This window comes from Alligator mississippiensis, chromosome 4, assembly GCF_030867095.1.
Source record: "Alligator mississippiensis isolate rAllMis1 chromosome 4, rAllMis1, whole genome shotgun sequence".
NCBI lineage: Eukaryota > Metazoa > Chordata > Crocodylia > Alligatoridae > Alligator > Alligator mississippiensis.
Window position 1 is genome coordinate 28,689,670 of NC_081827.1, and position 72,089 is coordinate 28,761,758.

Consider the following 72,089-nt stretch of genomic DNA (forward strand, 5'->3'; position numbering starts at 1 on the left):
TGGCTAGGCAGGTGTAAGCCATTAGCTCCCTTTGGTTGCCTCGGCAACCGGCACCTGAAGGGTTATCCCAGCACGTCTAGTAGCAGGCACCCTAGTGCCTAGCTACACACCTCCCCCCTCACGATTCCAACTCACCAGGCCGGGTCTTGGTTCTTATCTGCTGTTCCTCTTCTGTCTTAGCGCTCTGTCAAGTCCAGGCTCTGGTTCTTCGACCCCATCAGCACACAGAGGCAGAGGTTTTAAGGCGCCTCCTACCCGCACCATGTGGGATTTTATGGGATGTGCGCCGCCACAGGCAGTCCCCCCACACTAGCCAACCTTGGGCAAATACGCTCCCTGTTGGTCGAGCTTCGGCCTGACTCGCAGGGTTTTTTCTCCCTCTCACCTCTGGCTCACCTACATTCTACTCCTGTACCCCCTAGTCTCTTCCCTAGGGCGAGTTGTGGGGTTCCTTGTCTCCTAAGGCCTTTTTGGAGCTCCTGAGGCTTCTCCCATATCTCCCACTGCCTCCTCAACACCTTCTGGGTATCCTCTTCTTTCCAGAGCTCTATCTTGTCCCTGCCCATGGACCTTCCTCCTGGTCCTGTATACACCTTAACATAAGCTACACTCCCCACTTCTTCTTTGATGAGGCTTCTTAACATCCACCATCTGACCTGTTTAGCGAGCCCATTTACATAAATCTGAGGTCTCTTCTCAGGTTCTGATCTCCCTTTTGGTGGTACTTCTCTCCTCCTTGCCTGTTGGCATTTTTCCCCACTTTCTTTATCCGATTCCGCTGGTTTCCTTTTCCCAGGGTCCCTCTTTGACCCGCATAGTCCCAGGTCTCGGGCTGCCTGTGTACATTCCTGGCAGACAAAGCAGGAAGCTTCCCTCCTTGGGGTCCTCTGTTTACCTTTCCCTGTTTTGTTCCAGCCTCTACCAGGCCTGCTTCCCTTGGCTGCCGCTTACTGAGATTTATGCTGTTTCTCTTGTCTCTCAGTCATAACAGTTCCATCAGCTGATGTTTTAGCTGGCTCATCTCCTTTGCATGTTCATTCTGCTATTGTTCCCATCTCTGGTTCCAACATCCTATCAGAGCCAGCAGGGCCTCCTTTTGTAGAGTCACTGGCTCTTTCTCTACAGCTCCCTCTTCCCTGGTACTTCCTTCAGACAGTCCTGGCTCAGCCTCTTCCCTAGGTTCTTCTGGGCCTAGGTCTCTGGGGAACTTCCCTAGCTCCATATGCTTTGGGTTCTTATACCGGACGGTTTCTAGCTGAGCCTCTACTTCCTTCAGGGTCCCTTTTACTACTTCCACCTCTTGGTATTGTTCCTGGTGTTCCCACTTGGCCATCATCACATACTCTGCTAATTGATTTCCTAGTGCCTCCAACCTTTCCTGCACTGTGTCTATGAACGCTCTGGTTTGTGATTCCTGTCTTTCGTCTGGCCTCTCAACCTCCTCCAGGTTCTGGATCTTTATAGCCATCTGCTTGTTGGCTTCTTGCAATCCTTTTCTCTGTCTCCAGGCTCTGGATTTCTTGCCTCATCTTTTGCACTTCCCTCTGTAGCTGCTCCTTCTCTTCCTTTATCCCCTCTTCCTTTGCTAGGCTATCTTCTATAAAGGCTTTCAGAGACTGTACCTGTTGTTCCAGTTTTTCTTTTTTCCCTTCCATGCTCTTTAACTGGGCCTGTAGCTGCTCATTTTCTCTCTCCTTAATTTTTAGTTCCTCTTCCAGAGACTGCATTTGTTTTCCCAACATTTCATAACTTGCACCAAAATTTTTCATTTGTTCCACCTGTTGCATGAGAATTTTGTCCGTCTCTCTGGCCTGGGTATGGCTTTTAGACAGCTGGTCCTGCAACTCCTGTGTAAGATCTTCTGCACACATACTTCTTTGTTGCCAACTTTTCAGCTCCTCTTGCAACTCTCCTATCCGGTCCTCCTGGTTATGTGCTTCCTTCTGGAGGACTCCTATTAGGCCTCTGGCTACTTCCAATTCCTTTAGCAGCTTCTTTTGTCTTTCTGCCTGTCTGGTGTCAGCTTGCTGAGACCTTTCCTCCTCTGCTATCATTTCCTCCTTCAGCTTTTTCAATTCCTCTTCTCTCTCCCGGCCCCTCTGAGCCTCCTGGGCAATGAGCCGTTCGATTGCCCGCGTCTTTTCTGCTTCTATTGCCACTAGGCGCCTAATCTCTTTTGATCCTCCCTCTTTCTTGCCAGACTGCACCTGAAGTTCTAATACCGTGGCTTGCGCTTCTGCTCTCTCCTTTTGGGCTTTTGCCGTTCCTAGCTCCCGCTTCAACCGGTCCACTTTCTCCTCCATCTCATCCATCCTTAGTTGCCAGTTAAGCTTTTCCTGTCTCTGGTCTCCCATGCTTCCTAACTTGCTGGGTTGGGCCTCAGTCCTACTCTGTGAGGTTCCTGCCAATGGGCTTACTCTTTCACCCCGCCTCACAAGCTGTGGCCCCCCCCCCACCTTTTTTTTTTTTTTTTTTTTAAATCCTTTCCCTATTGTATTCTGGCCCACTGGTTTGTTTTTCTTCCTTCTTTGTGCACAGCTGAGCCTTTCCCGGCCAATGCACCACTGTGGCCTTCTCTCGAGTCTCTGCCGCCCTGTCTCTCGGGGCCTTCTCCGTATGCCGCCCCATCTCTCAGGGCCTTCTTCGTATGCCGCCCCGTCTCTCGGGCTCACCACAAGGCTGCCCCCTTTCTCTGGGGCTCACCCCACCCGCACTGGGGCTGCTCAACAATGTCCCCCTTCTCTGGGCTTCTCAACTGTCCCTCTCTGGGGCTGGGGTCTATGTACCCTGTATGCAGCGCCCTCACTGGCGCTGGGGTCCCCACTCTATTGTGAGTCCCCTATGAGGCCTCCTCCATCCCCTAATAGCCTCACCCAAACCACCAGTGTAATCAATAGCAAATACAAACAACAACATAAACACCAGCCTCTTGGCTATAACGTAAACATAAGCCACTAGCTATAACTAGGCTCAGGCCTACCGGGTTTTCTCTCCTACCGCAGTGACCAATGCTGCTCTGGCATTCAGGTTCTCTCTCTTCTGGCAGGGAGCTCCTTCTTCCTTAGCTGCTGGTCGGGGAACTGCCTCCAGCCTCCTCCTTTGCTTTCTATAGGGGCCAGGCCCTGCCCCTTCCTTCAGCTGGCTAGGCAGGTGTAAGCCATTAGCTCCCTTTGGTTGCCTCGGCAACCGGCACCTGAAGGGTTATCCCAGCACTTCTAGTAGCAGGCACCCTAGTGCCCTGCTACAGTATTAAACAACTGAATTGTGAGGTATAATTATTTATTGACTTTGTAAGATTTTAGCATAGCACTGAGGATTTCACATCACATTTTTCTATCCCAGTTTATGACAGTGTTTGACACTTTTTTTTAACCGTGTAGAGCTTCAGGATAGACAATGTTTCATGTTTTGTCATCTGGTGCCAAGATGAAAAGGTTTTTGCCATTGCCAACTCTGGAACAACCAACATAGATTTGGCCATGAAAAAAACATGGGCGTCGCATGTTGAGGCCAACAACTTTGAGTGATTGTTCCTGTGTCTTGCTGATGCTCATGGCAAAACTTAAGGTGGATCGGGAACTGGAGCCATTTAAATTGAAATGGCAGGTCAGAGGGAATGATTGGAATGTGTGGAATTAAGACATTCTGTCCCGCTGCCTGGCCAGTCATGATGGAGGCTTCAATGACATGTAGCATGAGCTTCTTGACAGCCAATTGTGTTCCATTGCACAGTGCTGGTGGGTCCAGATTTCTGAGAAGAATGATGGGTGCACCAATCTTGAGCTCCAGATTGTGTGAAGGCACACCTGGTGGTTTGAGAGAGTTGAGAAATTATGTTGGGTAGTTGACTGCCTCAGTGGTGTCTGGGACAGTATCCACTGACTTGTATTTTTGCACAGTGCCAGGCAATTGAGAAAGAAGGTCTTTGTTTATGGTATTGACCGCATCGTTGTTTGGTGCCAGGATGGCTCTTCGGCATAGCGACGTGGTCATGAAAGTGATGTGTCTCACATTTGAAAATACTGCTGCTTTCAGTTCCTCAACATTTGGAAAAACTACCTCTTTCAGTTCTTGAAGTGTTGCAACTGTTTTCCCAGTGTTGTTCACTGAGATAACTTTGTCTTGATTCTCAGATGCCATGGCCCCATTTCCCAGTTTGAGCAGGCTTGCAGCAAACTCTCCAACAGATGCATCACCTGTTAGATGCACTCATGTGCTGGTCATGAGGCTGAGTTGCTGAATGTTTTTCCAAATGTATGAAGCTTTGAGGCAGGCCTGCGGTTCATCAGCTTTGGTTCCATTTGGAATGAATGGCAGTGTCTGTCCAAAATCCCCAGCCAACACCAGAGTCACTCCTCCCATTGTTTTGTCATTATATCAAAGATCTTGGAGGGTGTGATCAAGAGCCTCTAAGGCAGCTTTGTGAGACATCGTGCACTCATCCCAGGCAATGAACTGGCACTCCTGCAGGGCTTTTGCTTTGCCAGTACCCCTGGCAATTTTGCAGGTTGGTGCCTCTGCACTTGCCAGATTTAAGGGCAACTTGAAGGCTGAGTGAGCTGTTCTTCCTTCTGTCAACAGTGTGGCAGCAATGCCTGATGATGCCACTGCAACGGCAATACCATTTGTCTGCCGGATTTTGACCAAAAGAAGATTGAGGAGAAAAGTTTTCTCAGTTCCACCTGGAGCATCCGGAAAGAAGATCCCACCACTCCCATTGAAAACTGCCTGAGTAAAGTTGTTGAAGGCTTCTCTTTGGTCTGGGACCAGACTTGGCTTATTATCTTGCATGTATTTAATAAGGTGGTCAATGTTGTAGTTGGTCTCTGTCAAAATTTTGTTTATCAGCTCATTATCATTGTCTCATTGTGGGTCAGGAAGGCCACAAGTTTTGAGGTCAGAGCCACCCAAAGCTTTGATCTTGTCCTCAATGATACTGAGAGCTTCATTGAAGATAGCATCACTGTAGTCCAGTTCAAGGTTTGGATTTTGCACTTGTGCCTGATGCAAAATATCCTGTGCCAGATTCTCCTTGTGGTTGTCCCATAGTTGTTGAGAATTTGACATGGCACATGTCTGCAGCATGATGGCAAACAGGTTTTGTAGCATCCCTGGTGACTGAGTTGCAGCTGCCTCTTCCAATGTGCTGTTCCAGTGTGTATCATCCTCCAGGAGTCCTCTGAGCTGAAAGCCTGTTTGTAAGTTTCACAGATTGTAGCATCCACTGTTTGCAAGTCCTCAAATGATGTTGGACCTGTGACCTCATGCAGAAGCAGTCTCAAGTAAAAGCATTCAAAATAGTTTGGATGTACAATGTACACACGGCCAAGTGCAGCACTGGCTTCAATGTCTGGCTGATCTAGCATATTTTGTCCTGCTTTGCAGCGGGCCCACTTCCTGGTGCCAACATTCCATGTGTAGTACCTGGGTACCTGATGATACAACAGTGTCTGAGCGAATTCATCATCCCTGCAGAGATTGAAGAAAGCAGTGAGAGTTATGTCTTGTGGAACTTGGGCATGCCCATGTGCATTTTCCTCAGTGAAGTACACTCTCTGGTTATTCTCAAGGTGCACACTGAGGTGAAGCACTGTGGGATGTCGCTAATGAATTGGGAAGTTCAGGATCCTCCAGATGGCTTCATTGGTGCTAATGTATCTCCCCAATTCATATTGCCAAACCTCATCATGCACAGTCTCATCCCTTGTGAGGCCAAACACAGCCATGTCAGATCCTTTGTTGACATACTTGCAGACCTATTTGATCGATTTCACAGAGTGGCAGTACTCAGTGTGAGTGGGTTAAGTGATCTTTTTCCTGGATTCTCCCTTGTACTCACCTGCCACAACTTAGATTGGAAAGAAAAGAAGGGAGATCAGTGTTCTCTGCTGTTCTGGGACAGACAAACGGCACCCTGATGTTATCTACTTACAGTGTTAGGTTTTATTTCTGATAACAGCAATGCAGTTACAGGCTTCTCTCCAATTCTTTCATTGATGAGGATAACCTGAATTACAGCTACAGAAATCCCCAGACTGGATACTTTTGTATGTATTTTGTAGAGAGTCTTTGCTATTAATTGCCTCATTAGCGGCTTATGCTTCCCACGGCTCTCAGTCTCCACTGGTGCTGGAAACTGAGAGCAGTTCCTGGTCATCCTCCCTCTCAAATCTGCCTGATTTATCTCTAATTTCTGTAATCTTGCAGAGATTGAGGCTTGAGGATGGCTCAGATCCTCTCTCTTTTGAGGGGCACAGAGTCTCTCTCCTTACACTGCCGGGGAATCCGCCCCCAGCACCTCCCTATTTCCCCACACTCACCAGCACAGTGGGTGCTCTCGACGAGGCCAAGTTCTTATCGGCTGGTCTGCCGTAGATCCGGAATTCTCCTGACATCTTTGTAGAGCTTAGCCTGACGAAGCGTTTTTGAACTCGAAAGCTTGCTTAATGACTATTCTCCAACTATTTGGGTTGGTCTAATAAAAGATGTCAAATTCACCCAAGGAACCTGCACATGCAAATGTATTCTGCTTCCTGGGGTTGACCTGTCACAGGGTATTAAGTGGTGTAGATCAGAAAATCAGCAAAAAAATTTTTGAGCTAAATCAAAAATATAGCACCCAGGTGCATGCCCTCAGTGTCCCCTTAGTATGTATGCAAAGTTTCAGGTCTCTAGGTATCATGGTCTTGGAGCTATGGCGCTCACATACACACACATACACACACAGAGACCCTTTTATTAACATAGATGGCTACCGGCAAGGCCACAAAATCTTTATAGTCCATGCACTCTTGGACAATTTCTACAAGATCAGACACAGTGTGACCTGCACTGTCCCCAATCACGGCCATTTCTGTAAGCCAACTCACTGCTGTGTTTCTTAAGCAGACCGACTGTTTTTCCCACCACTCGTAGCTGTGGTGAAAGGTACCATCACAGTCTCCACTACATTACCGCCATGCACTCCAGGCCTTATAACTAGTGCTGTGTGAAACAGCACCATTCTGTTTTGATGGAACAGTGTTTTGTTTCAAATTTCTTTTCAATTTGAAACCGCTCTTCCATTTTGTTTCATTGAAACAGTTTTGCTGTTTCAACGTTTCGCCCATAGGCTATAATGGGGAAGCTCAAAACAGCCTCTAACTTTGTCATTTCTAGCCTGATTTAGATGCAGCTTGCAGGCATGCTAGCCCCTGCTGAGGAAACGAAGCCTGCCAAGTTTCAAGGAGACAGGTGCAGGGGTTTCAGGGAAACTCCACCTCAAGCTGCTGACAAGCGAAACTCGTGACATGGGTGGATGACACTGTGTGTGTGTGTTAAGATGCGCCCTCACTCAACTGACACCAAGGCAGAAAGCAGGGCAGTTTAAGCAATGCTGCCTTTTGTGCAGTTTTTCCAGCCCTCCCCCAGAGCACTGGGATTGGAGAGACCTCAGGAAAGGATGACAGTCACTGGCCAGCTACGCAATGAGAGCACTCCTTCGTGCCCCTTTGCCCCTCTTTGCCCTCCCTCTCCTTACTTTAGTTTCTGTTTCCCTGCAGGCAAGCTCTGCTTGAGCTTCAAAACTCAAAACGTTTCGAAAATTTTGAAAAGTTTTGACTTGCCTCGTTTTGTTTCGAGGCTGTCTCAAAGCTCTCTGTTTTGTTTCAATTTCTCTGTTTCAAGCTCAAAGCAAGTCGAAACGAAACTGCTGGTGAAATTTCGCACAGCCCTGCTTATAACCTCCTTAAAAAGTATGGATGCTATCAGAACTGTGCTCTCTCTCTTCTCTACTGGCGCAGTAGGCTATGCTACTTTTAACCTTCTCAGGAGAGTTACAGCTTTTGAGACTAAAAGTACTCCTGGCAGAAGAGCTAAGCTCAGTTGAGCTCTCTTTAACTGGCTGCGGCTTTCTATATACCCAGCAATCCTTTTCATACATCTTTAACTGTCTCTTTAAATAATCTATTCTCCTTTCACATACATCATGACAGACTGTTTGTTTCTGCTCTGCAGCTCCCTCTGCAGTGCATTCCTTCAGCTCCCTCAAGTGCTGCTTACGCATGACCCTGAATGTAGCCTCTAGGTCCTCTGTATGTCGCTTCCAATAATCCTTAGCCTCTGTTCCTAAAGCACCTTTTCTTTACCGCTGCAATACCACTCTTCTTTTAACTCTAATAATTTTCTTGGCGTCTCTCCATGCTGCTTCCTGTAATGAATACGCTTCTGCCTGTTTTCTCTCTCTCTCTCTTCTAATTTACTTTGGGTCAGAGCATCTATCTGATCTTGCAGACCCTTCACTACATCAACATCTCTCTTGGCCCTTTCAACCAGTTCCCTAACACATGCAAAGATCCCTAAAACTGTGGCTTTCTTACAGAGTTTCTCGCCCCTCTGACTTTTCTCCCAGCCACAACTGCCAATGCTCGCATAGCCGCTCATAGGCCAGTGCATTGTTGACCAAATCCTCCTCTTTCCAAAGCATAAATTTCTTAACCAGATGTTGCCATGCATGCTTATTTCTAATCCTTGGTTCAATCCATTCTTTGAACAGCTCCACGGCACTCTTGGCCATCACACTGGTCTCAGCTATCACTGCTGAGCCATCCATCTTGTCTCACAGCGACAAGCAGTTCACACACAAATCAAACTCAAAATGGTGCTCACTCACTGCTGTGACTCCCCTCCCCCTCCCCCTTCTTACCTTGATTGCTCGTGGTTGCAGCCTCCAACTCTTCCAGACTGTGGTTGTGGTCTGAATGGTCCTGGGTACCTCTGCCTAGCTGCCAGCCAGCTCCGAAGGCTTGCCCCACTTTTATTTTCCAGCATACTCAAGGGGAATGCTTGGTTGGCGGTGCAAGGGGCAGCCATAGAGATGCTCTGGCCTGATACCAGAGCATCTCTCTGGAGGACCCCTTCTCTGAGTTGCCTCCAGGAACGGTCTTGGACTGTGCCTTGCCCTGCTTTTCCGTGGTGAGTTGGATTTGTTTTTTTTTTGATACCTGAATTGCCAGGTATCGTATTTTGAGGCCATGCTGCAAATATTCAGTGCAGGGCATGTTTTTTGGTTCCTGGTGCTGAGTCTTGCAGCGTCTCAAAGGAGTTTGAGATGCCGCAAGAGGCATATGCGGGCTCATCTGGATGCACCCCTTGAGTTTAAAGGCTTATGCAGATACAGGGTTGCTTCCCCCTTCAAAGCTACAATGTTCCCCTCTTGGCTAAGGGAAATCTCAATAGGAAAATGAGGGTCATTAATCCTCCAAAACTCTCCCTTCCACAATGAAAGAGGTCGCCAATTAAACTCTTGCTAGCCTAAGCTAATATGTCTAGTGTGTGCTAGCAAATTGGCACTTGTGTAGAGGACAAATTCTAATGCAGGACAAATTCTAATGCAAATGAGAGTTAACTCCCATTCTAATTGCCTCGATTAAGGAAGTAGGTGACTTAATATCTGTGTGTCAACCTAAACTTCCAGCCTGGCTCTAGTTGACAACTAACTAACCAAGTTTAGTATTCACAAACACAAAGTATATCTGTATAAACAACAAGACTATATTGGGATGGAAACGGAGCTTAATAACAGCATACAGTGGAAACAGATAAGTACAAAAGAAAATGGATATATACAACAAAGACAGCATTATATATAGGATAAAGATAAAAACAGGCTTCTGACAATCCTGCGATGTTGTTGCAGGTATTATAGCTTAGCTGATAAACAACAACAATTATGTTCTTTAAACACCAAACAATATGTATATACAGCAACAATATTCAACAACCCCAATAACAACAATACAATATCAGTTAAACAATATATACATACCAATAAGAGAGTAATCTGCTATCAATAATAGAGAGGGCACAATAGAGCAATGGCAATCTCTCATACACTGCCAGCTCCCATTCACAGATGCTCTCCTCCTGTCACTACTCATACCATGGGCTGCTCTTCCAGCCACAAACACACACACAACCAGGAGTATTGACTTCCCAAGCCCCCATCTGAGACACACCATACACACTGAAGGGATTGACCACCCTGGTCCGTACCCACTCAGACACTCTGTTACATGCACACACAAACAATCAAGACACTCACATACTGGGTATGGTGACCCCTTCTTGGGTTGGTGTCCCTTGGACAACCACACCAACAGTACACTCTCATGGTCAAGCACAACGAGGTATTGACCACCCGGGTCCTCACTCGTGCTGACCCCCTTGATTGCACACCTATCACCTGCCCTGCTGCAGACACACACAAAGTTGTCACTCACACAGCTAGAAGACAAATGCCTCTATGCTAATGCTCATAGTATGGGGAACAAGCAGAAGGAACTTGCCCTCCTGCTAGCTAACACAAACCCGGAAATAGTGGGGCTCACTGAAACTTGGTGGGACCCAACACATGACTGGATGGTAAACATCAAGGGCTATAGGCTGTACAGGAGGGATAGAACAGGGAGGAAAGGTGAGGGTGTGGTGCTGTACGTCAAAGAGCAATACACATCCTTAGCAAACAGCACTGGGTCAGAGAAGGGGCAGACTGAAGTGCTCTGTGTCTGAATACAAGGGGGCCAGGGGGAAAGGGACTTAATGGTGGGGGTTTACTACAGGCCACCCAACCAGGGGGACGAGCTGGACTGGGAATTCTCAGGTCAGCTTACGGAGGCAGTTAAGTCAAGGGACGTGGTCATCACGGGTAACCCAAACCCAGACATCTGCTGGGAAGAGCAGTCAGCCAGGTCTAACCGCTCACGTAGGTTCCTAGCTGAGTTACAGGACCTCCATCTAACTCAGGAGGTGCACAGTGCCACCAGGGGAAATGCCTTGTTGGACCTGGTCCTGGCCATGGGTGATGACCTGGTGAGTGGACTGCGGGTTCTCGACCACCTAGGTGATAGCAATCATTGCCTACTGGAATTTACCATCCAGTGCAGGGTGTCAAAGGCCTGCAGCAAGGCAACAGCCCTAGACTTCAGGAGGGCAGATTTCAATGAGGTAAAGAGACTAGTTGGGGGAGGCACTGAGGTCCCGGAGGGGAGGGGATTTGGGAGTCCAGGAACAGTGGTCATTCCTTAAGGAGACGATCCTCCAAAGGGTGACAATCCCAATGTGGGTCAAAGGGGGCAAGAGTGCTTAAAAGCCCCCATGGCTCACCAAAAGCATCCAGGAATGTCTCAAAGCTAAAAAGGAGGTGTACACCCAATGGAAGGGAGGGGTCATCACCAAAGAGGACTATACCTCCATTGCTCAAGACTGTAGGGGGGCTGTTAGGAAGGCTAAGGTGGAGATGGAACTGGGACTAGTGACCCGGATCAAGGATAACAAGAAACCTTTTTTTAAATACATAGGGGGTAAAAAGAAAGTAGCGGGTAATGCAGGGCTTCTGCAGGACACGCTAGGAAATCTGGTGGTTACACCAGATGACAAAGCTAAACTCTTTAACAATTTCTATGCTTCCATTTTTTTGAGCAGGGACCAGGGCATTCCCCCCACCAGGATCCCAGACGGACCCAGGGGAGGCACTGCCAGGCCCAGGGTCAGTGAGGACCTAGTCATGGAACTTCTGGTGGGACTGGACGTGTTCAAATCAGCAGGTCCTGACGATCTCCACCCAAGAGTGCTGAGGGAATTAGCAGAGGTCATTGCAGGACCCCTGGCACAGCTTTACGAGCATTCATGATGCTCTGGTGAGGTGCCAGAGGACTGGAAAAAGGCACTGTGGTCCCCATTTTCAAAAAAGGGAGGAAGGAGGACCCAGGAAACTACAGGCCCATTAGTTTTACCTCGGTCCTAGGGAAGCTCTTTGAGAAAATTATCCAGGAGCACATCTGCGAGGAATCAGCAGGGGGGATCATGCTTAGGGGCAATCAACATGGGTTCATTCAAGGCAGGTCCTATCAGACGAACCTGGTGGTCTTCTATGACCAGGTCACAAAATCGTTAGACGCAGGGGTCGCAGTGGACGTAGTCTTTCTGGACTTTAGGAAGGCCTTCAACACTGTCTCTCATCCCATTCTCATTAAGAAATTAGGCGACTGTGGCGTCGATGCCTACACAGTTAAATGGGTTGCAAATTGGCTGGAGGGCTGCATCCAGAGAGTGGTGGTGGACAGGTCTTTTTTGACCTGGAGGGATGTGGGCAGTGAGGTCCCTTAGGGCTCAGTCCTCAGGCCCACACTGTTCAACATCTTCATCAGCGACTTGGACAAGGGGGTGAAAAGCACCTTGTTCAAATTCGCAGATGACACTAAGATGTGGGGAGTAGTGGGCACGCTGGGGGAGAGGGACAGGCTGCAACTAGATCTGGACAGGTTACAGGGGTGGGCGGATGAGAACAGGATGGGTTTCAATATTGACAAGTGCAAGGTATTGCACCTGGGGAGGAAGAACCAGCAGCATACCTACAGGCTGGGGAACTCCCTTCTTGTCAGTGCAGAGGCAGAAAAGGATCTTGGAGTCATTATTGATTCCAAGATGAACATGGGCTGCCAATGTGGGGATGCAGTCAGGAAGGCTAACTGCACCTTGTCATGCATCCACAGATGCATCACGAGCAGGGCCAAGGAGGTGATCCTCCCCCTGTATGTGACACTGGTCACGTTGCAGTTAGGGTACTGAGTCCAGTTCTGTGGCCAGCATTGAGAGGGTCCAGAGGAGGGCCACTTGCATGATCAGGGGGCAGCAAGGCAGGCCCTACGAGCAGAGGCTACGAGACCTGAACCTGTTCACCCTCCACAAGAGAAGGCTGAGAGACAGATCTGGTGGTCGTCTACAAACTGGCCAAGGGGGACCTGCAGGCTATGGGAGAGTCCCTGTTCCCCTGAGCACTACCTGGAGTAACAAGGAATAATAGCCATAAGTTGACTGATAGTAGTTTCAGGCTAGATATCAGGAGGCGCTACTTCACAGTCAGGGTGCCTGGGATCTGGAACCAACTTCCAGGGGAAGTGGTGCTCGCTTCTACCCTGGGGGTCTCCAAAAGGAGGCTGGATAAGCACCTTGCCGGGGTTGTTTGACTCCAGCATCCTTTCCTGCCCATGGCAAGGGGTCGGACTAGATGATCTGCTTAGGTCCCTTCTGACCCTACCAACTATGAAATTATGAAACAGGGACTCAGACCTCCTCAGTCCTGTACCTTTTATATCCTCAGTGACAGACAACTGTCACTCACTCTCACAGCCAATCAGAATGTTGCACATGTTTCATACACCTCTGCACTCCTCACTTTCATTCTGCACACAGCGAGTAATTCAGCAGGCAACTCTGACCTCTTGGGTAAGTTTCCTGCCTGATAACTGTGTACACTGCATGTGCTGTAAAATGGAACTGGGTTGCCGGTTTGAAAGTTTGCTAATTTCAGTTCTTTCTGGAACTGATCATAAGCAACCAGACACTGTGATTTTCACTGTCAACACACCTCTCCTTGATGGGGTTTTGGGCAAAGCAAAAAATCTCCATCGGAAATTAATTGAGCTATCCAGTGTCCCTGGCTGCAGACTCCCCTGCTGAATGCCTGGTACAGCAGCACCAGCACCATGACAGTGGGGCAGTGCTGTCAAAGGGACCTGAAGCTCTCACCCAACTGGAAACATGGCCTTTAAAAACTACAAGAAATTCAAAACTACAGAAATGCTCCAATAAACAAGAAGCAAACAATTACACTTGGGCATGCATACCAGGGGGAATAACCCTTACTATAACATTATGCAAAAACACAAACTCACCACAGACTCACCTGCAGTATTTCTAATCATGCATACACAGGGGAGCTATACACTTATTACAGCTTGCATAACATTATACCCATACAACGATTTAACAATTACAACCAATGTACACATATATACATTCAAATCAATAACACAACACGCATATATTTACAGCAATTCAAATTGATGAAGGCATTAATACAATAATACAGTCAAACAACAATGACCAAAAGACATGCCCCTTTGGAGCATGTCAATACAAAAGTTCCTTCTTCATTCTGGAAAAAGTGACTCTCCCTCCAGTTGTCATCCCAAAAGTCACAAGGGAAATGTCTGGAGCCGATTTGCTCCCATGCTGGCATCCTCCCCGTGCTCGGTGAAATTGGTGTTGCTGCTACTAGTGGTGTTATGGCCATCAGTGGTTTCACCTCAGAACTGCTGCAGCTGATGTTTCCTCAGCTCCTCCTGAGGGATTTACATCATTGCCACTTAGACTTCCACTGGAATCAGTTCAGGTCTGGGGCGAAGCCGATTCTGCCTCCGAGTCCTCTGATTCTACAGATTCCCATTCCGAATCTGCACCATGGTCTGAGCTTCAGAATCTGATGACATTGCAGCATTCAGAGTCACTGGCACATCATCGTCGCACAGCACAGAGACACTTGCAGGCACGTACTTCAGCTGCATATATTCAACTGCTGTATCACTCAATGATGTTGCCACACACTTTAACTGGAAATGTTTTCTGCTCCGTTCACTCACACATATCCCATTCTCGCCCTTCGCAATCAGCTTACTCTCCACCCTAGGTGGTGAAGGTGACCTACGCTTTACAGGCCCTTTTAGATGCTTAGCAATCACAATTGTGGTGGATGACTCCACAGTCACTCCTGCTGGAGGCTCATTTCTTTCTTCAATCTCCTTAAAAATAACTGTTTTCCCATTTCCTTTAAGGCGAAACCATTCCTTCAGTGCTGTAAAGGGATTCCGGTAAGGATACCGACCCTCGCTAATCAGGTGTTCCTTCAACTGCAGGAACTCTACAGACTCAGCCACCACCATATATGGCTTTAAGCATCTGCTTATCCTGCCATGACAAAGTTTCTTGCTCCAAGAACTGGACTGCAAACTTATCCTGGCCTTCCCTTACCTCATCACTTCTAACTACTGCGTGCAATTCTGGGCGCCACACTTCAAGAAGGATGCGGATAACCTGGAGAGGGTACAGCGAAGGGCAACTCGTATGGTCAAGGGCCTGCAGACCAAGCCCTACGAGGAGAGACTAGAGAAACTGGACCTTTTCAGCCTCCGCAAGAGAAGGTTGAGAGGCGACCTTGTAGCTGCCTATAAGTTCATCACGGGGGCACAGAAGGGAATTGGTGGGGATTTATTCACCAAGGCGCCCCCGGGGGTTACAAGAAACAATGGCCACAAGCTAGTAGAGAGCAGATTTAGACTGGACATAAGGAAGAACTTCTTCACAGTTCGAGTGGCCAAGGTCTGGAACGGGCTCCCAAGGGAGGTGGTGCTCTCCCCTACCCTGGGGGTCTTCAAGAGGAGGTTAGACGAGTATCTAGCTGGGGTCATCTAGACCCAGCACTCTTTCCTGCTTATGCAGGGGGTCGGACTTGATGATCTATTGAGGTCCCTTCCGACCCTAACATCTATGAATTCTATGAATTCTATGAACACCTTTGCTCTCTGTGACAAAGACACAGTCAAATATACCAATGAAACACAATCAAAGGATCTCTCTTCTGATCCTAACACTACAAACCCCTCCTCGAGCCTCACGCAGACTGATGTGAGATGACATCTCCTTGGGTCTTAAACAAACAACTTGTGGTGACCTCTCCTCGGGTCAGCATCACTTGAACAACCGCAAGCGGATCAACCAAAATCTGCCAATTAAATTATTATAAGTAGTGTTGCCCACTGTGACCCCTCCTTGAGTCTGGGCAACAACACACATATTAACAATAATTCATTACATAAATCAATAGCCCTGCAGAGATGCCAATTGCTGAACACTAATTTGTCAATTAATTTGGTCAACAGTGAACCTGGGGGACTACACAAACTATCACCCAATAGGTCTGTAACCCCTCCTTAGATCTGACCAACAACAACTAAAAAGAAAGTTTTTTGACCCAGGGGCGCCAATTGTAGAGGACAAGCTCTATTTATGCTAATGGGAGTAATTAATTCCCACTCTAATTGTCTCTATTAATGAAAGGAAAAGTGGGTAGGCTGCTCTCACCAGGCTTTGGCCTGCAGCCTGGCCCTACCTAGTGCTACCAATAATTAATTAGTAATAATCACTCTTGACAATGGTGAGGGGTAAACAGCTATATTCTTTAAACACCAGCAGCAACTACATTCAACAACCCCAAAAACAACAATACAATATCAATTAAACAATATATGCATATCAACAAGAGATCAATCTGCTATCAATAATGGAGGGCACCAGAAAGCAATGACAGTCTCTCATACACTGCCAGCTCCCATTCACAGTCACACTCCCCCTGTCACTACTCATGCACTGTCACCAGGCTGCTCTTCCAGGCACAAACACACACCCAGGAATATTGGCTTCCCAAGCCCTCACCTAACACATCATACACACTGAGGGGGTTGACCACCCTGGTCCGCACCCACTCAGACACTCTGTTACACACACATACACAAGCGAGCAAGACACTCACACACTGGGTATGGTGACCCCTCCTCAGGTCAGCGTCCCCCAGACAACCACACCGACAATACACTCTCAGCTTGGCAGAGTAAGTACAAAGGATACATACAATAGGACAAGAGGACATAAAAATCATATGCATACTCTCACCCTCACAGCAATACTGTGGCATGACTCAGAGTTTCTCACTCAACAAAGGAATCAGGCCAGGCACCCAACACCAATCACCCATCTGCCCTAGGAATCTCTCCTTTCACAGGGACTCAACTTCCTAGGTTTACAGGATGGAGTGATTCATTACCAGAATTGCAAGATTTTTGGGGGACTCTGCTCCCTCCAAATAGCTGTGGACTGCAATTAGGGTTCCACCTAAGTAGCTGTCATTACAAACTTAGGGACATTCCCTAATCAGTCTCCACACTCTCACTAGGTTCATGCCAAACTTAAAAGTGGCTCACACAAGTGGCGATGCATAGGGGGTGGACAGGGGTGCATGTGCACCCCCTGAGAGCGCCGGTGCACCCCCTGACTGGCCATGCTTACCACTTAGGCAATGGGTGGGTGGGGGAGGGCAGCGGGAGCACTGGTGCCCCCCTTGCAAGCGCCGGTCGGGGAGTGGAGAGCCATTGCACTCCCAGAAGCAGCACACCCATTGCCGGAAGCAGCTGCAGTGATCGGCCATATCGTGATTGGCCGCGGGGGGACCCAGGCGTGAGACCCCAACCCCCCCACCCCGGTCAGCAAGATCAGCCGTGGGAGGACCCTCCCATCTCAGTTGGTGGGATCGGCTGTGGGGGACCCCCCCTTCCAACTGGTCTGATTAAGGTGTCACCAGTCACCCATGGCTCCCACCCTCATACCCACATGGACACAACACAAAAGCCCACCCTCATCCAGTACTCTTGCGAGGAGCTATTGGCCTCCCAGGCCCTCCAGCCCTCACACACACACAGACCCAGATGCACAACAAATGCACCCTGAACCTTGGATTAGGACCCTTTTACTTACCCAAATCATGCCACTTCTGTCAATCAAAGCTAAACTAATCATCAATGCAGAAGCTCTATCAATCACTTCTTAATCCAATCAATCATTTTCACAAAAATCACAGCTGTCACTCAGTATCATTTGCAACAAACTTATTATTTCCAACATTAACCAGTCAGATCAGTAATCTCAAGGGGTGATTTGCATCTGTTTGGCCCTGAAACAACTGTGAACTGGGCATGCTCATAACCAGAAAGTAGGTCATGATGTAATGTTGGTTTGAAAGTTCAAAGCACCCAGCACCTTCTGAGTTTGACTGACACTGAGCATGTGCTAACTGACAGTTAAGCAAATTACTTAAGCAAACCAGCTAGTCAGTACAACTGACTACTCATACCAGCTGTACAACTACAACAGCTGTACAACTAGTACAACTTCCATCCTAACTCCTTTCCAAAGAGTCTGTTAGTCCATTTTGTTACAGCTGGATTCTCAGGTTGGACTCTACCCCTCCAAGGTCCAGCCCACAGGTCCTGGCATTACAGTTCTTAACTCTTAACAACAAAAGAAACCAAAAGAAATATAGACAGCTGCCTCTTATACTTGTCCTGCCTCTGCCCAGGGCTCAATGGTCCATTAGGCAGGATTGTTGGGGAAAAAGGAGTGCTATCCCTTTACCAGCTTTCCCTGCTCTGTGTCTCTCTCTCTCCCTTCCAGCATCTCGTTTCCGCTGCTCATAACTCTCTCACCGGTTAGCAGCCCCTCAGGATTTGCCTCTTCCAGCGTGACCCAGTTTGCCGTCAGTTTTCAGGCCACATTTCTCTCCCCACAGGCACTGGATCATTGCTGTTGGCACCTTTTTCACATTCCTCAGTGCTTGTACCTCTGGAGTTTTTAAAACAGACAGGCAGAGTCGGGCCTGCAGGCTGAATCTGACCAGCAGTGGACTATATTTCCCAACAGCCCCTGCCCACGTGACTGGGGCCTGTTTCCATGGAGACCCCAGCAGCAGCCATGCTGTGATAGCACAGGGCTGGGGTTTCTGTGGAGACTGGCCCCAGCAGCGCTGGCAGGCAGCAGCAGCGCCAGCCTAGTCCTGGTGCAGTGGTGGAGGGGGAGGGGGCTGTGCTGCAGGCGGGAGAGGGGTGGGCTTAGCTGCCACTGCCTGTGCAGGGTAGGCAGAGGTGGCAGTGCCACTGGGAGGGGGGTGGCTACAGAGAATTTTGGGGTGGCTATAGCCCCCCCAAGCCTCCCCTAGTGCCGCTCTTGCTGGCAGGGTGCATGGCAGGGTAAGGAGCTGCTCCAGAGCCTGGCTGGGATCTTGCAGTGGTGACACGTGGTCCAGAGCCAGGGCAGAGCCACAATCTACATGCTCTGGTTAGGGGCACGTAGGCAACAGATCATGGCTCTACCATGGCTCCAGACCACACTGTTAGCACTGCAAGGACCCGGAGCAGAGCCACGATCCGCTGCCTGCACATCCCTGCCTGTTGGCAAAACGAATTATCCAAAACAAACTAGTCACACTGACAGGTACTCCACCAGAACCAGTGGGGGGTCTATTCTAAATGTCGGTCATCAATCTATTGCCTGACTCTAACCGACCAAATATTTAGTTAGTGCTCAGAAACCACACTTGGCATGTATATGTGAAACAAAAAAACTATATTAAAAGTAATGGCAAACAAGTATGTAGAACAAACACTAGTACAAACACAAATGAAGATCAGTAGAATTATGTACACTAGGTTGAATCACAGACAAAAATAGAGATCAAAAGCTGGCTTCTCACCCAAGCGCAATAATGTTACAAGTATGCTATCCAGATTGTGGCAGCCAGCTTCCACCCTATGGCAACAATACAATACTTCACAGAATATTGGCTGACCCAGCTTTCCCAAGCTCTCTGTCTCCCACCCTCTCAGGGCACTCAGGAACTCTTCCTCTACCTCCCAGGCAACTACCCTCGCAGGCAATAACAACAACAGACCCCAGATACCGAGGTAAGTGTCTTTTTATATTAGTACTTCACATGGCACCACCTACAACCTACACCCCTGTCACATGGCACCACACATTGTCACAATTACTTCTGCACTTGGCACACTCCCTATGGTGATGTTCCCTGACAAAGGACCAGTCCGGGTACTTTTCCATACCAGCCTGGCCACAGGTTTACCAAAGGGTTAAACTAGACACGGGGCAAGCAACTACTTTGGCTGGAGGGCTGCTTCATGAGTTTTGGTGAACTGTCGAGGGCTGCATGGGTAGCCCCTCCCCTAACCCCTGACCGTTGCCACCAGAAGTCCTTCCTCTTGCTCCCAGAAGTACTCCTTTTGGGATGGGGGGGTGGCCTTGGAACCAGAAGTTACACCCTGTCACATGGTCCGTGTTATAAGACCCACCTACCCAACACCAAACCTTGACCACTTGCTACATCTGTCCCAGAATCCCCTGCCCTCATCACATGATCCCTGACATCAGAAGTTCTACTCCTTGACCAATGTCTCCTCTAACATCCTGCGCCATCACCCTCAACCAGTTGGTGGGAGTTCAGGGGTATCTGGACTCCCCAAGAATGGAGCCAAACCAATTGGGTCAAGGGCTGCACACAAAATCTTTCAGAACAAATCATTTTAACCAAGTATAGCTAAAATATTATATGCTAAAAATCAAGCATCTACTATAACAGATTTTAATTTTATTTAAAAAATAATTTGAGTAGTGTATGTAAAGGTGATTAAGTTAGAGACAAAGAAAGGAACTCAATGTGAAGAATGAAGCCTCTGTTGCGCGTTAACCAAAATTAGGCACCATCTCTGTTGTTGCAGTTTGGAGCACTGCTGCAAGGTGGTCATCACTCATTAAAGATCTAAGACTTGATTTCGTGACATTCATTACAGAAAATGTCTGCTCACATCCACGTGTTGATCCAAACAGCACGTGTGTCTTTGGGCATGAGCCTTGATCTTTGGAAACTTCTGCTCACTGAGAGGCATAAAAACTAGGAGGTGGCACTGATTTGAATTGCTCTGCAAGCAATGCATCACACTGCAGGTCAATAAGCTCAAGCTGGAGGTTACATGGAGCGCTGTTAACATTAAATGTGAAAGGTGAGGAGATCAAAAAGAAGTCTTTTTCTATCATTTGAAAATCCTTGAATTGGTGAGAAAATTCAGCATGCAAGTCCACTAGTAATGACATGTATTTTTTAGGGTTTGATCAGAAACAGTAATCTGCTGCAGTGTAGGAAAATGGCAGAAATCTGTGTGTCTTATCTGACAGGTGAAAAGGATAACTTCATTATAAATGACTTGAAGCTAGAATGCAATTAATGAACAAAATGCCCCTTCTCTTGCAGTCATGAATTCAGATAATTCATGTAGCCCAAGATATCAACAGAAAATGCAAAATCGGAGAGCCATTCTGCATCATTCAGCTCTGGGAAATGCAAGTCTTTTCCTTTTGTGTTAAAAAATAAACCAATCTCAGCTGTCAGTTTCTGCACTTTCCAAAACATTACCCAAACTAAGCCATCTTACATTGGTATGATACCTGTGTGTTCAAATTTAGACTCCTCAAGCTGAGTTATAAATTGCCTGTGGTTTAATCCTCTTGCTTGAATGTAGTTGACTACTTTTGTAACTGCCCACAACAGTGCTTAGTTTTAGAAGACTTTTACAGAGAACCTCTTGATGAATAATACAGTGTAAAAAAAATAAATTCTGTTCTGGATTTGTTTCTTTGACTTGGTCTTAATTCTTTTGAGCAATCCAATATTTTTGTCTGTCTGGTTTGGGCTTCCATCAGTGGTCACTCACCAATTTTTTCCAGTCTATTCCCAATTTTGACACGCACTGATTTACTGCCTCCAATAAATCTTTTGGGGAAGTGAAAATCCGTTTTTTTATACTCAGGCTGCACATGGTACTTATTCTGCACACAGCTCACTCTGCCTCTGCACACGGCACTCTGCCCTGTTACTTTTCCACTCAGTACCTGTCTCAGGGGGGAACCCCAGGGTCAGGTGACATCACTCTCACATCACCGCCCGCCACCCCCCACCTTGGTGCCAACTATGGTCTGGTTTTGCAATTTCTCTGGCTAAGAATCTAACAACGTGTCCTCTATCACATGCCCATGTACTAGCATACACAGAGTCTTTTGGCTCTTGCAGATGCACACACACTTTACTTAACCTTATCATGCGCTTCAAATTTCTTTTTGTTTTCCACAAATACATTGACATACCAATTATACTCAGTCAAGCATACTTGCCCAGTTAGTACCACCATAATGAGGTGTAATGCCAAATTCCAAACATCCTAGACAATAAGTGACCATCCAAGGAATGTCTCCCACCACTGGTGAGATGCAGTTTTTGCAAACTGAAATAATACCAAGCAAGTTGCATTTAAGCAGTACCAAGTCTGACAGTAATTTGTCACTGAGATGAGAGTGACGTGGCCTCATCAACAGCTCCCCCTCGACTGGAAATGGTGCACTGGATGCTGAGACTGCTAGAACCTTCTTTACAAGGGCATAAAGCAAGTTCAGCTTTCTTTTTTTAGATGCCCAGAACTTCAAGCAAGGATATTCAGTATCTTCTGCTAATTCCAAAAATCTCACTAGCTGGGAGGCAGCTGTTTTGGGAGCACCACTGGAACATCATTTCTTGTGGGAGAAGAGCTTTGTATACTTGTAAGGTGGCTCATCATCATCTTCACTTGTGCTTGAGGCAAACATATTCCCACCCACAGACTCAGCCTCCATCACCACTAGTTCTACATAAATGAAAATAAATATAAAAAATTGTTTTACAAGATAAAATATACATTTTCACTTAAAACAAGGACTTAATGGTACATGTTTATTTTGTATAATATTGGACTTATATTGTATTTTAATAAATCTTTTACATTACCTTTGATAAAAATTGTTGCTAAGTTAATGGTAGTAATAATATTTTGGACAATACAATATTACACTCACATACATGCAATGTGTCAGTGATGGTAAAGAGAGATAACAGCTTGATTTTGTGCTTCAGCATTTCTTTCTGGTCTGTAAAAATCATGCTTATGACCGGTCAGCCCCACTCATCATAACTTAAATAAGCCATATTATTAGAATTTAGAGGGGTGTTCCAGTTGACCAAATCTGTCCAGGTGCCAGAATGGGAAACCAGAATGCAGCTCTGCCCTGGCTCTGGACCACACTGTCACCGCCGCAAGATCCCAGCTGGGCTCTGGAGCAACTTTGTGCCCTCCCCTGTGATCTGCCAGTGCTGCTGGGGCCAGTCTCCATGAAACCCTGGCCTTGTATTATCACAGTGCAGCTGCTGCTGGGGTCTTCATGGAAATCGGCTCAGCCATGGGGGCAGGGTCTGCTGGGTATACTGCCTTGCATCAGCATGGAGTTGGTGCCAGACATCAACAAGGTCTGCTGCCTCCAAAGCAATCCACAGCTCCTGGGCCTAGGATGGATGGGGCTCCAGCCTATTCCGGTCAAGACATGCGTCAACTGTACAATTAAAGTCCCCATCTAGAAGGGGGAGGTCATCACCATCAGATGTGCTCTGCAAGAAGTCAGCCAGGGTCTCAAAGAAGGCAGTCTGTTCTCATCCAGCAGTGGGCACATAGATGCTTATTAGGAGGAGGTGATGTTGTGCGAGCAGGATAGAAATGGTAAGCAAGGTGGCCAGGGATGACCTCTTGGACTACAGCTGAGTCAGGTGTCAGCTGTGGTGATAGAAGGATCGTGACCCCTGTGGTGAGGGAGGTGCCATGACTCAAGAAACTGCGGCCCTTCCAGGCGGCATGCCAGTCAGCTTGATTAGCTGCATCAATGTGTGTTTCCTGCAGAAAGGCGATGTCCAGCCTTTATTGGTGCAGAAAATCAAAGAGTGCCTTCTGCTCCACAGGGTCTCTGTAGCCATTGGTATTAAGAGAACCAAAGGTTGTGGCAGCCATGTGTGAAGGGTGTAGAAGGGGAGACAGGCAAAGCCAAAAACAGAGAGAAACAGCAGAGAAGAGCAAACATGCAGGACAGGGAAAGACCCGGCCTACAACTTTCCAGCTGGCACTTCTCATAACTAACACCCAACATCACCCACAAGCTTGCTTAGGTGAAAACTATAACGCTGCATCCCTGGATTAGAGTGCAGCACCACTGCTGTGGCCTTAGCAGACACTACAAATGTCTTGGGTTCTGGGAACTATTTACATATATGCTGTGCAACCCTCTGGTGGTGCGTGGTTTGGTTTAGAAACTCAGTGAGGCATTCAACAGAGTAACCAGCACAGGGAGGTTCCTCAGAAGCAGGAACAGATTCTGCCTATGTGATGGGGACGCTCCCTATTGAGGGGGCACCTTAGCTGAATCAGGAGACACTACCTACTGAGGGAGGACTTCTGTCAACTCATCCTCAGGGGCAGAATCAAAGTCCAACTCAGAGGAGGAGCTGTACACATCAGGTACTGAGAGCCATTGAACCCCAGGGGGAGCACTTGACCCCTCACCAGGACTCTCAGCATCAGGCTCTGTGGGAGCAGTGTCACCTAAGGGGTCCTGGGAGGGGATATCAGTCTCTGATCTCTTGGGTAGGATACTCTTCTGGGCCGGGCACTCTTGCTCCCGGAGCCGCTTGCGGCTCCCTGTCACAGGCCAGCTGGGCACTGTGAGTGTATCAATTTTATCACAGGCCAGTTGGGCTGTTTAATCCAGTTTGGGATCGAGGGGGCAAAGTTAGGAGTGAAGTAAAGGCAAATTTATTATAGCTTACACACACACACACAACAGTTAACAGGAAGATAAATGCGATAAGTAGATAATGCAGTATTAAAGAGCTAATAGTAAATAATAATAACAGATAAATCAATTCTGTCGCAGGCCAACTGGGCACTGCGAGGGTATCAGCCACTGGGCTGTTCAAAACAACAGATAGACAGACATGGGTTGGCAACTTATCGATAGTCCCTCGATGCCAGGTATGTGCCAAGTGATTTCAGCGAAGTCAGGCATCCCCGATCAACGCTGTCAGAGGGGTTATTGGGAAGATCCTTTGATCAGGATCTGATCCTCGCTCACACTGGGAGTCCGGGGTCCGGGCATGGAACAGCAATGACCGTTCTGTTCCCTCCTTCCTGCTGATCACGTGATGCACGTGGTTTTTATACCTAGTCTTACGCTAATCTGTTGGCTTTAGAGCCACTCACAATGTTACCCTATAGCTGTTACCCTATGGAATTGAAAGGTGTTAAAAATGATCATAAAAGGTTACTACCTAGACTCAGGTTTATCCAATAAGCAAATTACAATGCAGCACCTTTAGGTTTGAAATTGACATTGCTCCACCTAAGCCCCAACCCCTTTTAGGTTTTTTTTAATATGCTTTCTTGGGACGTGCTTTCCTGAAATGTGTTGGATCCAGTTTTTTATCATTAAAGCTGAACCGTGAGCAGAAACCATTAGGTCAGCTAATCTCACATCTACAGCTTTGCCTATGGGGCCCAGTCAGTTCCACGAACAGTTAATTTATCATTTTGGTTAACGTTATGACAGACAAGTTACATTTGTGGTTTACAAACTTACAAGCTTTATATTAACTAATATTACCTGTTTAGGCAAAATACCTCCAAGAAGCACATATTTATTGCTTATTAATCCCTCTGGTTCTGGCTGTTACACTCCCAGAAGGTCCAACTTCCATGTCGACCTTGTCAGGCTCACACATCTGAGAAGTGGAGGAAGGGCCATCGGACTCCCCTACCACCTCTCCAACCCCCAGGTCACCCCCGAGCACTACAGGGTCAGGGGGGGATGCTGAGGAGGCAGGCAGAGAAAGGGGGGCTCTGCTCAGTAACTTCAGCTCCCCTCAGAGTGGTGGGGAGGTCCTGAGGGGATAACAAGGCCTTTATAAAAGACCCCTTTATTTTCTGGGACTTGTCCTTCCTAGCAGAAGGGGCTAAATCCTCCCCTGAGGGAGGAGGAAAGAGGGGACCTGAGTCCACTGCCGTAGAGCTAGCTGACTCTGAAGCAGGGAGCAACTGGGAGGAAGGCCCTTCCCCACCACTCGATGGAGCTGTCGCACCAGAGGTGGATGAACCACCCTAGGGTGTAGCCACAGGTGGCTCCGCCATGGCCGGTTTCTTCTTTGGACATTGGGTAGCCAGGTGGAACCTGTTACCACATAAAAAACACAAGGTGTCCCCAGTGGTAAGGTAGACCTCATAATGCTGCATGTCAAACAGGAAGGACATGGACTCTGGGGAAAGTCCTGACCCTCCCTGTTGAGAAGCATAAACAGCTGCCTTTTAAAGGATAGGACATGCCAGAGCTCAGGGACCTTGCTGCCAAGCAATCTATGGACTGGCACCGTACCCATGCCATAAGGGCACAGGCAGTTAGTGAGGTTGTTGTCTGAGAGAAATGGAGGCATGTTCAAGGCTACCACATGAATGGCTGGTGTGTCTAGGGGCATTGCAAAGCAAAAAACACCCCCAACAGACACACCTGCTATGAAAACCTCATGCACTAAAGCAGGGGAGCTGAGGAAGATAATGGGGATTGAACTCACCCGGGCAGCCCAGGACTTGTTTGCAACCCACAAGCACCCCTACAGCAGCAGCACACTCCTCCACTCTAATGGAGGGAGGGGCATGAAGTCAAAGACCAAAGCTCCGGTCCAGAGGGGCTGAAGCCCCAGCAGTGAACTGCTGGGATCTGCTTTCAGCCATTCCAGAAAAAAAAGAGTTAACCCTGCAAGAAACCAGGGGGGGTGGGGGATGGGGAGGCAGGGAACAAAGAAGCTGGAACCAAACAAACAAACTCCAGGGGAGAAAGGTAAGCAATGTAGCAGGGAAAGGAAAACAATAAGCAGCAGAAAGCTGAAGGGAGAGGGAGGGAAAACAAAAACAACCTGTCATATTTTTGCTTATGGTACCTTTGTCTGCACTTGCTGTTATGCCCTGAATTGTCAGTAGACCCCCGACTCTCCCGCCTGCCACGTCTTTGATGTTATTATTATTAATGTTACTTCTATATGTTATTAGCCGGGAGGGTTATTTTCCTTTGGTTTGTTCTTATTGGGACTATGTACTGAGGCTCACACGCAAGATGTGTATATGAATAAGCAGATTGGCTGATATATACAACTGAATTCGAACCAAGCTATCCACTCACAGTCCATTTAAAGGCATTGCTTCTTTTTCTTTATTTTTCTTTTACAACATTCATTTAAATTCCACACACCATCAGATTGAGGAGGTTCCTTGTTTCCCTTAAAATATTAACTTTGTAACTTGTCCCACACAAAACAATTCTACTTTGCAACAGTTAACACACAAATGAACTGAACTTGGCACTCAGGAGTTGACCCTCCCCTAGGATCTTCTTCCATTCCTTCTATGTGTTACAGCGTCTCACAGTTTAAAGGGAGATCTTATCTCTTCAGTTCTCCCTGCATGTAATCTACTTATATCTGTTGCCATCAACGCCATCAATCGGCTTTCTCTTTAACTAGTGGTCTCATTCACTTCACTTGAGAGTTTGCAATAAAAATCCTTCTCTTTCTCTTTTTTTTTTCTTACTATTGTTGATGGGTATCCCAAGTCCCACGGAGTCCTCCCGGGGATCTGCCCTTCTCTCTGTCCTTTCTCGCTCTAACGGTGAGCATTGCAGGTCTCTCCTCCGATCCTCCTATGGTTCCTTCTTTGGTGTCTTCTCTTTTTAGTTCTTTTTTATCCTCTTTTCTTGTATTTCGGGCCACATCTCTTGTATATCTCTTGTATATCACATTTCTTGTATATCGGCCCTGCTTCTCTCGGAGCTTGTGTCCTGCCACTCTCCGCTTCTTTTGGCACTTTATATGGCAACAGCTCCAGAAGCAGTGCTCTCTAAAGCAACGTTCTCTGCTCTCCTCCATTGTGTCCCTGCTTCCTCTTGCTCCTTCACACAACCTGAGGGAGGGGAAGGGCAGAGGGTTACTGCAGGAGAAAGGGCTGAGAAAAGGGGAGAAAAGGCAGGAATTAATAATGAAAAGTGGGGGACTACAGTGGGAAAGAGGTCAGACTGTCTAGGGGAGAGAAAACAAAACAAGAGAAGGAGAAAGGCTCACAAAACAGGGAGACGCTTTCAGAACTCCGAACAAGCACACCCGTCAGTGGCCATTTTGAAAGAAAGAAGAGGATGGGAGGGGAGAAAGAAAGAAGCAGGAAGATAGAGTGGGAAAAGAAAGAAGAGGGAAGAGAGAGACAGGAAAGAACAAACTATGAGGAGTGGCTGCCAGAACCCAACTGCACCCTGCCATCCCACCAGCAATGCAGATGCACAGGTGAGCAGCACAAGTAACAAGCCCATGAGGCAGTAGCCACCGCTGCTGCTGCTGGTGTCCCTTCCCCTCCCTAAACAATGCAGGCAGGTGGGTGGGTACAGAGCTGGTGCCAAGAGGGGCTTGCTGCACAGCATGGTGGCTGGGCTCAGGCCACTTTCTGTGGCCCCAGCCCCAGCCCTGGCCAGCAGCATGGCACAAGTCTCTTGGGCCCCTGCTAGTGGCCTTGGTGGAAATCAGGGGGCACATGCCCCCTCCATGAGTTGCCTTTGATTAGGGACAGGGGCAGGACCACCCTCTTCCCAATGGGGCTACATTGTGGGTGGAAGCGAGGCAAGCTCAACCACATGGGGTGGGTGGCAGAGGGGCAGCACTGGGAAGGGTGGCTATAGGGGAGCTAGGATGAATTTTGGGGTGACCATAGCCCCCCAAAGCTCCCCTAGTGCTGCTCTTGATTAGGGCCCTAGCAAATCAACAAAGGGAGCAGGCTGTGCAGCAGCTCCTTTAACCTTGCAGGTTCTTCTGTGCAACCCCCACCATTGATTGGCAGAGGGGCACTGCTGCTTGCCCTCACTCCTGATCTGCAGGAAGGCAAAAACAACAATTTTAAATATGATGCCCTTTTTGCTGCTCATTGCTGATTGGCTAAGGGGCCCTGGCAGCACCACTGTTTGTTGTTGACTGGCAGAAAACTGCAGTTTTCACTTCTGCAGATCAAGAGCGAGCAGCGAGTGCGGGGGGGGGCGGGAGGCGGGTGTGCAGGGAACCTGCAAAATTGGTGGGAGTGGTGTGTGCAGGAGCTTCTTTGATTTTGCAGGTTGCCCTGTGCACCACCACAGACATGGGGGTGGGGTCAGCAGAACACAGGTAGTGTCCCTGCCTCCCAGCCTGTGTTCTCCTGACCCTGCCCCAGGGCTTGCTGCAGGCCTGGGAGCTGTCACTATTCCAGAGAGGCTGGAGTAGCAACTTAAAAAATGGTTTTAAACATTTTCCTTGACACACCTCCTGGCATGCCAAGGAAAATGTCTCCATGTGCTGCTAATTGCACCAGCCGTTCATGTGATAGCCTCGAATGTGCCTCCATTTCTCTCAGACAACAACCTCATTAGCCACCTGTGCCCTTATGATATACTGGGGGTTACCTATCCCTGTTGCATACCTTTTCTGCATGGGGAGCAGTTTTGGACTCAGATACACAATGAGATCTTTCCCCCTGGACATCTACCTACATTAGCACTGCCTGCAGCCCTGTCTCCAAAGCAGCCTTGAAAATCACAGGTGGTTTGTAAAAGTCTGGATCTGCTAACACAGCAGTTCTTGGCCTAAGGCTTCTTCAGGAAAAGAAAGTTTCCTGGCATTCTAGTCTCCAGGTCACATTATCTTGCTTGCCCTTCTTGTATGGCTCTGTGATGGGAGCTCCTAGGGTACTGAACTGGGCCACAAATGAGCAGTAATATCCCATCCTCCTAGTGAAGAATTAGGCTTGGTTTTTTTTTTTTCATCTGGGGAGCAAGCCAGTTTTGAATAGTTTCTATTTTAACAGGTTTGGGTTTGGTCTAGTTGGCTTCTTCCTTGTGTCCAAGATATAACATTTCTGCCATCCTCATTTTATGCTGTTCTACTTTCACCATAAGTGCAGCTTCCTTAGAGCAGTGAGTTACATATTCCTCCAAGAAAGTGCAAATATCATCAGTGTATACAAGAGTGAACCCATACCTTCACTCTGGTAACCCATCCACCAGATGCTAAAACCTAGGTGGTGTCCCTTTCGGACCAAAAGGTAGGATCAGAAATTCAACAAGCCTGATAGGTGTGGTAAAGATTGATTTAAGCCTGATGTTTGGATCTAATGCAGGGGTGGGCAATTATTTCGGGTGGAGGGCCGTGTACCCAGTTTTGGCAGGCTATCGAAGGCCGCATGGGTAGCCTCACCCCTTGACAGGTGCCCTGACCCCTGGTCACCATCTTGGGACCAATGTCCCAGGGCCAGCACTGGTGGGACCCAAAGTGTGATGCAGGCTGGCAGGGGTCTGTTGAGCTGGGCTGTGCTGCACCAGCAGGGAGATGAGGGAGCTGCCCCAGCTCCATAGAGCCCTTGCTGGTTGGGACCCTGTACTCCTGCTGCCCTGCTCTGGGCCCTGCTGGCGCTGGCTCCGGGACACCAGTGTGGGCCCCATGCTCCCACTGGCTCCCGCACCTGCTCACTCCCAGTGCCCCCCAGCCCCGCAGTACAGGTGGGGGGCAGTGCACAGCCCCGACCCCCTGCTTGCCAGCAGCGAAGAAGCTGATGCTGAGCACAGAGAAAAGCGGTCTCTCGCCTGTCCCATGGCCGGCACTCCCTGCTGCAGGTGCACACAGCCCATGTGGGGCTGTCTGGAGCAGGCATAGGCAGCCCCAGGTGGTCTGCAAGTGGCTACAGTGCGGGGTGCCGGCCATGGGACAAGTGAGGGGCCACTTTTCCCTGCACTCAGCACCAGCATGTAACCCGGCCCTGCTGCCAACCTGGGCTCTGCGCCAGCTCTGGGCTCGCCTGTTGGTGGCAGCATCTGTGGCCTCCTGCTTTCCATGCTGGGCAGTGTTGGTTGCTGCTGCCCACCTAGAGCTGGCACGCTGGGCAGGCCACAGGTGGCGATGGCAAATACTGCCTGGCATGGCAAGCAGGGGGGGTCGCAGCTGCTGTTGCTACATGCAGCCCTGATAAGCTTGTTCAGCAAACCCTTGTTGTATGCCCCTGATGTAACAGTAAGCTGCTAACAAGTCCCCTCTCAGCTTTCTCTTCTTTAGGCTGAAGAGTCTCAGGTCCCTCAGCCTTTCCTTGTATGGCTTGGTGTGCAAGTCTCTGATCATACAGGTGGCCCTTCTCTGGACTCTCTCAAACTTTTCCACGTCCTACTTGAAGTTCAGTGCCCAGAACTGGATCCAGTACTCCATCTGCAGCCTCACCAATGCCAAGTAGATCAGAAGAATCACTTCCTTGGTGTTGCTTGATGTGCATTGATTGATGCACGCCAGAGTATTATTTGCTCTGCTGGCTACAGTGTCACACTGCCGGCTCATGTTCATACTGTGGTCAATTATTACCTCCAGGTTCCTTTCATTCGTAGTGCTGGACAGATTGGTGTTGCCAAACCTGTAGGTGTGCAGGGGATTGTTCGTCCCCAGGTGGAGCACTTTACATTTCTCAATGTTAAACCTCATCTGGTTCCGATCTTCCCAACTTGCCAACCTGTCTAGGTCTGCCTGTATCTGCAGCCTATCTCCAAGCATGATCACACTTCCCCATAACTTGGTGTCTTTCGTGAACTTAGCCAGTGAGCTCTTCACCCCCACATCCAAATCATTGATGAAGATGTTAAAAAGCACTGGACCAAGCACTGATCCCTGAGGGACACCACTGGCCACTTCTTGCCAGGATGACACAGATCCATTCAGTAGAACTCTGAGTCCTACCCTGTATCCAGCTTCCTACCCACCTAACTGTCTCGCAGTTAAGCCCACAATCTTCCAATTTTCTATTGAGAACACCATGGGTGTAGGAGGGTTGGGGATGTTGGACCCTCTTTCTCCTCTGGGGGACTCACCTGCTATAACTTTAAGGTGGGAGAAAGAAGAATTAATACCCTTTTAATGAAATATACAAATTTTGTGATTAAATTCTAGCCAGTCACCAGGATTTCGTTTATTGAATAATTCCTTCACACCCGTTAACAGAAATAAGCATCTGTCACTTTAAGAGGCAAATCACTGCTTTTCCCTTGCTCTTTGAGCCTCAGAGCCTGTCTCTGACCCCAGCTCACTCTTCCTTTAGTGATCCTTCAATACTGTATCTCATCCCATTCTCATAAATAAATGAAAAGGCTATGACTTAGATGCTTACACCATCTGGTGGGTGGCAAATTGGCTTGGGGGTCACACTTAGAGAGTGGTAGTAGATGGGTTGGTATCAACCTAGAAGCATGTGGACAGCGGGGTCCTGCAGGGCCTGGTCCTTGGACCTGTACTCTTCAATGTCTTCATCAGTGACTTGGATGTGGGTGTGAAGTGTACTCTGTCTAAGTTTGCAGATGATACTAAATTGTGGGGGCAAGTGAATGCTCTGAAGGGTAGGGAACAATTGCAGGGAGACCTGGACAGGTTGGATAACTGGGCAGATCACAATAGGATGCAGTATAGCAAGGACAAATGCAAAGTTCTGCATCTAAGGCATAAAAATATCCAGCACACCTACTGGCTGGGGAATGACTCTCTCAGCAGCACAGAAGCGGAATGGGATCTTGGAGTCCTAGTGGACTCCAAGATGAACATGAGTCGTCAGTGTGACGAAATCATCAGCAAAGCTAACTGCACTTTAGCAGATGCATGACAAATAGAACCAAAGAGGTGATACTTCCCCTCTGCAACATTGGTCAGACCACAGTTGGAGTGCTGTGTCCAGTTCTGGGTGCCGTACTTTAAGAAGGATGTGGATAACCTTGAGAGGGTCCAGAGGAGGGCCAGTCATACGGCTAAGGGTTTACAGGACAAGCCCTATGAGGAGAGACTAAGGGACCTGGACCTCGTCAATCTCTGCAACAAAAGGCTGAGCAGTGATCTTGTGGCTGCCTACAAATTCATTAGGGGAGTGCAGCATGAAGCTGGAGATGCTGTGTTCACCAGGGCACCTCTTGGGGGTAATAAGGGGCAATGGTCACAAACTGACAGATAGCAGTTTTAGGCTGGACATCAGGAAAAACTTCTTCATCGTAAGGGTGGCCAGATCTTGGAATGGGCTCCCAGGGAAGGTGGTGCTATTCCCTACCTTGGGGGTCTTTAAGAGAAGGCTGGATAGACATCTGGCTGGGGTCATCTGACCCCAGAACTCTTTTCTGCCCAGGGCAGGGGTTCAGGCTCGATCTGTTGATGTCCCTTCTGACCCTAGCATCTATGAATCCCTGCTCTGGTTCTCCCGGTGGTGCCCCGGCAACTATCCTGTTCAGGTAAGTGGAAAATCTTCCTCACCTTCTTTGGTAGTGGGATCAGCCATGGTTCTACTCGCCCATCTGTGATCTGCTCGAACTCCTCTGGTTGCTGGTCTTGTCAGGTCTCTCATCCTATTCGTGCCACCTCAGGCAATCCTGTGTTCTAAGTGGCCACCTTTTATCCTCTCCCCATGAGTTTGCCCACAAAAATTAAAGTAATTGGCTGCTGGTGTCGGCTTCCTCCTCAGCCGCACCAGTGTTCTCACTGTGCTTGCCCCACTTATGACCCTGTGGGGTTACTCTCAGTCATTACAGTAACAGGGTTGCCATGTCACCCGATTACATATCTCCTCCCCCCGGTTTTGGCATCACTAAGGGGGGGGCATGAGAGTATGGAAAAGAAAGGAAAGAAAAAAGGGAACTTTGAGTGTTCTCATGTCGGACCGTCTTGTTGCAGTTTGCTCTTTGTGGGGCTGCAGGTCCCAGGTGTGTCATTCCTCAGGGCGGAAGAGGAAGTCCATGTTCCTGTTTCTTCTTCCAGACTGGTGCTTTACTGAAAAATAAGAAGGTTGCAAAGCAAGGAACCACCTAGTTAATCTAGCATTGTCTGTTTTCCCAGTCTGCAGCCAGCGTAATGGGGCATGGTCTGTAATCAAGACAAATTTCCTGCCCATTAAATAGTAGTGGAACAGCTTGACCCCTCCCCCCCCCCCCGGATTGTCAAGCATTCTCTCTCTATAGTGGAGTATCGGCCTTCTGCCACTGTCAGTTTTCTACTAGCATAAGCTATGGGCCTCTCGTCGGAGCCCCCTTTTTGGAATAGGATGGCTCGCAGAACGGTGTTAGAGGCATTTGTCTGTAAACAGAAAGTGTTTTGGAAATTAAGGGTGTAAAGTATTGATTCTTCACATAATGCCTGCTTCACCTGCTCGAAGGCTTGGATAGCCTCAGGAGTTCACCTTATTGGGTTTGTTATCGTGTCTGTGGGGTACCGTCTGTTCCCCCAGTTCTCGCCCTTGGGCTCAGGAGCGGATCTCTGGCTTCAAAATCCTTAAGGTAAGTGCTGGCTAACGTTTGGTGGTGCTAATTACTTCATTAGCAACCCGCGAGCACGGCATCTCTTATTCCATGCCGGCTACTTATGTGGGGAGCAACCCTGTTTAATCCCCCTCAGTTCTCAGTTGTGCTTTATGGTGTTGACTTAGTCACTCCTCGGTTTCAAACTGGCTAAAAGGGATTCCCACGCCCATGCCTCAGTCTATTGCTGCTAATTGCTTTATTAGCGGCTCTTTATTGGTATCCCACGGTCTCTCCCCGTGGCTCGTGCTGGAGGCTCTGGGAGTTCCCTCACCATCCGAGCTGGCGCTGCAGGCCCAGGAACAGTTCCCCCCATGCTCCAGGGCCGTGGCTAGCTTCTCCTCCTGAGTCTCACCCTGAGGTTGCTTCTCTAATCAGGGGCTCCTCGCCTCGTCACTGCACGGAGCCTCTGCTTTTCCCCAGACTCACTGAGGCGGTGGGAGTTCCTCCATAAGTAACCGCCGGTATTGCTGACCCGTCATCCTTGTGGACCCGCAGTGTCAGTGTTGCTCTGGGCCTCCGATCCCTCTGCCAAGGTCCTCTCCCTCTGGGGTCTCAAGCAACCCCCTCTTCAATTTGTTGGTGCCCGAAGGCATCTTTCCTGGGCTTCGTCCTCCTTATATCTCCAGAAGCTGAGCCCCATTGGCTCACCGCAGGCGTGGGGCATCTCCCCGCCCTGCCCCCACCGGGGCATTATTACTGTCAGCTGCGGGAATTTCCTCAAGTAACAGGGCTCCAGTCAGGGACCCTGTTATACACCTCCTCCTCTGGTCTCTTAGTTTCCCTTCCCTTTGGAAGGTGTCGGACAGTTTGGCATGGAGAAGGGGTTGCTGGGGCCACCCCCGAAGGGGAGCAGAAATGAGGGGTCCATCCAGAAGGAACCAAAAGGAAAGGGGTGAGAGAGAGAAGAAAAGGCCGAGGGGGGGGGGGGACCAAAAAGGAGACAAGAACCTCTCCTCGGCAACTCTTGCTTGAGTTAGAAGGTAATAAGTTCCGGGGTTTGGTACCTGACCTTTCTGCGTGTCCTCTCCGGTGGGTTGTGTGTCCTTGTGGGAGTCATATCTGGAGTGGAATTGGAAATCTATGTTCTTGTTCCTTCAGCCCGCTCAGTGTCCCACTGAAAAACAAAATGGTTGTAAGGCCAGAGACCATCTCATGAATCTGGCGTTATTCAACCTAGCTGTCCGTAACCATCGCAGGGGAGCGTGGTCCATGATGCGCACAAATTCCCTGCCCAACAGATAGTACTGGAAGAGCTCTATGCCCCATTGTATTGCCAGGCATTCCCGCTCTATTGTGGAATAATGGGCCTCTGTTGGGTTGAGTTTTCTACTGGCAAAGGCCACCAATCTTTCTGCTCCCTGCTCTTTTTTGGAATAGTATAGCCCCCAGGGATACTGCTGAGGCGTCTGTAAAAAGAAGGCTTTTTGGAAATCAGGTGTATACAGAACCAGGTGTTGGCATAAGGCTTCTCTTAGTTGGTCGAAGGCCTGGAGGGCTCTTGGATCCCATGGGACCGGGTTGTGCCTCCCTTTAGTCAACTCCATCAATGGTGCTGCTTTTTCCGAGAAGTTGGGGATAAACCGCTGGTAGTAGTTGGCGAACCCTAGGAAGGACCGGAGCTGCTTCAACGTCCTTGGTAAGGGATGTTGTTTTATGGCAGCCACTTTGTTGGTCATCGGCTTTATGACCCCCTGGCCTACTAAGAATCCCAGGAACTGTGTCTCACTCTTTCCTAGGGTGCATTTTTTGGGATTCGCAGTGAGCCCTGCCCACCTGAGGCTTTCTAATACCTGCTACAGGTGTCGATGATGGGCTTCCCAGTCAGGTGAAAAAATGATATCATCTGTGTAGGCCGCCGCGTAGTCCTGGTGTAGGACAAATGTACACTCCATTAACCATTGGAAGGAGACGGCCATGTAGCCCAAATGGCATCCTTTTAAATTGGAAGAGGCCCCATGGGGTCCCAAAGGCCATTTTTTTCTTTGTTTTTCCCAGCCATCGGGATCTGCCAGTACCCTTTGGTAGATCCAGGTTGGATATAAATCGAGCCTGTCCCACTTTCTCTAACATGTTGTCAATTTGGGGCATCAGGAAGGCGTCAAATGTGGCAATTTCATTTAGTTTCCGGTAGTTGACGCATAAACGGATCAACCCATCCTGTTTTGGCACCACTACTATGGGGTTCCTCCAGGGGCTTTTAGATTCTTCGATAATCCCCAATCTCTTCATCTGCTCAATTTCTTGCTTCATGGCCGGCCACAGGTGGCGTAGTAGCCTCCTCCAATGATCCCTAATTATGCGTCCCCGTGGGGTCACAATATGGTGGTGGACCCCCCTAGCTTCCCCTGGTACTTCTCTGAATACATCATGAAATTCGGCAATCAGTGTTCTCATTTCAGCTTGACAGCTCGGGTCTAATTGATCATCTATTCTGGGCTCCCCTCGAGCTTCCGTTAGGTCCCGGACGGTGGTCCCATTCTCTTCCTCAATCTCGTCTACCAGCTTCATCAACTACCCGTCTCTGTGATGCCATTTTTGCAGCAGGTTGATGTGATATATTTGCTTCCTCCATGTCGGTGTTATTCGTAAGACCTCATAGTTTATGGGCCCCGTGCGTTGTGTCACATGAAAGGGCCCTTGCCACCGGGCCATGATCTTGTGGGTATTGTCTGAGAGCAATACCACTACCCAGTCCCCTACCTGAAGTTCCCTCTCAGTGGATCAGGAGTTGTACCATTGTTTCTATCTCTCTTGACATTGACTAAGGTTTTTTTGTGCTATTTCTTGGGCCCTCTGCAGCTGCTCTCTGAACTTCCCTACCACCTGTGGTTGAGACGGGTCAGTCCCAGCTTGCATCCACTCCTCACATATTAGGTCTAATAGACCTCAAGGGCTGTGCCCATAAATTAATTTGAATGGGGCATACACGGTTGAGGCCTGGGGGGCCTCCCTTATTGTGAAGAGTAGTGGGGGTAGCATGGCATCCCACCCCTGAGGGTCTCCCTGTATGTATGCATGCCCTGATCATTCCTTTGAGGGTGCAGTTAAACCACTCCACCAGGCCATCAGTTTGGGGATGGTAAACTGAGGTGCGTAGTTGTTTAATTTTCAGCACCTGACAGACCCCCTTTAAAATCTTTGACGTGAAATTTTTCCCCTGGCCTGTCAAGATTTCCTGGGGTATCCCCACCCAGGCAATCCATTTTAGTAGTGCCATCACTATGGCTGGAGCCATCACGGACCTCAACAGTATTGCCTTGGGGAACCGAGTGGCATAGTCAATGATCATGAGGATGAACTGGTACCCCATCCTACTATGTGGGAAGGGTCCAGCTATGTCCAGAGCAATTCGGTAAAATGGCCGTTCAGTCAGGGGCACTGGTATCAGGGGGACCCTTGCCGGCCTTACTCCCCCAGTTTTTTGACATTCTGGGCATTCTATGCAGAACTTCTCTGCCATCTTGTATATGCCAGGCCAGAAGACCTTGCGTTTTAGCTTGGCCTCCATTTTGTCTCTTCCTAGGTGCCCTCCCATGGGTAGGGTATGGGCAACCCACAGCAAGCCCTCCCAGTATCTCTGGGGCACCAGGATCTGGGCTCTCTCTCCTCCCTCCTCCTGGTTCTCTACCTGGTAGAGAAGGCCTCTCCTTACCTCATAGCGCGGGTTTTGGGGGGGTCTCTGCGTATCTCTGGTTTCTTCCTCAGGTCCAGCGAGCTGGGGTCTCCATATATTCTTGAATAAGGGTTCCAAATGTTGTTCCTGATGAAAGTCCCCTTTGCCTATAATCTGGTCCATATCTAGGTCTTCCTCTGGATCCCTGAAGCAAAGGGCCTGGGGGTCCCTTTCTTCTTCTTTGGGCATGTCCACAATCAACTGGTGAATAACTTCTTTCAAGTGTGGCCAATCTATGCCCAACAGCATGGGGCAAGTTAACATCTTGGCCAACCCCCCAGGGATCTTTTCCGTGCACCCCAGCACCAAGAGTTTTACCCTCTTCCGTTGATATGTGTAGGCCGCTCCATGCATGCATATCATGGATACGGGGCTTCCGGGAATCCCTAGATGAGGGGGGAGCAGATCTTTACGTACTGTGCCCGCCTGGCCTCGAACATCTTGTTCCGTGCCTTTCTAGTTTGGGTGCTCACTGGGATCTGCCCTGCCGTCGCATGTGGTCTTACAAGGAGGTCTTCACACGCGACGCAGATCGCCCCCTTCTTGCCTGCTACGACTTTGAATCTTCTTCAGTGTGGGGGGCTTAGTACTGCTCTGTTAACCTCGCTAGCCACTTGCTCCTTCGGCGGTCTTCCGCGAGGCTCCACCTCCCCTCTATCTCACCCTATACCCAGCCTGGCGGGTCACTGTCAATCCTGCAGCCAATCTTGTACTCCACGAGTTTCTATCAAGCAACAAGCGTACAGCTCCTCTTCCTGCTTTTCTCACTTCTCTCTGCCTCAACCCCTTCCGGTACGGGGAAACACAAAATACTCTCTCTAGCAAAAGACAAACACAAGAAAACCGCCACCAACACCGTGCCCCCTGTGTGTGCCCAAGATAGACCCCGTGCTCGTATTTGACCGATAGGGTCCTTTCTAGTTCACCTAGCTTCGCGGTTTGGTCCCTACCACCCTAGCTATGGGTGCTTTCCCTCAGTGTCTTTCAAATGTTGTTGCCCTCTCCCTGGGACTTTCGGTATTGTTGCCCTCTCTCTGGGCCTTCAGTATTGTCGCCCTCTCTCTGGGCCCTCATGCTCTCGTCACAACCCTGCAGCCCTCTCTCTGGGACTTTGCAGTGAGGCTGCCCTCTCTCCGGGTCTTCAGTACCCTGCAGCCCTCTCTCTAGGTCTTCACAATATTGCCCCTCCCTCTGGGGCATCTCTTCAAGTACCTCAGGTCCCTCCACCGTCCCACCTGTTTGGAGGCTGTAAGGAGGACCAGTGTCTCCCCCTTCTCCGCGGAGGCTAATGGTCCCGGGGTTTCTCCAGCTTCTTTCTTTGTTTTCCGCCTTTCCCTGCACCAGAGCTCCTGCTCCTAGTGCAGGTTTGTCTTTGTCGCTGCTGAGGGCTTTTCCCTCGCTGCGTGAGGAGTCGGATCCCCCTCTGCTGGAGATCGTTGCCTCTTGCTCCACCCCGTCCTTCCAGCTGACTCCACCAGCCGGGGCTCCTCCCAGCATCCGACCCCCTGCCTCTCTGTGTACTGTTCTTTTTGTCTCTGCCGGCCAGTAATCGCTGCTGACGTCACCCGCCGGCTGCAGCTGAATGAAAGTGCGGCTAATGGCCCATGCGGGCTTTCCCCGTCATTCCAATTTTGCCTCAGGTCCTGCTGCGAGTAAGTGTTCTTTTTTTACTTTTATTTTTCCTGCTCCTCCCCTGTTTCCTGGCCCCAGGGTTCCCCTCTTCGGCTTTGGGGTCTCCCCCATTTGTCTCTCCCTGTGACATAACTCCCCCCTTAAGCTGCCTTGGGGCAGTCTGTTCAGGGATGTTGTCATCCTACCTGTACCGGTCTATCTGGCCTCCTGCTCCAGTTCATCCGTGGTCTCTCGAGGGGTCTTCCTGGCCCTGGGGTTCCCCCCTTGGGCTTTGGGGTCTCCCCCGTTTGTCTCTCCCTGTGACATGTACCATTGACTGGGAACGGCCGATATCCACAACCGCTGGTATGATTGTGTCGCCTATTTGAACTTCCATCACGGGCTTGCTCTTTTGGCCCAGACCTCGGTGCTGCCCAAAGCTACAATCCATCTTCTCGGCGTGCATCTCGGCCACAGGGGTTGGAGCATGGGGCAGCCTAGGTCAGAACTGGGACATATGGCCCTTCTCTCCGCAGTGGTAGCAGGTCATTTCCCGATAGCCCCCTGCATGTCCCTCCCTCTGCATGGTCTCTCCCCGTCTGGGAGGCGCGGTGATGGTCTGTTGTGGAGTGGGTGCAGGGCCACTGGCTCAGTCCCTCTTGAGGGTCTCCCCTTCCCTTTCAGCTGATGCATAATCTTCGGCTAGGTGGAGCACCTCCTCCGTAGACTTTGGCTGGTGACGCCGTACCCATCTCTGGGAGCTGCCTGTGAGGTGCATCAAGAACTGTTCCAAAACTATCATGTCTGCTATTTCTTGAGTGGTGTGTGCTTCTGGCTGTAACCACCATTCGGCTAGATCCCGGAGGGCCTGTGCCAGTAATCAAGGCTGTCCCACTTCGGGGCCCTTCTGGGCCTGGAATTTGTGTTGGTATGTTTCCAGTGAGATCTCCAGACGGTATAAAACTGTTTTCACCTTGTTATAGTCCTGTGCCTCTGTCCTGTTGAGGGCGCAGTAGGCAGCCTGGGCCGGCCCAATAAGGAGGGGCCCCAACTTGGCTGTCCAACTTCCCGGATCCCATTTTGCAGCTGTCACCGCCCGCTCAAATGCCTCTAGATAGGCTTCTATGTCATCCTCAGCCGACATCCAAGGCAGCCCCAAGCCACCTCCCTCTCATACCATTAACGTCTGTTGTGCCTCGATATTTTCACACAGGTCTTGTTGGCATGCAAACATCTGGATTCTTGCTTCAGCCTCTTGAGTCCGCATCCTTACCATCTCTTCCAGCTGGGCCTACTGGCCCTGGAGGAGTCTTAACATCAGGTTGTGAGCTTCCTGCCAATCCGTGGGAGCTTGCGTGTCCATGGCTTCTGTCATGCAGTCCACGCTTCCTGGCCAATGCACCACTCTGGCTTTGTTCCATCCCCTCTTTCCCAATCTCAACCCCATAGAGGATGTTATCTCATACCTCAAAATGGGGGGGTTGCCCTGCCCGCATTGGATCCAGCACCTTTCTTTCTCATCTGGTTATTTGGTCTTGTAGGATGTTTTTGAACAAGAGTTCTCTTTTCTGTTCTTCTTGGAATTGGTCCCCATCTATGAGTTGGTCCAGGTTGAGCGCTTCAGCTTCAGAATCCGCAGGGTCTCCATGGCATGCTGGGTGGGAATTGTAGGTTGAGTCTTCCCCTGATGGACTCTGCATGGTCCGATCCAGCACTTCTCAGAGATAAGGCCAATCTATACCTAACAACATGGAGCAGGGTAGGGTCGTGGACAGGCCTACTGCCAGTTCAGCTGTCTGCCCCATCACCGTGAGTATCACCTGCCTCCTTTCGTAGGTATACGACAATCCGTGTATATATATCATGCTTACAGTGGTTTCAGGGCTTCCCATCTGGGGTGATATTAAATCTGCCCAGACCATGGTCTGGGAACAACCTGTATCAACCACAGTGGGGATTATTGTCCCCCATATCTTGCCCTCTGCCACTGGCTTGTTGTTTCTCCAGGGGCCTTTGTGTCTCCCAAAGCTACAATCCATCTGTTCTTCAGGGGGTAGTTGGAGGGTGTCTCCTGTAATGCCTTTTGGGGACAGGCCCTGGCCACATGGCCTTTCTCTCCACACTGGTAACAAGTGAAATATTTGTTTTCCCAGCTTCTGCCCTCACGTGTGGAGTACCAGGGCACTTCCCCCCTCCTTATCTTCTGGCCCCCTTTGGGCCTCAGGGCTTGGGATGTCCCTGCCCCTCTCTCCCTTCTTGGGTTAATCCCCTTCAGCTTCCACCAGTATGTATCCTCAGCCAGTTGGAGTACTTTTTCCGTGCTTTTGGTTCAGTGCCTCCGGACCCACCTCTGAGTCTGGCCCCCTAGGTCTGCCAGGAATTGTTCTAATACAGTGAGATCTATTATTTCAGCCATTGTCTGTTCCTTGGGGTGGAGCCACTGTTCTGCCAAATCCCTCAGACTCTGGGCCAGTAGGCATGGTCTAAGCTCCTCCACCTTTTTCTTAGCCCTGAACTTTTGCTGATAAGCCTTGGGGAGATCTCCAACTGGTATAATATAATGGCTTTCACTTTCCCATAGTCCCAAGCCTCCATTCTGGTTAGGGCTCTGTAGGCTGCCTGGGCAGGCCCGATCAGTAGGGGTCCGAGCCTTACTGCGCACCTAGCCAGATTCCATTTCAGGGTCATGGCTGTATGTTCAAAGGCTTCTAAGAACCCCTCTGGGTCATCTTGTGGACACATCTTAGGGAATCTGGTCCCCTCCCCTTCCTGGGTCATTGTTACCTGCTGTGCCTCGATTTTTTCACTTAAATCTTGCTGGCAGTAGAAGAGGCAGATCTGGGTCTCTGCCTCCTTGTTCTGATTCTCACCATTTCTTCTACCTGGGCTCGTTGCCCCTGAAGTATACGTAGTGTCATGGTATGCACCTGCTGCCAATCTGTTGGGGTTTGTATCTCAATGGAATACATCCTGCTGCCAGTTGTTCCTCACTTCATGGGTTCCCGGCCAATGCACCAGTTGTAGGAGGATTGGGAATGTTGGACCCCCTGTCTCCTCTGGAGGATTCACCTGCCACAAATTTAAGATGGGACAAAGAAGAATTAATACCCCTTTAATGAAATATACAATGTATGTGATTAAATTCTAGCCAGTAACCAGGATTTTAAGGTCCATAGGTTGCAACAATGAGGTGGTGTTGAGGGGCAGAAACACCTCTTTAATGTCAGGATGCATGTCATCAAGGATGGTTGGATGACCAGGGGCATTGTTGAGGATTAACAAGTGCTTTCAATGCAAGATTTTTTTTGCTGCAATAATCCCTGACACTTGGCACAAAATTATGATTAAACCAATCCTCTAAAATGTTCTTATTGACCCATGCCTTAGGATTGGATTTCCATATCACTGGGAGAAATGCCTTGGATTGTCCCTTCAAATTTACCGAGTTTTCCGAACGGTACACAAGTAAAGGTTTAAGTTATAGTCACCTGCAGCATTTGCACCAAGCAAAAGAGTGACCCTATCTTTAGCAGTTTTGTACCCTGGCGTGGATTTCTCCTCTTTGGCAATGTAGGTTCTCGACGGCATTTTTTTCCAAAAGAGTCCAGTTTTGTCAACATTAAAAACTTGCTAAGCACAATAGCTGTTCTCTTCAATGATTTCAGCCAATGTCTCAGGAAAAGCACGAGCTGCCTCTTCATCAGCACTGGCAGCTTCACCTGAGACCTTGATGTTATGCAAATTGGCCCTGGCTTTATAATTCATAAACCACCCTTTACTTGCAGTAATAGCATTAGAACTCTCCCCCTGTTGTTTCTTCAGATCATCATAAAGACTCCTAGCCTTTTCCTGAATGATGCCTAAACTCACAGGAGCACAGCATTTATTTTGAATCCTCCAGTCAAATAATTAAGTTTCTCAACCTGAGCAATAAGTCCAACATGCTGCTTAGTTATCACAGTTGAATGCATAGGAGCTGAGTCCTAACATGCTCCTGAATTCTTGCCTTGTCTTTCAGGATGGTCACGATAGTCGTTTGCGGGATATCCAAGCTCTACCTATTTCAGCTGGGGTCTCACCTTTATCAGACCTCTTAATTATTTCCATTTTTGTTTCCGTAGTAATTGTTCTACATTTCTTAGAAGAAGAAACATCACTTCCACCAGATTTATGCTTTTCTGCCATTATTATGGGCACTTTGGAAAAAGAACTGCCTACCTTGCCCCGGTGGGGACTACTGGGGGAGCAGGCAGATGAGCTGTGGCTTGAGCTGCGGCTTGTCCCACGGCCGCCCGGCTCAGCCCTGGAACTGCCTGCCTTGCCCCAGCTGAGGGAGCAGGCAGATGAGCCATAGCTTGAGCTGCAGATTCTCCCATGGTCATCCGGTGCAGCCCTGGGACTGCCTGCTTCGCCCCGGTGGGGCAGCTGGGGGAGCAGCCAGACAAACTACGGCTTCTCTTGCCACCTATAGCCCCCACTCAGAAGCGTTTGCCCCCCCCCTTTTCCAGCCCCAGCCTCTCCCCCCCCCCGCATGGGCCATGATCTGCCCCCCGCAACAGCCCTTTCCTTCCCCCTCCCTTTCCACTGACAGACCTGTATCCTGCATTCAGCACTGTAAAGTTGACCCATTTCAGAACTTCAAAACCCAGGTGTCAATATACAGACATCGTAACCGCGGTTCGTCGGAACTTGAAACGTTGTAAGTCGAGGATTGCCTGTACATACATATAGACAGCCACTAACTCCCCCCTCAGTCTTCTGTTCCCCAGGCTGAACATTTCCAGATCCCTCAGTCTTTTCTCATAATGTTTGTCCTCCAGGCCCTTAATCATTCTTGTGGCCCTTCTCTGGACCCTTTCAAGATTCTCCATGTCTTTTTTGAAATGTAATGCCCAGAACTGGACACTATACTCCAGCTGGGGTCTCATCAGCACCAAGTACAGAGGAAGTATCACTTAGCCCTGCTTGAAACTCATCGGCTAATGCATCCCAGTATGCTATTAGCTCTGTTGACTATAGCATTGCACTGGCAACTCATGTTCATCCTGTGATCAACCATAACCCCAAGGTCCCTTTCCGCTATCATGCTGGCCAGGGCATCTCCTTCTAACCTATATTCATGTTGTTGGTTACTTCTCACCAGATGCAACACTCTGCATTTGTCCTTATTGAACTGCATCTGGTTCCACTCTGCCCATCTTTCCAGCTTGTCCAGATCTACTCGGATCCACATCCTATCCCCTAGTGTAACTGCTTTTCCCCATAATTTAGTATCTTCTGCAAACTTGGCCAGTTTGCTTTCTACATCCTCATCTAAATCCTTGATAAAGATGTTGAACAGCATAGGGCCAAGAACCAAACCCTGTGGGACACCACTGGCTAGAGACAAAGCCTTGGCTGGGATGATCTAGTTGGGGATGGTCCTGCTTTGAACAAGGGGTTGGACTAGATGAGGTCCCTTCCAACCCTAATTTTCCATGATATTTGTAATCCAAATCTCCTTGTCTCCCTTGCCAGTCTTTTTTATCATTTTTAATTCTAGGTCAGGGTGTTCACTGCACTATTCCTCTATATACTTTCTTTTGTGACTCGTTACTGAAATGAGACAAAAGGAAAAACTATTATTATAGTGCAGTTTAACCACCCACTGCGACAAATGTAACTGTGATATATGATTGTGAGCGTGTGCCCGTCCTGGGTATCTGGTTTTCAGGTAACTCCCCCCAATTCCCGCCTGCCACAACTTGATCTAAATGAGATTTGTGAGGGGGGGAGTAATAGTTGTTAGATACCGGTACCCCGGTAATAACCATGCGGGTCAGATCTTCATTGCAAGTGCTTTATTAAAGTAAATCTGGCTTTCTCTCTCTCCCTTTGACTTGGATTCCTCGGTCTTGCCATGGTTCCCATGGTCTGCCTTCTGGGAGTAACGTAGGGTTGCTGGTTTGCTTGTTACTCAATAACCTGTCCTTAACAAGGCTAATTAACGCCTGTTGGCTGCCGACATTGGGATTCCCCTTGGCCGTGGTTTGTGCTGGCTTCTAAAGCCCATCTTAGTCAATTTCCTATCCTCTTCTGCAATAATCAGCCGTTAACAAGCCAATTAACGGCTGATTGATGCCGATACCGGGATTCCCCCCCGGCCGTGGTTTCTGCCGGCTTCTAAAGCCTGGCTTCGTCAATTTCTTTTTTCTTTCGCTTTCTGCTGTCTCTGCTTCCCCTTTTTCCTCTGAGGAGAGCCTGGAGTTACTGGGGCTACAGGACCCTGCCAAGGCTCCTCCGCCCTTTTCTTTCTGTCTTCTTTTTTTCTCTTCTCCCCCGCCTTGCTCGGGGAATTCCCACGCTGAGCCCCCTTGGAGCTGCAGCTGACTCCCGCGCCGCCGCTCTGTTGATAACTCACCGTCGAGACTGTCTTCTATCAGGTAGGACGCGATCAGGGGAAGGATGTCTCAATTCCCCTCAACACTCCTACTTCCGTCTTGAAGTGTCTCTTCTGGTTCCTTTCCGTGAGTGCATGCCCGAAGGCACCCTTGGTAAGTTTCCTCCCCTTTTTATTACGCTTTTCTGGCTTTGTATTGGCTGCCCGGGGTTATCCAGCAATTTCCTGGCTGTCTTAGTTCCCGGCAGCTGTTACCTCTCTTCTAGTAACCGCGTTGCAGCTGTGGCGCTGTTACACACCTCCCCCTTCAGTTAAGCAGTTCACCTGTTTCCTGGATTCATTGTCATGAAGATTTGTGCTTGGTGTATGTTTTCCTGGTGTTCCGTTGGTATTGTTGTATTTTTCCTCCCGACCGCCTCCTTGATGTGATAGGAGGTCTACATTTCCGTTTCTTCTTCCGGCTCGGTGTTCCACTGAAAAAAAGAATGGTTGTAAGGCTAATGACCATCTCATAAGTCTAGCATTATTTAATTTGGCGGTTCTCAACCACCACAGGGGGGCGTGATCTGTGATAAGCACAAATTTTCATCCTAACAAATAATATTGAAACAAATCTATGGCCCAGCGCACCGCCAGGCACTCCCTTTCTATGGTGGAGTATCGTGTCTTCGCCGGTTTAAGCTTCCGGCTGGCAAAAGCTACCGGCCGCTCTATTTCCTGATCTTTTTGGAACAATATCGCTACTAGTGTGACTGCCGAGGCATCGGTTTGAAGGTAGAAAGTCTTCTCAAAATCTGGGGTGTATAGGACGGGGTGTTGGTCCAAGGTGTCTTTTAATTGGTCAAAGGCTTGTATAGCCCCTGGGTTCCAGGTTATCGGGCTGCGTCATCCTTTTGTCAACTTGGTCAACGGGGCGACCCTCTCTGAGAAGTCTGGGATGAATCGCCAATAATAATTGGCGAATCCCAGGAATGAACTAAGTTGTTTTAGTGTTTTAGGGAGAGGCTGTCATCTTATGGCCGCCAATTTTTCCATTACGGGCTTTATAGTTCCCTGGCCTACCATGAACCCCAGGTATTGGGTTTTGCATTTCCCCAACGCACATTTTCGCAGATTTGCCGTCAGTCCCACCCGACGTAGGCTGCTTAGTACTTGTCTAAGATGTTTACAGTGCATCTCCCAGCTGGGGGAGAATATAATAATATCATCGATGTAAGCAGCGGCATACCCCTGATCTGGGACCAAGACTTGTTTCATGAGTCATTGAAAGGATGCCGCTGCTCCATGTAATCCAAAGGGCATCCTCCTAAATTGAAACAGCCCCCATGGGGTCCCAAACGCTGTCTTCTCCTTGTCCCCTTCCACCATGGGGATCTGCCAATAACCTTTTGTAAGGTCCAAGGTGAATATAAATCATGCCTGTCCGATTTTCTCAAGCATATCATCTACCTGGGGCATCAGGAAGGCATCAAATCTTGCTACTTCGTTTAGCCTTCAATAATCCACGCATAGTCGGATAGATCCATCTGGCTTGGGTACCACTACTATTGGGCTTCTCCAGGGGCTTTGGGATTCTTCAATTATTCCTCTTTCCTGCATTTGCTGGATCTCCCGGTGGACCATGGGCCATAGGTGGCGTGGTAATCTCCGCCAGTGATCCCTTATTATTCTTCCTGGAGGGGTAACAATGGAATGGCAGACCCCCTTTGCTTCCCCCGGTGTCTCCTGGAACACATCTTGAAACTCCCTGATTAGGGCCTTCACCTTGGCCTGTCGACCTAGATCTAATTGGTCGTCTACTTGGGGCACCTCTGTCTTTCCCGTTAAGCGCCTTACCGTCGTAGGCTCTTCTTCTTCCTCTTCCTCCTGGTCCACTAACCATCCTTCCCCATGTTGCCATTTCCTTAGGAGATTGATGTGGTAAATTTGCTTCCGGTGTGTAGGGTGGGTACGTAGTACCTCATAGTTCACCGGCCCCGTTCTTCTTGTCACTTGGAAGGGTCCTTGCCATCGAGCCGTTAATTTATAGGTACTGTTGGGCAGTAGTACTACCACCCAATCTCCTATTTGTAATTCCCTGGCCACGGCCCTTGCGTCATACTGTTGCAGCTGCCTTCCTTGGCTCTGGCTAAGATGCCTCTGGGCAATCTCCACCGCTTTCTGCAATCTTTCTCAGAACTCTCCTGTTACCCGGGTTTGAGGTTCCTCCCCCTGTTCTTGAGTCCACCCTTCATACACTAGGTCAAGCAAGCCCCGAGGGCTGTGTCCGTAGACTAGCTCGAATGGGGCAAACCCCGTGGAGGCCTGAGGGGCCTCCCTTATTGCAAATAGCAACGGGGGTAAAAGTGCGTCCCACTCCCAGGCGTCCCCCTGTATGCAGGCTTTAATCATCCCTTTAAGTGTACGGTTAAACCGTTCAACGAGCCCATCTGTTTGGGGGTGATATACCGAGGTGCATAACTGGTCTATTCTCAGGACTTTGCACACTCCCTTTAAGATTTTTGACATGAAATTCTTCCCTTGATTGGTTAGGATCTCACGGGGAATTCCTACCCAGGCTATCCATCGTAGCAGGGCGGTCACTATAGCGGGGGCCGTCATGGACCTTAGGGGGATCGCCTCCGGGAACCTTGTTGCATAATCTATGATTACTAGGACGAATTGGTAGCCCGTCTTACTGCGCGGGAAAGGCTCCGCGATATCTAAGGCTATCCGATCAAAGGACTGGGCAATCAAGGGCATTTGTGGTTCAGTGGTAGAATTCTTGCCTGCTATGTGGGAGGCCCAGGTTTGATTCCTGGCTAAAGCACTACTGTGAGCACATGCCTGTCCTGGGCATCTGGTTTTCAGGTAACTCCCTGCAATTCCTGCCTGCCATGACATTTCTCTAAATGAGATTTGTGAGCGGGGGAGTAATAGTTGTTAGATACCAGTACCCTGGTAATAACCATGTGGGTCAGATCTTCATTGCAAGTGCTTTATTAAAGTAAATCTGGCTTTCTCTCTCTCCCTTTGACTTGGATTCCTCTGTCTTGCCGTGGTTCCCACGATCTGCCTTCTGGGAGTAACATTGGTTTGCTTGTTACTCAATAACCTGTCCTTAACAAGGATAATTAACGCCTGCTGCCTGCCGACATCGGGATTCCCCTCGGCTGCAGTTTGTGCCGGCTTCTAAAGCCCGGCTTAGTCAATTTTCTATCCTCTTCTGCAATAATCAGCCTTTAACAAGCCAATTAACGGCTGATTGACGCCGATACCAGGATTCCCCCCCGGCCGCGGCTTGTGCCGGCTTCTAAAGCCTGGCTTCGTCAATTTCTTTTTTCTTTCACTTCCTGCCGTCTCTGCTTCCCCTTTTTCCTCCGAGGAGAGCCTGGAGTTACTGGGGCTACAGGACCCTGCCAAGGCTCCTCCGCCCTTTTCTCTCTGTCTTCTTTTTTTCTCTTCTCCCCTGCCTTGCTCGGGGAATTCCCACGCTGAGCCCCCTCAGAGCTGCGGCTGACTCCCGCGCCACCGCTCCGTTGATAACTCACCGCCGAGACTGTCTTCTATCAGGTAGGACGCGATCAGGGGAAGGATGTCTCAATTCCCCTCAAAACTCCTACTTCCGTCTTGGAGTGTCTCTTCTGGTTCCTTTCCGTGAGTGCATGCCCGAAGGCACCCTTGGTAAGTTTCCTCCCCTTTTTATTACGCTTTTCTGGCTTTGTATTGGCTGCCCGGGGTTATCCAGCAATTTCCTGGCTGTCTTAGTTCCTGGCAGCTGTTACCTCTCTTCTAGTAACCGCGTCGCAGCTGCGGCGCTGTTACAATGATCTTTCTCAACCTTAACCCCAATGCACTGTATACTTGAATGATGCGCAGCATAAATTATTCACAGCTCCTATCTCATAAAATATTCATAAGCGGATTCATTATCCTGCAAACTAGTCTTACCCCAAGACAGCCAACTCCAAGAGTTTTCCTGCTTCCACACCATTACCTTAAACCACTCCTCAAAAACCTCAAGTTTAGAGTTACTTAAATTCTCCAAGCTGATCTTTAGTGGTCATTATGACTATACCACTAACACACTAAACCCGCTAAACTTTAAACAAACAAAACAGGTGAATTTGTAATGTTGAGAGGGTGGTAGTTAACACCAAGCGGACTGGGTTTTCCTGTGAAGCAGTTCTTCCCTCTCCACAAAGGGAGCAGCTCTTCCCTCTTCACTTACCACAGTTCCAAATACAACCAAATGACAAAATACTCAAATCTATCATTAAACCATATATAAACAACCACATCATTTGACAATTATTGCAGGTCCAGAACACTCCAACAAACCAGCACACCTTTACTCCATGCACTCCACAGATTTCACACTCGAACCCAACCCCAAAACATGTATGAACATACATACACTGGCATTAGCTGGTTAGTTTGTTAGTAAAATAGATAAATAATTTGGAAAATTGACCCTTAAATCATTCAATTACAAGTTTGTTAGAATTTAGCCCTTTAATAGCCAAATTTGACAGTACACATGCCAATCTGAGGACATTTTGGAGGTGTTACCCCAACCTCACTGGGCTTGGAAAGAAGTGATGAAAGGGCTATCTAACGATGTTGACATTCCCTTCAGTGCTGCCGGTTACAATATTGGATTGATTTTTTTTATATTGGCCTGAATGATGATACAAAGGAGTATAAAGGTTGTATAATGAGGATTTATTATTGACAAGCAACTTGGAATAAGAAGGGATAACAATACAATAAACAGTGAGACAAAATAGGGCAGGGATGAACAGGGGTAATAAAGGATCTTATAAACAGTATTTTACTGACTCTCTACCCCTGGAGGGTTCAATCAGATGAAAAAACTTCAGATGATTAGACAGATAGGCAGCTGCACCAACACCAGTCAATTGAATTGCATCAGGAGCTCTTTTATCTTAGTTACCTTTACACAATTAAATTTTACACAAGACTGCTAAAGAGTCACAAACTTGATTAGGAAGCTTATTTTGAGGGATGTTCCTTTTCAAGGAGTACTTCTCTTCCCTAAACCAAAGCACATTATGATCCATTCTTCAGAGCCCGATTCCCTGCACTCCAAATCCTTGGATCCCTTTCAGGAGGTCACTACTCTCCTGAACTCAGCTCACTGGAAGACCCCAAGAAGCCTTTTTATTCCACTTGGGAGAAAGGGACATCAGTGATAGGCCTAGGTTGTAACAGGGCATGTGGGGGCCTCATCTTCCTAGCCTTTTGACATTCTGGGAAAGCCGCACACATCTGAGCAACTTCATCGTGTAACTTAGGCCAGAAGAACCACCAAGTGATCCTTGTGATGGTCTTATCATGGGCAAGATGACCTCCCATAGAAGTGGCATGGGCAATGCGCTATACCACCTGCTGAAACGGCTTTGGTACAACCAGCCCTCAGTTTCCACCTCCCACTGCACTATTATTCAATATAACAAGTTTTGCCTCACCTCATAACGGCATGCTTGCCCTGGCAGCTCAGGTGGGTCACAGCCATTGGGATCTTGTCCTCCCAGATCTATTGTATCTCAGCATCCTCTACCTGGGCTTCCTGGAATTGTGTCGTGCTCACTACATCCGCTAGTCTAATGGGTTCATCTTCCCTATAGGCCTCCTCCTGGTCTGACTTGGCTTCCCCAATCCACCCGTCTTCACTCTGTAATCGCTGGCACTCGGTGTCTGCCTCTTGTACTCAGTCAATGACTTGAGAGATGGAAGGCCAATCACACCCCAACAATACCTTGCATACGAGTTTAGGGGCAGTGATGATGATATGAAGGGGTATAAAGATTGAATGAGGATTTGTTATTGACAAGCAACTTGGAATAAGAAGGGATAATAATACAATAAACAGTGAGACAAAACAAGGTAGGGATTCTCAATTCACTCTAATTCTCAGTTCACCCTGATATTCCATTAACCTTATGGGCACGAACTTCCTTTCATACTGTGTTGCTTCTCCGTGGATGTACGTCAGCCTGATGGGAGTGGATCCTTTTACTTGTTCTTGCGGTACCACATCATCTCTAATCAGGAACTGCAAACATCCTGTATCTAGCACAGCTTGGACATGTTGACCCCTAACCCAGGCCATGACTACAGGGCAGCTCCAACTCCTGTTTTCGTCTATACTTCTATAGCTGTAGTCCATGACCTCCATGTCATCTATGTGGTTATCTCAAAGTGGTCATGGCATTCCTTCTAGCCTCCACTGATCTCCAGTGTTACTGCAGCAGTCCTTGGACATATGCCCAGCCTTGCAGCACCAAAAACCCATTACTTCTCTCATGCTGCCTTTACTTAGGGGACTGCCTCTTTTTGCTGTCAATGCTTCCACTACTCAGTGCACCAGGGGTTGGTTTTTCTCTACTGTACTCCCCTTCAGAGACTGCAAAGGCCTTGGTGAGATGAAGCGACTCCTCAGGTTTGAGGCGTATGGCATTGCACCCAGCATTGGGTCCCGTCTTCGAGGTCTGCTAAAAATTGTTGCAGCAGAACTTAGTCAGCTAGAGCATCACAGTCATACATTGCTGGCCACAATGACTTGCTCATTAAGTCTCAGGGCAGTGGCATCAAGATCCAGGGGCGTCAGTCCTTGTGGGGTTCCATAGCCTGGAAGAGGCATCTATAGTGTTCCAGGGTGATGTCAAGTCAGTACAAAATTGCTGCCTTGACATTTGCATAATCCTGGGCTTCGTCTTGTGGTAGTGCCCTGTAGGCTACTTGGGCTTTGCCAATCACAAGAGTGCCGAGTTGGTTTTCCCAGTATATATGGTCTAGTCCCACCTGTACACCTGTCCTTTCAAAAGCTTCAATGTAAGCTTCAGGATCATCATCCCTCATCAACTTTGGCATCTTGAAGAAAGAGAGATTGCCCTGGAGCCATTCCTGCTGCCTAGAAAATTGTTGCTGGACTTCAAAGACCTGGTTTATAGCCTGCAGGGTTTGCCCAAGCAACTTGGGGTGTGTAGTCATTGTGGGCTGCATGTTGCTGCAACTTGAGAGGAATGGGTCGTGGGGTTACCCTCCAATCAATGGCATTCCCGGCCAATGCACCACTTCGTGCCTGGGGAAGGTCTACTGGGCATTTGAAGCCTCTATGACTGAGGTGGATCTACCTCGTACTCTCTTGCCATGCCTTGATGGTCTAAGAAAAGAATGAAAGGTCTGTTGGGAGATGGGGTGTCCTTCCACCCTCAGGCCGTCTAAGTGCTATGGTGAGTGACTTGGGGCTCCATCTCTCCTACACCCTGTCCACTCACCAATGGGATAAAGTCATGGCAATGATAGGATACTTGGCTGCCATAAACTTGACTAATATGTTGTCCCTTTCCTTCTGGGATGGGCTTTCTTCTCCACCTGCTTCAGTAGTCTTTGGGGAAATAACTGTAACTCTGGCCGTCCACCTTAAGATGAGTCAGAGACTACAGGCTCCTTCTGTTGGGTCTTCTTAGGCCATGCTGGGATGCTTCTGGGCTGGGCCTGTTTTAGTAAGAAATAAATTCCCAACAAAAGAAAACTAAACTCAAAACACCCTGGGCACCTAATGTACCCTGGGTACCACTCAGGGAACTGGACTCACGTGTCCGCCATCAGTCTTATGGTTCACTCTGGAGGTGGATCCCACCAGTCCCACTCTGGCTCACCGCTGCTAATCTTTGGGTTTTGGGATCCCTCCAGGTGTTTCCCATCCCAGCTTGTGGGTGTGCTTTTGGCATCCTTGCCAGGTTTTGCCATGTCTGTAGGGGCACTCTTGGCAGCCTGTGCTGCTGCCGCTCCTGCAGTGCTTGCCAGGGCTTGTCAAGGCCCTGGACACCTTTTTATGATGTCATCATCAGTGTGTCTCTCCACATGCAGGGAGAGCATGCTTTTAAAGTGTTGGGGAGACACCATGCGCACCTCCACTTCTCGAGTTTGGGTTCCTGTGGATATGGTAAGCAGCCTGCCAGCCCATTCCAGGCTTTGATCTCCCATCAGTCGGAGTTTGTCAGGGGGGAATCCGCCCTGCTCCTGGGACCCCTGGGAGCCTCGTCACCCAGCGCAGCAACAGTGTCATCAGGGAGCAACACAAGTACCCAGTCGCCTTCATTGAACTGCCTCTTGCATGTCCATTGGTTGTATCTGGCAGCTTGCCTAACTTGGGCCATTTGTAAGTTTTCTCATGCTAACGCTCTTGCAATCTGTACCCTTTCCCTCATTTCTAGCACATGCACCACTGAGCTTTGTGCCACTCCTTCCTATTGTCCCCAATTTTCCCTGATCAAATCTAGTATCCACCGGGGGTGGCAGCCATACAATAGTTCACATGGTAAGAACCCAGTGGCACTCTGCGGGGCTTCCAGGCAGGCAAACATTAACAGTTCCAGTAGCTAGTCCTACCGCTGCACATCTCACCCAGTGACCTTCTTGAGCATACTTTTGAGGGTCCAGTTGAACTGCTCAACCAGACTGAAAATCTGTGTACCACCCTCAAACAGACAAAAGTGCCGGATTTTCAACATAATGCAGACTTCTTTGAGCACCCAGGCCATAAAATTGCTGCCCTTATCTGTTAATATGTTTTTTGGCAGCCCCACACGGGTAAAGATCTTAAGCAATTCCTGTCTCACCTTTTCTGTGATCACCACTCTCATGAGTACCACCTCTGTCGTAGTCCACCAGGACCAAAATGTATTGGAACCCTGCATTACATTGGGGCAAAGGCCCCACAATGTCCACTGCCAGCTGCTCAAAATGCTCTTCCATGAGTGGCATAGAGACCAGTGGGACGTTTGGACATCCTGAGTATGCCAGTTGGCACTCCGGGCAGAACCAGGAAATCTGCCCTACCTCCTGTCAGATCCCCAGCCAAAAAAATCTGTCTAAGATGCACTTCCTGGTTTTGTCCTCCTCCCAGTAGCCTCCTGTAGGGAACTTGTGGGCAGATCTTAGCAGGCCCCCCAGTACGTTTTCAGCATCAGGAGTTGGGTGACCTCATTCCCCGGCCTTTGCCCACAGTCTGTTTGGTACAAGACCCCCCCCCCCGCCCCTCCATTTACCTTGTATCAGGACACCATCCATGCCAGGTTGGGCCACACCACCTCTTCCTCCACCCAGGCAATGCCTCCTTCATATATCCACCTGGATTTGTCCTCCCGGGACTGCTCCACCGCAACCTGTCCTGTCTCTAGCTCCCACTGCCAGTCTACGTTAGTCTCCCCCACATGGGTCAATCTTGCAGAGCTCATGCTCAGTTGGATTCACCTAAGAGCCCCTTTGCCTCAGGCCTAAGCCAGGATGTCTTCCACTGAGCAAGCATGCCCAACAATTCCCACCGAAGGTGGCTCAAGACATGCTCCTCCCTGCCTCAATGGGACTGGGCCCTGTTAGCCAGGTTTAAACTTAATGCCTACTAGTTTCATTTTATTACTCTTAGTTCTTATATTGTGAGACAGTAAATAATAAATCCCTATTTACTTTCTCTTTTGCCATTTAGTATTTTGTAAACCCTTATTATGCCCCCCCATGGATCTCTTCTCTAAACTGAATACACTTGGCTTCTTTAGTGTCATATAGAAGCCCCTCCATACCACTAATCATCCTCAGTGCCCTTCTCTGGACTTTCTATAGTTCTATATTTTTGAGGTGCTGGGACATAACTGGGCACAGTATTCAAGGTACGGATGCACCATGGATTTAGGAGGCGTCATGATGATATTTTCAGTTTCATTTACAGTTCCCTTCTTAATAATCCCTAACATTTTGTTTGCCTTTTTGGTGGCTGCTGAGCACTGAGCTGATGTTTTTAACAAACTGTCCACAATGACTCCCAGTCTTTCCTGTGGCAACACCGAATGTAGAGCCCATCATAGTCTAGGGATAGTTGCGGGGGAGGGGTCCCCCCATGTGCATCACTTTACACTTACCTACATTGAATTTCATCTGCCCTTTATTTGCCTATTCACTCATCAGTGCCAGATTCTTCTGTAATTCCTCACAGTCCATCTTGGTCTTTATCACTTTGAATAATTTTCTGTCTTCCTCAAATTTGGCCACCTTGCTACTCACCCCCTTTTCCAGATCATTAATGAATATGTTAAACAGCACAGGTCCCAACATAGATCCCTGAGGGACCCTGCTGTTTCTTTCCTTCCTGAAAGCTGACCATTTATAGTCACTCTTTGCTTTCTATCTTTAAGCTAATTTCTAATTTATGAGTAGATGTTCCCTGTAATTCCATGGCTACCTAACTTTGTTAAGAGCCTCTGATGAGGTACCTTGTCAAAGGCCAAATATACTTTGTCCCAATCCACTGCTTATTGACACCCTCAAAGAAGTCTAGTAGGTTGGTAAAACATGATATCCCTTTGACAAAGTCATGTTGATTCCTCCCCAGCAAGTTATGAACTATTTTTTATTATCGCTGAACATTTTTTTATTATTGTTTCTACCAATTTTCCAGGAACAGAAGTTAGGCTCACTGGCCTGTAGTTCCCTATACCCCCTTTAGAGTCTTTTTTAAAGATGGGAGAAGAATATGGGAGAAGCCTAGATAAGGTTATAATAGAAGATTGTGTGGCAGGGAAGAAAAGAGGAGTTGACCAAGAAAGAAATGGCATGATGATGTAGAAGCCTGGACTGATTATCTATAAACACAGTGGCAGGGATGACAACAGACAGTGCCAAGTGGAGAGCATTTGAGTAGGGAACTGTCTCAAAGAGGATGACGATTGATTCAGTAATGAGATTAGTAGGCCTGCTTTGTTTGCCAAATGCCAGTCAAACAATTAATCAGGCCATATGGTTATTTAGGTCAGATGGCATTTTTGTTAGGTTCAGCCTAAAGAATTAAACTTCAGACTGGCTTCTCAAGATACTGCTTGACTTACCAGCTACTATAGTACACAATACTATGTATATATGTGTGTATATATATATATGTGTGTGTGTGTGTGTGTGTACACAAAAAATACTATATATATATATATATATATACATATATATATATATATAGTTTTTTTTGTAATAAAGAAGCTAATAAGTTCAAGCAGTATTTTGAGAAGTCAGATCTCTCTCTACCTCTCTCTCTCTTTGGCTTCTTAAAATACTGCTTGAACTTATCAGGTTCTTTAGTACAAAAAAAACCTGATCACAGAGCTCTTCAACTAGTTCAAAGCCAGGTCAGTAAGAAATAACTACATTTTAACAGAATATATATATGTTTAACAGAATTCTATATATGTTCTATGTTTAACTACAGATGTATTTTAAACATAGAGAGATGGATAGAGAGGGAGAGAAAGAGAGGTTTACCATATATATATATCTATATATATAGCCATATATATAGATATATAGATATATGTTAAATATAGGTATAGATATATATAGAGATGCTTAACACACACACACACATATATATATGTTAAACGTATTCTGTTAAACATTTATATATATATTCTGTTAAAAACAGTAATAAAATATGTTTGTGTGAGTGTGTGTGTGTGTGTGTGTGTGTGTGTGTGTATGCACACACATACATTTTTAAATATTTTGAACAAAACAGAATATATATATTCTGTTAAAATGTGGTTATTTCTTACTGACCTGGCTTTGAACTAGTTGAAGAGCTTTGTAATCAGGTTGCCTAGAATGAAACTTTCTCAGACTGAAAGATTGTGTTAGAAAAGATTCTCAGATAGCTTTGACTTCTGATCAAGACTCTTAAATCTTAATTGATAAATTTTTAAAAATCTTTTTGCCTTATGTGAAACAATATTGAATAGTATCACTTGATCTACTATAATTTTATAGGCATAAAACATAAAATAAAAGAAAAGGGTAAAAGAGGAAGCTCACTATTATGTAAGAGTTTGTGGTAAAGGCCTGACTGTCCCAGCTCCCAGACAGCATGTGATGCCCTGCCGAGCCATGCTGCACCCATGCCATGGGGCAGCTACCGCATGGGTGCCAAGTGAGGGGTGATCCCTGTTGCCTCCTACTGCCCCATGCTGCATGGGGGGGCTCCAGCATGAGCTCCCAGAGGCCCCAATCACTGGTCCTGAAGCCAGTGAGTGCAGGGCTTTTTATTTTTTAATTGCTGGGATGCTAGGGCCAGGCAGGGCAGCCATGGGAGGGGGAGGGGGCTGGGTGGGGAGGGAGATTGGGGAGCAGGGACTGTGCAGGGGGGCTCTGCCACATGGCTCCAGAGCCCCCACAGCCACTGCTACTGCTGGTGAGTGTGGGGTTTGGGTTTTTTTGGGGCGGGGGTTGATTCCCAGACTGCCGGGGCTGGGTGGGGGAGGGTAATTGGGGAACGGGGGCTGTACGGGGGGGGTTCTTCCAGGAGGCCCCACACTCCCCACAACCCCTGCTACAGCTGGTGAGCGCAGGGCTTTTTTTTGTGCTTTTTTTTTTTTAAGTGCTGGGAGGCTGGGGCTGGGTGGGGGATGGGGCTGGGCAGGACAGCCATAGGGGATTCTCCTGCAGCTCCCCCTGCCCAGGGAGAGGCAGACGCAGTCAGAGGAGCTGCAACAGAAACTGCAGTCTCCTGGCTGTGCCTACCTCTCCCCAGCTGATCTGAATCACCGAATCTCTCCGAATTAGTGCCAAATCTTCCAAAGCTGATTCGGCCAAGTCAGTTCAGAACAGTGATCTGAATCTTCAAATCAAATCACTGTCCTCTGAATCGCCTGAATCTGAATACAAATCGAATACTTACCTATTCGCACAGACCTAGTGTGTGTGTGTGTGTGTGTGTGTGTGTGTAATTAGTGTAATGTTAAATATAATTAATGACATGTTGCATATACATATTTAAATATAAAGTATCTATATAAATATAATGTCTAAGTGGTAAATGCATTATTGAGTATTGTTATTATTAAAACATCCGAAAGATAGCTTTATAATTAACGAGAACATTAATCCATCTGGGTGTTCTGACAGCCTTCAAATAGGAATTCTGAATATTCTTTTGATCTGAGATGTCAGTCTCTGGGTTTAGCTTTCTAACTGTAAATTTGGATAGCTATTGTCCACTTAATTAATTGATACAGTAAAAGCACTGGTAATGAACGATTTCTACACAATCCAGAAAGAGGTCCCAGAGAAGAGCCCAGAGATAGGTGATGCTAGGAAATAGGCTACAGAGAGAGAGAGTGAGGAATCTGGAGCAAATGAGTTTCTTGCTTACAGGATCCCTAGGCTGGAAACCAGTATAAAGGGAACACATGGGTTTTTCTAGCAGCCTCTGAGGAAGGTGCCTTGAAAGCCCTAAATGAAGAGAAGAACTCTTGGGCCTGGAATTGAGGGCCAAAGTCCAGACCTAGCCTATACCTATACTTCACCCCTGCCTGGATCCTTGCCTAGCATCTGCCTGTCTCTGTTCCTGCTGCTGTGACTGCCTGTTCCTGCCCTTTATTGCTCTTTTCCTGCTCTGCCTGTTCCTGAGTGCTATGGTCCCTGGCTTGGACCTTTTGTTAAGGTCAGTGGCCTACATTGACCCCGATTTTGTCACGACCCCCAGCTCCATGCCTTGGACTTGGATGAATGCTTGGCTTGACCTTGTCACTGTGTATGGGAGCCTCTATTCTAGCACAGTCTCTTTGTATTGACCACCCAAACCCCCTACTACCTTAAGACAAGGCTTTCCCAGCCCTGTGGTAGTGAGTTAACCATTTTGAAAAGTGATATTATTTCCCCAAAGGGCAGATCTTTAGGAGAGCCTGGAACCAACTGCCCTGTATATTTTGTATAAGAAGTAGCTTCTACAACTGCTTCTCAGCCTAAGCAGAAAATCAAACCAGATTCTGCTTTCAGAAAGGAAATTCTGATGCTTCTCTAACTCTTGCCTGAGGCCTACCATCCTGTGACCTCAGCATAGGATAGGGCTGAGAGCCCTGGCAGCCCTGTGCCTGGTGAGACTGTGCCATGAGGAAAATGAACTCACCCAGTTGGAACACTCAGCAAAAGTTACCTGATTCTCACCTGCCATGTCCTGGATTCACTGGGTCCACCTTCTTCTTTGGGGCTCCTACCTCTTCTTACACCCCATCCAAGCACCAACCAGCTGTTAAGGCATCAATTAAGTGCACCAGCTCTCAATTGGCATTGTTCTTTTTTTTGGTTCTTTAGGCTTGTAGTCATCTTGGGCCCATCTCAAGGATATGGTGGCTAAGCCAGCCCCCAAAGGCTGCTCCGCCCCTTTTGGTAAACAAAAGGGAAATGAAGAATAACACAAAACAAGGAAACTGTAATCTCAAGTAAGTCTCTCAGCCACAAGAGCTGCTAGGGCTGCTGACTATGGCCTTCACCAACAAAGTATGTCCCTCCTGAGGGCTGTGGGCTATTCCTTCAAGACCAAGCCCTATCGGATAAAAGAAACTAAAGAACGCCACATCCGAATGGTTGCAAAGGTTCCTTATATGTGTGGATGATCTTTATCTGACTCAAGAAGTCTATGGACTAACAAGAGGCAAAGCACTGCTCAACCTGGTACTTGCAATGGGGGACGACTTAATCAGTGACCTAATGATCGAAGGGAAGCTGGGAGACAGCAACCATGAGCTGATCCTTCACCATCCATCCACTGTAAAGCTGTCAAGTCAGTCAGCAAAGCAGAAGTCCTCAACTTCAGGAAAGCTGACTTTGACAAGCTCAGGAGGCTTGTTGATGAGGCTCTAAGGGACCTCGACCCAAAGGGGAGGGGCATTCAGGATGAGTGGTTGCTCCTCCAGGGAGCGATTCTGGAAGATCAAGCAATGTCTATCCCATTTAGGAGGAAAGGCAGCAAAAGGGCACAGCAGCCCCCTTTGGCACTGCAGGGAACTAGTGGACCTTCTGCATCTAAAAAGAAAGTCCTATAAAGGATGGAAGGCTGGATCCACCCCAAAGGAATACTCTGCACTGGTCCGGACCTGTAAGGAGTGAACCAGGAAAGCCAAGGCTGCGACTGAACTCCAACTGGCTACATGTAACAAGGACAATAAAAATTCCTTTTTTAGGTATTTGCGGGGCTAAGGAAAAGCAAGGGTAACATTGGACCCCTGCTAAAACATAAGGGTCAACTGACAACCGACACCCAGGAAAAAGTCAACTTGCTTAACAGGTATTTTGCATTGGTTTTTCACCAGCGCCAAGGGACAGCCCTGCTCAATATGGTATGGGATGGCCAGGGCGAGGGAGAATTGTTAACCTTCATCAATGTTGACCATATGAAGGAACACTTTGAGAGGCTGGATACCTTCAAGTCAGCTGACACAGACATATTACACCCCGGGGTACTTAAGCATCTGGGAAGCATCATAGCTCTGCCACTGGCATGGATTTTTGAGAACTCATGGCACTCAGGTGAAGTACTTAAAGATTGGAAGAAGGCCAATGTGGTAACTATCTTCAAGAAAGGGAGGAAAGTAGATCCAGGGAACTACAGGCCCATCAGCCTGACCTCTGTCCCAGGGAAGATCTTGGAAAAAATCATCAAAGAGACCATTCTTGACAAACTGGCTGAAGGCAAGTTCCTGAGGGATAGCCAGCACGGGTTTGTTGTGGGTAGGTCTTGCCTGACTAATCTCATCTCCTACGACCAGGTGACAGATCACCTGGACAAGGGAGAAGAGATCAACGTCATATATCTTGATTTTAAAAAAGCTTTTGATCTGGTATCCCATGATCATCTCATAGAAAAACTGGCCAACTGTGACCTCGGCTACATCACAGTTCGCTGGCTGGGGAATTGGCTCCGAGATCGGACCCAGAGAGTTGATGGAAGTCAATTATCATGGTGCACTGTGACCAGTAGGGTCCCCCAAGGCTCTGTCCTTGGGCCTATTCTTTTCAGCATCTTCATTAATTATGTGGTCATTGTTATCAGAAGTAGACTGGCCAAGTTTACTGATGACACCAAACTTTGGGGTAAAGCATTCACACCCAAGGACAGGATGGTGATCCAGGCTGACCTTGATAGGCTCAGAAAATGTGCGGATGAAAACCTGATGGCCTTCAATGCTGAAAAATGCAAGGTACTTCACCTTGGGAAGAAAAACCCACAGCATGGTTATAGGCTCGGCAGTGCTACGCTTGCTAGCACCACGGCTGAAAGGGACTTGGAGGTCGTAATTGACCACAAGAAGAATATGAACTACCAGTGTGATGTTGCAGCTGGCAAAGCAAGCAAAACTCTGGCTTGCATCCTGTAGGTGTTGTAGGGCTTGCTACCACTGCCCTGAATTTGTTTTCCTACAGGCAGCAACAGGCTGGGCCTTGGCTTCAGATCACCTGGTCTGCCAGGAGCTTGGTCTTGTGTTTTTTATCTGCCACGACTTTGATGAAATTATATTCCTAGGAGGCACTGCCTGCGGTGATCCTGCCTGGTCTTGATCCCTGTTTCTTCTGTGGGGCTCCAAACCTCCCCTTTACCCCAGCCTAGCCTCTCCAGATGGTACTCAAAGTCCTTCTGCAGTCAGGTTGCAGTACTGCCTGTTGTGCTATTGTTCAGCCCTCTATTACCAGGATGACCTTTGGTCTTGATTAGGTACACCCCTTCCAGGGCTGGTCTTGCCCTGTGCTCAAAATATCAAAGAAAAAGGAAAAACCAAGAAAACCCCCGACTGCTCTCAGCCTCCTTGCCAGGCTCAGTCTATGTCCCCTTTCACCCAGGATCAGGCTCTCAAATCCCAATTGCAACGATCAACAAATCAATTAGTCCACTTGCTGTTCTACACAGGCCTGCCCTGCTCCCTTGTGAACATTCACAGTCTCAATGGGATCTCTCCCATGTACAGCAAGGCTCTAACCTGTAACTGCAGTTTTCCTCAGGCCTCTCCTCCGGATCCTCTGCTTACACTCTCCTCCGGAGATTATCACCAGCCGTGTGTGTGCAGGCCTCCACCTGCCTCCTGCTCAGGGTCACTCCTGCAGCATTCCTCTGGCAACTTTTATAACCCTTGCCTGTGGGGACACTCAGCCACTCCTCTCTCCCCATGGCCTGCAGGGAACTGACCCCATCTCTGCCTCTCTCTGGGGCTGGAAATACCTGCTGCTCTGGAAGTGTGGTGGGTGTTTCTCTTCCCTTCCGGTCTCCAGCTACAGCCCTGCCGGCCCTCCATGCTGTGAGTGTTGTTTGTTTTCACTCTCTGTGACAGTTGCTGCAAGCTGCTTTTCTTCTCCTGACCTTCCCTGCCCAGCATGTAAGACACCTCAGGGCTTCTGTTTGCTCTCTCTCACTTCTTCACACATCCATAGATGCTTCTCTAGCAAATCCCAGGATGTCATATTCCCACTGTACATGGCCTTGGTGAGGCCGCAGCTGGAATACTGCATCCAATTCTGGGCTCCACAATTTAAAAAGGATGTGGAGAAGCTTGACAGAGTCCAAAGGAGAGCTACGTGCATGATCAGAGGGCAGGAAAATAGGCCTTATGATGAGAGGCTGAGAGCTATGGGACTTTTCAGCCTGGAAAAGTGCAGGTTCAGGGGGACCTGATGGCTGCCTATAAGTATATGAGGTGTGTACATCAGGATCTGGGGGAATGCCTGTTCAGAGCACCCCGCGGGATGACAAGGTCAAATGGTCACAAACTCCTCCAAGACCATTTCAGGCTGGACATAAGAAAGAACTTCTTTACTGTCTGAGCCCCCTAGACCTGGAACAGACTGCTGCCAGAGGTGGTGCAAGCACCTACTCTGGACTCCTTTAAGAGTCAATTGGAGATTTATCTTGCTGGCATCCTGTGACCCCAGCTGACTTCCTGCCCCTGGGGCAGGGGGCTAGACTCAATGATCTTCCAAGGTCCCTTCCAGCCTTAATGTCTATGAAATCTATGAGAAAAATACAGGAAAGTCCTCAGTCAATTTTGCCTACAAACTTGGGCGTGTATGTCAATCTTTGCCTTATCTCAGTTGGTCCTTAGTGCTCCTGCTGGATCTTTCAATCCTCAACAATGGGGCAAGCCTTGCTACTGGTCCTCGTTGATTTGGCTCTGTCCTCGAGTAATGGACTTGGATCTCTCCACCAGTGCCCTCTGTCCCAGGGCTGTCACTGGCTTTTCCCTTTTCCAGAGTGGCTGGAACCCAGCCTAACAGGATTCTCACAGTTCAGAACAAACGTAAATTAGAACTGAAACAAAACCTTGTTTTCCATGTGTCACTGGCTCTTCCACACACAGCTCTTTCTTGTGACGTGGGTTCCTTCCAGGTCTTCTCATAGCTTTCACCACTGCCAGCTCATTGGTGGCATCTCTTATAATAAGACCTCCTCTGAGCTCCCGGGCTGAGAATCAGCCCTCTCCCTGTCTCCCAGGGTTTTGGCTCTGGCGTCTCCATGCTCTAGGTGATGTGCTCCCTTCCTCCGTCCATCCTCTCTTTCTTCTGGTATTGGCAACAGGCCAGAAATACTGATACAGCCATGGGAAGGACCAATCTGGAAGGAGCAGCAATGAGTAAAGCAGGGCTCCTGTGATGGCTGCATCCCTGTCATTACTGCCAACTCCGGTGTGGCAGTTAGGTCTCTTCCCTCTCCCACCAGCGTCTCATGAGAGACTTTTCTTGCCTCTTCACACTGCCCACCCCTCCTCCCCCAGTAGCCTTGATCCATGGATTCTTCAGGAAAGAAATAGGAACTCTTAGGATAGGAACCGTATCATGAGTGACTACAGGGCTCAGGGGATCAGGCTTAGGAAGAGTGGGGCACAGATGGTCTTCTCGTCAATCCTCCCAGTCAGTGATTGCAGTAAGCATCACATCACCTGTGTCAGCGAGGTCAACCAGCAGCTCCCGAGTTGGTGCCATCATGCGGTTTTGGCTTCCTGGACCACGATCTGCACTTCCATGCAAGGGACTTCCTGGGACATGATGGGCTTCATCTCTTTGCAAAAAGTAAGTGTCTCTTTTCTTACAGGTTGGCTGATCTCCTACGTTGGGCTTTAAACTAGGTTTGATGGGGGATGGGGAGGCAGAAGATGGAGAGAAGCTAGGACCTATAGTCTATGAGACATGCAACAGAACATCCCATGCAAGTACTAAGGGGCCCATTGGGCATCAGAATGGGCAGGCATCAAAGGCACCATTCAGAGGGCTCAAGTGCCTCTATACTAATGGTAGGAGCATAGGGAACAAGTAGGAAGAACTTGCACTCCTGTTTGCGGACAACAACTTCAATTTAGTGGAGCTAATGGAAACCTGGTGGGACCCTATCCATGATTGGGCAGTACACATTGAGAGCTATGGGTTGTACAGACGGGACATAGTAGGGAGGAACGGTGGGGAAGGGGTTGCTATCTATGTTAAGGAGCATTATACATCTACCCTAATCAAAATGGGATCAGAGAAGGAGAAAGTTGAGGTATTGTGGGTTAGGATATATGGAGGTTGAGGGGAAAGGGACTTGGTGGTGGGGGTCTGCTACAGACCACCACATCAAGAGGAAGAGCTAGACTTGGAATTCCTAAGGCAGCTCTCAAAGGCCATATGATCTAAGGATGTGGTTGTCATGGGGGACCTAAACTACCCTGACATCTGCTGGGAGGAGCAGTCAGCCAAATCCCACCCGTTCATGTAGGTTCTTAACCTGCATACAGGACCTTCACCTAATGCAGGAGGTATACGGTCCCACTAGGGGGAATGCCTTACTGGACTTGGTGTTGGCTACAGGGGATGCGTTAATGATGCACTGCAGGATAGGAGTACTGACGAGATAGGAGTCCAGGAAGGGTGGTCATTCCTAAAGGAAGCGATCCTTCAGGCGCAGACGGAAATGATACCATTGTGAGGGAAAGGGGAGAAAGGGGCCAAAAAACTTCCTTGGCTAAACAGAAATCCAGGGAAGCCTAAAGCAAAAAAGAGGCATATAGGCAGTGAAAGCAGGGGGAAGCTCCCAAGGAGGAGTATATTTACTTGGCCCTCACTTGCAGGGAGGCAGTTAGACAGGCCATAGCAACTACAGAGCTGAGGCTGGTAACACAAATTAAAGACAACAAAAAGTCTTTTTTTAGGTATGTAGGGAGTAAAAGGAAGGTGCAGGGCAGCATAGGAACCATACTGAATAAGCAGGAGCAATTAGTGACAGACAGCAGGGATAAGGCTGAGCTCATCAATGAGTTTTTTGCCTCAGTATTCTTGAACACAGATCAAGATAAGTCTCCTAATGGCTTCTTAGATGGGCATCAGAGGGACACCAGCCTACCAACTGTTGATGCTGACTTAGTGCAGAGTCACTTGGAAGGACTGGATGTTGTTCCAGGGCACTAGGATACCCTGCTCCTTTAAAGAGCTGAAACTGCTAGGGGAAGAGCCCTAGCAATGAGTTGGAAGCCCCAGCTGCTGGTTACCAGGAGAGCCAGAACAAGCTAGTGGCCCACACCTGCCAGCGGTCAGCTGACCGGAAAGGGCAGGGCCTGGCTCATATATAAATCCCAGGGCTGAGGCCAAGAGGGCAGTTCCCTGCTAGCAACCAAGGGGGAAGGAGCTCTTCCGGAGCAAGCAAAGGGGAGAGGCCTGACTGCAGATATAGCTTCTGATACTGGTGAGGGACGGAGCACCCCCAGTGTGGCTTGAATGATGTTATAGCTGGGCAGCTTGAATTTATGTTATAGCCCAGGGGCTTGTGGTTTGTTTGCTGTTGTATAAGACCGGTGGTTTGGGTGAGGCTATTAGGGGAAGGAGGAGGCCTCATAAAGGGCTCATGGCAGTGTGGGGACCCCAGCGCCAGAGAGGTGCAGCATTTGGGATGCACAGACCCCGGCACCAGAGAGGGCGCCAAACTTTGCAGGGCTGTGGAGAGCCCAGGCACCAGTGAGGCGCAGAGCAAGACAGGGCTGTGGAGAGCCCAGGGAGGACAAGGGGGCCAAATTACAACAAGGCCCAGACCAGACAACGTTGGTACCATCTGGAAGGCTTGGGGCATGGTAAAGAGGTGGTTGGAGCCACGCATAGCCCATAAGGCTAGGGTGCCCAAGAACACCCATTGTGACATCTATTTTGAAGCAGGATGCACCAAGGGTCCAGTAACCCACCGGGTCCAGAGAACCAATCAAAACTGTGTCCGAGAACTTAAAGGCAGCCTCCCTATTAATCAGTCCATCAAAGACGTGGCGGGTGAGAACAGAGGGTGCCCATTGGGCCAACTTGGCACAGTAAAGGGGCCTTGGGGAGATCATGGCCATCTTTAAGGACCCCAGCCTGTGACAGATGTGTTCATGTCAGCAGGCCCGGATGAGCTGCATCCAAGAGTACTGAAGAAATTGGCCGGTGTCATAGCAGAACCACTGGCATGGCTGTTTGAGCATTCGTGGTGCTCGAGTCAGGTCCCGGAGGACTGGAAAAGGCCCAATTGGTCCTTATATTCAGGAAGGTGAGGAAGGAGGATCGGAATAATTACAAGCCAGTAAGTCTCACCTCTATCCTTGGAAAAGTCTTTGAAAAGATTATTAAGAATCATATTTGTGTGAGTCCAGTGGGAAAAATAATGCAGTAGGGCAACCAATATGGATTCGTAGCAGGTAGATCATGTCTGACTAATCTGTTATATTTTTATGACCAGGTCACAAAACACTTAGATGCAGGAGTAGAGGTAGATGTCGTATACTTGAATTTTAGGATGGTCTTTGATACGGTATCTCATCCCATTCTCATAAATAAATTAAGAGGCTGTGACTTAAATGATTACACAGTCCAGCGGGTGGCAAATTGGCTTGGGGGGGTCGCACCCAGAGAGTGGTGGTGGACGGATTGATATCGATCTGGAAGGATGTGGGCAGTGGGGTCCCACAGGGTTCGGTCCTTGGACCTGTACTCTTCAATGTCTTCATCAGTGATTTGGATGTGGGCACGAAATGTACTCTGTCCAAGTTTGCAGATGATATTAAATTGTGGGGTGAAGTGAACACACCAGAGGGTAGGGAATGATTGCAGGCAGACCTGGACAGGTTGGAAAACTGGGAAGAACACAATAGGATGCAGTTCAATAAAGACAAATTCAGTGCGCTGCATCTAAGGCGTAAAAATATCCAGCACACCTAACTGGCTGGGGAATGACTCTCTCAGCAGCACAGAAGTGGAAAGGGATCTTGGAGTCATAGTGGACTCCAAGATGAACATGAGTCAGTGTGAGAAAATCATCAGCAAAGCTAACCGCACTTTGTCATGCATCTGCTGATGCATGATAAATAGATCCAAGGAGGTGATACTTCCCCTCTATGCGGCATTGTTCAGACCACAGTTGGAGTACTGCATCCAGTTTTGGGTGCTGTATTTTAAGAAGGATGTGGATAACCTTGAGAGGGTCCAGAGAAGGGCCACTCGTATGGTTAAGAGTTTGCAAGCCAAGCCCTATGAGGAGAGACTAAGGGACCTGGACCTCGTCAGCCTCCGCAAGAGAAGGCTGAGAGGTGATCTTGTGGCTGCCTACAAATTCATTAGGGGGATACAGCAAGGGATCAGAGATGGTCTGTTCACTAGGGTGCCTCTTTGGGGTAACAAGGAACAACAGTCACAAACTGACAGAGAGCAGATTTAGGCTAGACATCAGGAAAAACGTCTTCATGGTAAGGGTGGCCAAAATTTGGAATGGGCTTCCAAGGGAGGTGGTGCTCTCCCCTACCTTGTGGATCTTTAAGAGAAGGCTGGATAGGCATCTGGCTGGGGTCTTCTGATCCCAACACTCTTTCCTGCCCAGGCAGGGAGTTGAACTCAATGATCTGCTGAGGTCCCTTCTGACCCTAGCATCTATGAACTCCCAAAGAAAGCTTTCATAGGCAGATAACATAATGTTTCCTTCTCTTCCTCTTCCTAGCAGAGGAGAGAGCTGACAGACATCTACCAAAACACATAAGGATTGACCGGGGTGTAGGTGGTTGGGTCTGATGGATAGACCTACCCGGTGTCACTCACTTGCCAAAGTGCAAGTCAGGGTGCAAGGTCAAAGCCAGATATCAGTCCAGGTTCCATGATGTCAGGACAGGGTCATGGTCAGGGTCATAAAGCTGACTCTTACTCATATACATAACAAATGCTCTTCCTTTTTCCAACCCCTCTTTGACTTACTCAAGACCCACCAGCTTCCTCTCCATTATGGTTCATACAGCAGTCCTAAAAGTTTTCAGACATAAAAGTATCTTTCAGGCAAAGAAGTATCAAAGTGAATAAAAAGAACATAACATAAGAAGACATACACAAAAGCATTCAACATCCCTGTTGTGAGTCATGTGCATCACCCCAAAAATGGTGAAGGTGATCAGTGGAAAGAAAAACTTTACTTGTTAAGCAGATTCCCCATATGTATACGTATACACAGTATATAGATTTTCTTATTTAAAAAATCACTCAATCAAACAATAAGGACTAGCCTCTCTTTCTCCATAAAATATTTGCCTTCTCTTCCCACAGGCCCTCATGGTCCCACACATAATACATTAATCTTAGCTTTAGACAGTTTTCTGTTGTGCACTCCAAACATTCAAAGAAGATCCCTCATCTTCCATAATACTGCCTTGAAACGTATTCTTTTCCTGAACAGTGACATATCCCTGTTTTGTCACTATGCAATACATCACAGCATTTCTTGTTAGCTTCTCCTCTGCTGTCTGCATTGAACAGACTGGGGGATCACTACATTGAAGAATAAATGAACACCTGTCTGACAAAGACACACAGGCCTGTAACATTACCTATTCTCATCAATAATTGCAGATTTCCCTTCTACCTGCCCTTCCTCTGATGTTAAAATAATGGGATCATTCTGCCCTTTCCTTTGTTCAAGGTGAGAGAGCTTCCATTTTTTCTTGAAACCATTCCTTTAACTGACACTTGACTTCATTTATCTCCTCTGTTAATTAAAACCCTTGTCCCATTTGCCAATTCAAATGTTGCAGCTTTAGATTTAAGTGGCTAAAGTGTGCCTGACTTTGGCATATTTCTACTCCTTCTCTTGAAAGAAAACTTTAACCAAGGCCCACCATCCTTACTTATCTTTTTATTAAGGTTTTAATATTCTCAATCTTGTATATCATTCTTTATATTATTTGCATGTTTCCTTGACCCCAATTGCTGTAGCTAAAGATGCAGATAATTGTTCCCTCTACTGGCACTGAGAATGACATGTCAGCACCTGTGATTCCAGGGGCCTTCTGATTACCCTGTGGCTCCAGGTGGAGAATGCTGGCATCTCCAAATGGCTTCATCTGCTGGCTTTAACTCCCCACCCTTGCTAGGTGGCACCTCCAAGTTACCTCCAGGAGTTCTCTGGCCTTTTGTGGAACTACCTGCTGGCTGGGCTGCCTCCTGACCTCTCTCTCCAACACCCAACAGCCAACTGCTTGGGAGTGCACCTTAACACCTGAATAATGCACCCTAAAAGGAGCCTCCCTCCTCCCTGTGCAGTAGGTCTCCTGTCTGCCTTCTCTGTCTGCCCTCTTCGAGTTTAACTACATGGGAATGAAGTTGCAAACAATCACAAAGTACAATAAGCAGCCTCCACCAGACCACATTTTTTCCTAACTCTATTTATATTTTTCCAATTTTTCCTAAAACGATTTTAGATGTAGGTATAATCTCTGGTGTGACTTTCTGAAATTTCCTGTAGTGCAGTAGGCAACTTGAGAGAAAATAGTGCACTCTGGACAGAGCATTTGGTATCTTCTTAAAAAAGGAAGATTTTTTTTGGGGAACATTGGCAGCAGCTGCTGTGAAGAAAAGAGAGCAGTCACTTAATATGGAATAATAAAGCAAGGGTCTCCAAATGGCATTTAGTCCAATGTCCTTCCTCAAGAAACAAGCCTCTACTGTGAACAGGATTTTATTTTGTTAAGGGAAGCACCTTTGGATTTCTAGTCCAGTCTTATAATTACTCAGCCATTGCCCTTAGCCAAAATAGAGTCATGTGATCACTAGGAAGAGAAGACCATGTGTGGCAGTATGAGGGGCTTTGCACCCAGGCAAAGCCCCTCAAGACAGCTATAGCTGTCTTGTCCATATACTTAGCCCAAGGAATTCCAGTCCTCTTCTTATCCCCAGACAGATTTCTTGGAAAGAAGGTAGATTCAAGTTTAGTGAATTTACTGACCACTAACTCAGAATCCCAGCTAGCAAGGATCCGCCACACTAATGGCCCACTGCAGGCTCTCTAGGGGTCTATCATCTTTATAAGAGCACTAGTGAATTGCCCATCAAGAATGATTCGGGGTGGGCAGGATGGAGCACCACCACCCACCACCCCATGCTACCACCAGGAGCCGGGGGGGGGGGCGGGCAGGGGAAGCTTGCCCTGCCATCCGTTCCATCCCTCTCCACCAGTACCCTGTGCTGCCGTTGCCTCCAGTGCCACTGGCCTCGCCTCTCCCCCCCAGCCAAAAGACTTGCTGCAAGTTTTTCTGCGATAAGAGGAACTATTTTACTAAGATCTGATGATAAACTGTTTGGGTTATCCGAAGACTCAATAATGTGTCTTAGTGTATTTTCAACAATATTGGCAGCTTCAGCACAGTGGTGAAGTGCTAATTCTCCAGAAAGAGAGTTCTGCAATGGACACCCCGAGCTTCAGAAATAATCACGCACCCACTTCTTAAACACTTCTGCATGTTGAATTTAGACTGAAACTGCGTCAAAAGCTTGTTATAGACCAAATCAGCAATTGTTTGAATGCTATCCTCCTCCCTGGAAAGCGGATGTTCAATATGCTGGCTGGAAGAGTTCTCATCTTCAGAGATTTTTGCCAGAACTTTGCTCAAGTTCCGTTTTCTTTTCTGTAGAGGAAGATGTGCCGGCAGTGGCAGGTGGCATGTTAGATAAAAGCCTGCTGATTATATCTTCCAAAAATCTGTGGCATACCCCCAGAGTAGACGGTGTGGGACTTTGGCATCAGGCGTTGTTTTTGGTAGCATCTTCTAAAAGCTTCTCATCAATTTCCCCCCATTCTAGAGGTTTATACAGAGCTGAAGAGGGTGCTTTTGCTAAGGGTTCTTCCTGCTGGTAATCAGTAATTTCCCTCCTTATCAAAACACCTAAGATCTCTGCTGACACACTCTTGTTGCTATTCATGTCTGCATAAACTGAGACTTTGGAAGTACTTTCTTGCAGAAGGTCAGATAAACTGGAGTGAATAATTTTGGCTGTCAAGGTGACTGTGTTGGGGGAGAGACCCTGATCTTCAGAAGGCTGCAGGTCTGTGGCCTGACATGCAATGCTTATTTAACACTGAATCAACGATATCTGTGCTGAGACTTGAAGGATCACTTCCAGGGATTGTGCTGTCCTGAGCATGTAGGTTTTGTGAAGGGGCTAATTTGCTCATTAGTTCCTCACGTTTCTTTCAAAAAAGCATCAGCATAAATACTGGTCAGTGACTGCAAGGGCTGAGGCTCAATTGCATATGTTGGCAGGGGCTTTCTGCAAGCTCCCTGCGCTGCCTTATGTGGTACTTCCTCTTCAGGAAATATCTTTCTGCATGATGAAAAGAAGGGTTTTCTTGCAAGCTGCCTGCTAATCTGGGGTAGAGTTACTCTGGAGCAGACTGCCCTTGTCTTGGTTAGTGTGTCCAGGGGGGGTGATCCTAGTGATCTGCTGGTTGTTCTCTTTCTGTCTGTGGGGACAAACTTTTTGGCATTGGCCTCCTCCTTTCTCATGTCTCTCTCAGCTATTTTTCTCTCTTCATATTGTATTATTGCTAGATATATGATGTCTGTT